A 72,089-nucleotide genomic window follows, 5' to 3' on the forward strand; every position below is an offset into this window, starting at 1 on the left:
TATATTAAGCCTGTGTAAACCATACATTTAGTGTTCCTATTTTCTACCAAAATAATATTCCATATTAAGATGATTTTAATAATCATCCTCTGAAAAATGCCCTGAAGCTCTTTACACAAATTATTATTAAAGTAGTTTATACTCTAAGATTTAAGGCTTTGTCATAAAGTTTTGAGCCTGTTTTGCTAGCAGAATTATATACAGGTGTTTAAAAAACAATGGAAAATATGTGAACTGTTGAGCAACTTCTTTGTATTGCCATGCATAACATACCTGCAGACTTCTGGAGGATTCTGGTGAAATCCATGGGCCAGGCTTTGATCTTGCAGAGGCCAAAATAGTCTGTTGTCTTTCACCAACAGGCTCTAGATAGATAAATACCTACCAAATGCTTCCACACATGGTCAGATTGAGAGAGTGAGAATTAGTGGTGCAAAACAATGCATCTCACAAATTATCAATGAATTATTATATAAGCACAGAATCCAATCATCTTCTGATGAAAGACAGTTTTGGGCATCTGAACCAGAGAGATAGCATTTGGAACAGATGGCTAGAGGCCCCAGTGGACCCCTATCCTCTATATTCTTTTTTTATTTGATCACATGTCACTCTAAATAAGCATCAATGAAGTACATAAGACATTGCACAGTTTTAACCTTGTTGAAAGTGCCTAGGACTTCTGGGCCACTGCCAAAAAAATAATGACAATAATAAAAGCAGTAATAACAACTAACATTTATTGAGGATCCACTCTATCTTGGGCACTGTTATAAAAAAGTGCTTAAAATGTATTATTGTCTCTTATAAAATTCCTCATACAGTTTGCTATCAGAATTAAGGGAATTAACTCAGGCAAAGTTCTTAGCACTGGGCCTTACCACTATATTGACATACCAGTAAAAATTTGTTGTTACTGTGTTTGGTAATAATGTTCACAACAGAAACAATTGCTTTCGGCACCAAATAAAACACAGATAAAATCCCAAGGCGTTGTAACATCTCCAAATCACCTACGTCTGATGGAGATGAGCATCTGATGGAGATTAAGAGATCAACAAATATTTATGAAAACAGGTGAGAGCCCAAATTATATAGATGTGTTTGTGAGTAGATTTCTCATGGAAGAGAGCATGTGGTTTTGTTCAGACTCTAGATGTTTCATGATCTGAGAAGTAAAAGACCACTGCTATAATGGAGAATGTGTCACTGTCTGAGTAAGGAAGACTAATGAGAATAATGAGGAAGTGGAGAGGAAAGATCTCAGCGGGCAGGCTCTCCACCATCAGAGGGTTAGAAAAGCCTTGTGCTGCCAGCCTCTGGGCTGGCTATTCAGGGCAGGCCCAGCTCCCTCCCAGCACCATGAAGCTCCCATTTACCCTCTGAACTATTTACATAAGACTATGAGGGATTAATGACAACATACACATCTAGCCTTGAATGGAGTAATTTAATGCTGGATAGTTTTGCTCTGGTTTTGTAGGAATCATAAAAGGCTAGCACTGGAAAGAACCTCATACATAATCTATTTCAGGGTTTTCAAATTTGTAGCAGATGTGTGGCCATTCCCCTTCCTGCACCCAGGGAAGATATCCCTAATTGGGGACAGCATTCTTTACTTCTGTGCCTTTTGAATTCTTCTTAATATAATATTCTATGCAACTGTTACTGATTGATTGAATTAGCATATTCAAAGAAACCAATTTTTCAGCCCTATCACATGCCCAAAATCTTCATATTATAGTTGGGAAAGAAAAAAGATGGCATTTGATTTGTCTGTGGATTACATATGAGCACCTTGAAGTGATATGACAATTTTGAGACAGGAAAGGATGCTGTCTTCAATCTATGAACTGTAACTACCAAATATCTTTGTTCTTGCTGTTTTTTTTTCTTGATTTTTTTCCTCACAGAATAAAAAAAGGAAGCCCTTCTAAGTGATGATCATTGAACTCCTTCCCCCACAAAAATCTGCAAGGCAGCTAAAAGCCCTGAATGATGAAACAAAATTATAAATAAAAAGGATTTTAAGTTCTGTTCTATAAGTTGTTCTATTGTATTTAATTAAATAGGTAAGCAAAGGGTTCAGCCTCTAGTCACTTTCTCTTCTCTTTTGGTATCTCTGAGGAAGAACAGTCTAAGAAAGTCCTATACTTAAATCTAGGAGTCCTAGGGCTCTTAGAGCTAACTGAGTGGGGATCACTCAATTACCCTTTTGAGGCCTCAGTTTCCCCTACTGTAGTAGGAAGATATCGGAACTTCATAGAAATAGTTCAAAACTGGTCATAGAAACTGGTTTCCTCACATGAGAGAAAAATAAATGACTTTCTACTCAACAGATGAACAGGAACATTTATTTGTTTTCATGTGATTGTACGGATGTGTGCGTGACAGGGAGGGTTGGGGAGAGAAGCATATTTATGGTGATAGTGAGGATTGGCCAGAGGAAGATATGAAATAAAGTAAATTTTCATCTTTTAAAGCTGTTGATTAAATAACATAGACTCAGCTTTTAAATAATTAAGAATCTACTATGCTTCTAGCAAATTAAAATAAATGCTCCCTCTGCACGATAAGGGTAAATAAAGTATGAGCTTCTTTATGCATTATTCCAATTGAGTCTATGGGAGAAGTTGGAGAAAATGAGTTTTTTTTTTTTTTTAGTGTCTCAAAATCAGTAAAACTTTATTCACTTCCATTCTTTCACCATTAACAGAAAACGGCAGAAAGCAAAATATTTTCTGTTTACAAAGATAAATGGCCTCTTTACCCAGAGATCAAAACCTCAAATGACAATGGGGAAGATAAAAGCGCCCTCCCCCATATCCTCTGAGCTGACCCTTGTCATCTTAGACAAAGCCTTCAGTCCACTGACCAGGGACCCTGAATATGGCCAATTTAAGATGAGGGCCAAGAAATCAGACCAATGCATTCCCGTGATATAAAGTTGAACAGAAGCTACACCAAGGGTCAAATGCCTGTATTCTACAGGACACAGGAACCAGGCGGCTACTTATTAAAAAAAAAAAAAAACAAGATTCATTTCAGGCACAACTTTTTTATTTATTAATTTTTTCTCATTTTGTTTTAAATCAGCAAAAGAAACTGGGTCCTAGAAGCTGCAGTGATCTAAGTAGCAGCAAGTTTGTGCATTCATCCTTTTTTGTTTGTTTAAATATGTTCAAATTACCACACTGCTGGCACACTTTAATTGTATGAAATTCTGCACCATATATACTAATTGTAGTAAAGTTATTTTCTCCCCATCTCAGGAAAAAAAAAATACTCTGGAAGACAATTTTCACTGAAATCTAACCAAACTTTGTTAAGTGGATTGTGACAAGATTATAAATGATATGAAAAATAACATTTTAACATTTGTCCATCAACTTAAGAAAATGGTTTGCCTATACAAATTTTTGTAGTTTTTAAAAGGTAATATATCCTACCCTCATATGGTCCTCAGAATTAAAGCATAATGAACAGGAAAGAAAAGGAAAAGATTGAAACTGAGTGCTAAGGCAGAACATCTTGCCAGAAGTAATGAAGGTAGAGTATATACTAAATATCAAGTGCAGAATTTCATAGGGCCAACAAGATAACAGTCTGTATTTTTCACTTACACAGGCGAAGTGGATTTTGCAATTACCAGTTGTGTAAAATGCACCAAATAAAGCTCCTATAATTGATACTATAAGGTGCCACCTTAAGTTTTCCAAGCTGCAACTGTGCATAGTTTTAAAATGGTTTCTTAAATTTATTTATTTTTTTAAACATAACACAAGGAAGGTGTTAAAACTGGTGTAATAGCTCAATAGAATAAGTATTCCAGATTTTGGGAGGGATGAAGAGGGAGATATTCAGAACCCTTCACCAGAATCCCCCCAACTTGATCATAGTGGGTTAATGATGTGCTTTATGGATGTGGTTAGTCAATGGCACCAGCTTGACAAATCTTTCTTTCTGCACCAAATCCCGTTGAGTTATCTGGTCCCCTTGGCTGAAGAAGAACCTTTAGGCGAGGAGTACTAGCATCATCCAGGGTGATGTTCTTCAAGAGACTGACCAACCGGTCAGGTCGAGGAGCTGCAACAGCCTTGGGGCCCTCACAGACTCCCCAAACATTACAGGCACTGCACTTGCCAGTACGCTGATTAAGAATCACTGAGAACTCCACTTCATCTCCTGCTTATAGCTCAATGCCATCTTGAACTTCTTTCACATGGAAAAAGAGCTTCTTGCTATCTCCTACTATGTAGTTAATGAAGCCAAACTGATCTTTCACACACTCTACTGTGGCCCTGCACAGGAGCGTGATGTTATAGGCCATAGTCTGTGCATTTTGGCCCAGGAACTTGACACTCTCCCCTTTCTGCAGGCAATCCCCTTTATTGGCCATTCCAACTATGCCAGATGGATACACCTCACCTTTCATATCCCCCTCATCCATGATCTCAATCATTCCTTGAGACTCAATCTGTGTTGGATCAACACTTCTGAGGGGGCGAATGACTTTACCAGAATAGATAGTGGGATCAGCTTCTTCAGAAATGCCATTCACTGAGTGAGTTTTGTTTACTTTTTCAGCACTGACTTTGTTGCCTTTGCCTTTTGACAAGCTGTATTCCACCATGTCCCCCAGCTCCAGGCTATCGACATCACCAGAGAACTCACTGTAATGGAAAAAGATTTCCTTATTATGATTGGCTGTTTCAATAAACCCAAAATTATCTTTCAGAGTTTCCACATAACCCAAAAGCCTTTTGTTGGAATTACGACCTAAAAGTCACACACAAGTTGCAATCTGATGTCCACTGAGAGCTTTCCAATGACATGAAAGTTTCCTGCATGTTATACAAGTCCTCTTAATTCTTTTCTATTTATGGAATCAGAATCCCAGATACCAATATCAGGCATTCCTGCTTAAAACTGAGAGACTCTGAGTAAACTACATTGATTTTTTTTTAATAATTGGTCCCTGTGTCTTCTCTTATTGTAAGATGAAAGATATTTATCTTACATGTCAGAAAGCTCAATACAAAAATATATTATTCTTACACAATTGGAGAAAAAATGCCAGTTAATCCACTGACAGGGGTTAACAAACAGAAATAACCAACTCAAAAAAAAAAACAACAACAACAACAACAACACCAAGCTGGGGTTGTAGCTCAACAGGAGAGCATTCACCTAGCACATGTGAGGCCCTAGGGTTGATCCATAGAACCACATAAAATAAATAAAATAAAGGTATTGTGTCCAGCTACAACAAAAATATAAATATTAAAAAACCCCACCAAACAAAGAAACAACAACAAAACGAAACAAACAAAAAACACCCATTCAATAACTGGGCAAAAGAACTAAACAGAAATTTCTTAAAAAAAACACAAATATCCAAAATATATATGAAAAACTCTTCTACATGTCTAGCAATTAGGTTAATGTGAATTAAAACTACACTAAAACTTTATCTTACTCCAGCCATAATGGTAATGATGAAGAACACAAACAGTGATACATACTGGTAAGAATGTATGGGAAAGGCACACTTGTACACTGCTGGTGGTACTACATACTAGTACAACAACTCTGGAAAACAGTTTGGAGATTTCCCAAAATCTAAGCAGGGAACCACAACAAGAACCAGCTATCTATGCATCAGTAAACAAGTACAATAAAATTCGCCTAGTATAGTAATTCAATCACATGAGTGTTTACAGTAGCACAATACACAATAGGTAAATTATGAAATCAACCCAGGTGCCTGTGATTAGATGAAAGGATTGAGAAATAGTGGTGCACATACATACAATAAAGTTTTACTCAGCCATAAAAATCAATTATGACATCATCTAAGTGAAATAAGTGAAACTAAGAAACTCAAAGGTCAAATGTTTCATATGTGGAAGCTAGAATTAAGTAAAGAAAAAGAAGGGAAGAACAGAATATCAAAAGATTTAGGGAATATCATTCAGTGTAGGAAAAGGAGATTGAGAGGCAGAGCGGGAATGGGAAAGGGAAAGGAATGAAGAAGGAATTCTTTAATATTAATGTTATATGCATATATAAATATACCACAGGGAATTGCAGCTTTATGTATAAGTAAAAAGAAACAATCAAATATAAATAAACAGACAAGTGAAAGGAAGTTCAGGAGAATAGGAGGAGGAGACTGGAGGAGGAGAAGTAGGACAGAATGGAAGAGAGGAAATCATAAATTCAACTGAAATTCCATGCATGTATGATTTTGTTGGGATGAACCCAACTACTATGTATAACTATAACCACTAATAAAAAATAATATTGAAAATGTATTCTCACTTGTAATGACAATCCTGTAACATAATGCTAATCTACTTTCCAAAATTCTTTTTACTTGCATTCCACGTTAATTGCTACTTAATGTTATTTATAATTTTAACCAAAATTCAGAAATTTTGTGATTCAACAAGATTCATGCTGATCTACACAGATTATTTTTAGCATCATGAAAGATACTAAATCATTTGCATTTTTAAGGAACAAAGCTGAATAGTAATACATAGTACAGCTCACAATATTCATGAGTTACTACTTCTAGCAATAATTTACTCAATTCTAGCAATGAGCGACCTAATCTGCCTTTCAAAAATTCCAATGAGAACATGATTTTTATAGGATATAGAAAGAAAATTACTTAAATATCAAATTCTCAATTCAAAAAATTAATCCCATTTGAAAGAGATTGATAATATATTATGTAGGCCATATTCTTGTATATCAGTAAAAATTACCATGAAAACTTTATCAAAATATATTATAAAATAGGAGCTATAACCTCATTTATACAGGAGAAGTAGGTGATCTGAGGGAATGCTGCAGTTGTCAATAGCAAACTAAAGAACATGTGTGCCCAGCATGTGGGAGGCAAACCCTGCACACCACACGACACGGTACTATGACTCAAGGAGGACCACATCAGGTTACTCACAGAAGCTTAAAATTCAGATTTCTACATGAGTCTCTTGAACTCTAGATGTGGACCCAATTCATGGAGGGATAACTCCTAAATATACACATGAGCTACAAAAGAAGGAGGAGGAATATGAGGAGACCTTCCAACATTTGTTACTATTCTAATCGAAAAATTACTGCTTATAATCAGTATTTGTTAACATAAATCACTGTTAATTTCAAAGAAACATTTCAAATATTTTGGAAATAATGATGATTGATGTTTATACCGTGTTTTGACTTCAATATCTGCGTTGATTGAAAGCAGTTTTGTTGTTACTGATGTGTTCCTATAAAAGATAGCATAGTGGAGAGGAGTTTCACACTTGTTGTGAACATTTGGATTGGCACCATGTTCTAGAAGAATAATTGCACATTCCTCTTCCTCATATTAAAAGGCCTGTTGGTTTTAACCAAAAAATAGATTATAAATTTGGAAAATCCAAGAAAAACATTTCACATGTTTTACTCATTAGTTATAACCAACTGGCATTAATCAATTTTTCTTCTAAGCATTGCATCAAATTAATTTTCTGCAAAACCATTGGCTACATCTGCCTTCATCAACGGTATGTTGTCATCACTGTCTCACAGGTCAACGTTGTATTTCATCTTCACTATAAAAGCCAGCACTGCTGGATTGCCACAGGCACAGGCATAATATAGAAGGGTTCTATGCAAGTAAGGAGGCTTTGTTAGGAATTCATAAGGCACCTTTTGAAATATCCAGCTATTAATGCAATTATAAACATTTAATAGTTCATAATTCCTCTATTTTCTTCTGAAGAAGGTACAATATTTACTAGCTGTCATTACTTAATAAACTAATGAATGATCGGCCTATGCCATTGACACTTTCTTTCATGTTTCTTGTTTCTGATATTGTTTGGGATTGTACCCTGGGGTACTCAACTACTGAGTCATATCCTAAGCACTTATTAATTTAGTTTTTAAAAAATTCTGATGCAGGGTTTCACTAAGTTGCCCACCCTGACCTTGTGCTTCCAATGCTCTAGCCTCAGCATCCTTACTCACTGGAATCATGGGTATGTTCCACTGTGCCTGGTTCCATTGATTTTACTTACTTTTGTCTCTTTATTTTCATAGTTCTGGGGATGGAACCCAGGACTGAAGCATTATGGGTAAAGAAGGGCTATACCATAGAACCACATCCCCAGAGCAGAGTGGCCCACTTGCCTAGAAAGAACATGGCCTTAAGATTTAGCTCATCTTCGGTTTGAGTTCTACTTTAGGCTCTGTGATGTACTAGTTATCCTACAGTCATACTCTCCCTCAGTTTCCTAAAAAACACAGGATTAAAATTAGTATCTCCCAGGGTCCTAATTTGATGCTTCATGGAGAATCTATTTAAAACATTTGAAGAGTTTCTAGAACAAGGAACAGCTCCATAATTGGTAGCTACTGGAATCAATACTATTGCTTTTATCAACTAAGAGTATTTCAATTATTAAATTAGTAGCATTATAGTGACTTTTGCAGATATCTTTTAAAAACTATGTATTTCAATGAGTCTTGGATGCTTTTTTCCCCTATCATTTTAATAACACTGACATTGGAATACCACTAAAAATTCAGGCTGCATTACAACTATAATTGGCAGCATTTAATTTTTTTCTTCTTACACAAAATAAAGAACCATCATAATCCATGGTGCCTTACCTTAACTGAAATGTAAGACAAACAATATATTTATGGCAGTTCTAATCACATGGATGACATTTAAATTAAATTCAGTTCTTAAAAGTACTATAGGTAAAGTAGGCTGAATAACAAGAGCAAAAGACCAAACTAAAAGTAAATACTTTCTTATTTTTCCCCAAGTAACTTAATCCCAAGGGAAAAAGAATCCAAATGAATTAGTATGGTTAAATTAATTCAGTGTTTACATACACAGGATATATGTGAATCAGGTGTTTTCAATGATTAGTATTTAATACTGTCTTAATTTTCCACAAGGGGAGTTGACAATTTCTTACCTCCATAAATGCTTGATGGAAAAGGAGGAAGAACTGTTTTACTTGAAACTGAGTCCTATCACTTCAGTTTTAATTAACTGGTCACATAAAGAAAGTTTTTGTGTAAGAGTTCTGTGAGATACTAGAGTATGTCAAATACAAAATAAGTAGCTGTGCAGTTTTTGAGCATAAAAAAAGTATTCAGTTTATGAGTACAAATGAATAGAATTAAAGAATAGATAAGTATAGTTGAGAACTTCAGTATTTTTAAGTGAAACTTTTATAAAGTAAAGCAATACTTTTGCAGTAGCAATAATATTTTATACTTGCTCTCTTCTATTTCCATCAGAATGCAACCAAAACAAAATTATTAACCTATAATTGCATATGTGAAATAAAATATGCATATATAAAAAGTGTATTGTAGTAATATCTACAATAGATGAAAGGCACTATAGGATGTTAATACAGAAATGTACTAGAAGAAAACAAATGCTTCTTCATGTTGGAAAAGGTGTTTAAGAAATAATAAATTGAAAAGAAGACTTCCTTTTTTTCTACCTCTCTTTTTAAAATCTATTATGTTGTTGATGATTACAATGTTGTTGTTGTTGCTGTTGTTGTGCTGAGGATTGAACCCTTACCCTTGATCTTGCTATGCAGGAGGTACTCTAACATTTGAGCTTCGTTTCCAACCCTGGAATTTAATTAAATCAAATAAAGTACTCTTTTACAGATGCTCAAGTTATGGTGATATATGAACATAGAAAATATATTTATTGTCCTTGGTAAGAGAAGAAATTTAAGTCTAACAAATGAGATAAATTTTTCAGCTACAATGATTTGAAGGTGAAGAGTAGTGCTATTGGGCTGTTGATTAAGGTTTGAGATGTTTAATACTCCTCGAATAGATGATTGGATGGTAACTTCTATGCAGCATTTAAAACTGTGCATGCCACTACCTAAAAATTCCATTTCACTCTTTGTACAGATATTTGAGTAATCTTTTTATCTTGTTCCAGTCACTTATCTTTTGGCAACTGGAAAACAAGTAATTTGTGAAAGTTAATAATGTATTTTGATACACAGAATGTCAAATTTTTGTTCATCGCAAACATTTTCTTAGTGTCATCATGACCCTAAAAGACTGCATGTAGAACTCAAAAATGTAATGATTTTTTTATTTGTTTCTTGTGAAATCAATAACCATAGGAAGAGCTCACATTTTGGGTCAGTGAATATTCCTATGCACAAACCACCAGCAGCACCTACCTTTGATACCATTAATCCCCTCAGAACAGGGTAGGGCAAGGTACTGTAGGACAGCTGCAGGTAGCTCTGTGCAGAATAGGCACCCTTGTGTGCTGCTCCCTTGGCACCAGTGACTGAGAGCCTACACTAACTGGATGCTCTCAACCAATGCCCTGCTATCCCTGCTTGAACAGATACAGAGTAATGCATAACTACAGGAAAGGGCAGTGGAATCAGCAATTATGGAATTTTGTGCAAAAAGCTTTTGGCAGATGCTTTTTTTAGTTTAGTCTGCCTAAAAATGGTGACAAAATTGAAAAAAAGCATGTTGTGTTTTGTGTTTTAGAAATTATGAGAGCTGCCTGTGAACTCTAGTGTCCTCTGTGGGGAGGTAACTAAAGTTAATAAAGCTATTTGCAGAAAATTCAGGGCTTGTCAACAACTGTTGTTATGAAGATGGTTGGATGATCAAGATGACAATGAGTTATCCTTAAGAATTTGATGAACTAGTGAGTAAAGCATGTGAGAAATAAGTAAAATCTTTATTTAGGGGTGGAAGACACATCCCTAAATATACCAGTGTGAAGCAGTTTTAAAAATTAAAAAAAAAATAAGAAAGAACATGGAGCCATCTTCCAACTTCAGAGTTCTTGTGAGGCCCTCAGGATACAACAGATAATAGATTGTATCTGAAAACTTTTCAATTCTTTTGAAAATGTGTACATTAAAAGATGCTGTGTGTATTAATTTATTTTTTAAAAATCAGTCACCCTATAAGGAAATTATAATTACTTGGGAAACCAGTTGAAGTTTTGGGTTTATTTAGCTGCCAATTAGAAGTCCTGGGTACTGAACTTCCAAGGTTTGCAGGTCCTGGATATTGAGCACTCCATAGGATATTAAAGTCAAACATCCTGGTGAAAGGAGAACTGGTCTCCCTTCTGCTCTGCCCCCACCGGCACAGCCTGGATGGTGCAGTCTTCCATTCCATCAGGACACTCTTCTAACCTACATAACTGACTCGCACTTTGGCCTCCAGGATTCATTCAAATTTGTGAAATGAGTAAATAGGTGCATGGAGACACTCAGGACCTCTCTGTTTCTCTAGGGCTTTCAGGTCAGGACCTCCACAAATGGCCCACACCAGCCAGTATTCCTGCTCAATCTCCCTTGATAAGCTTCTTCATTGGCAATAATAATTTTGGTAAGTCATTTTTTTAAAGAGATGAGCACTATACCCAGGTTCTCATACATGCTAAATACTCTATAACTAATCCATATACCCAACACCTCTGTCAATGCTTTTAAACAAAATAAGATTACTATAAAATGGTTTGGTGTTGGTGGGGGTTTGAGGAGGTGACAATTGGAGGAAGCCATAGATGGAAGACAGAGTTTGTGGTAGCAGGTGAAAGGCCTTGTGAGAACCACACTCCATGCTCTTCACACTGCTGAGGTTTTGGGAGACCTTTCTGTACCATGCCCATCAAAAAAGGAAACACTGCCAGCCTAGCCTCTTCAGAACTAAATACATAACATTAATCATATAGACTGCATAGACATATGTGGACTATTTAATCCATCAATAATGAATTCATTTGCTTCATCATGAAACAATGAACATTCGTTAAAATAGTTCATACTGCCAGGCATGGTGGAGCACTCCTGTAATCCCAGTGGTGCAGGAAGCTAAAAGAGAAGGATTGGGATGGGTATGTGGCTCAAGAGGTAGCGCGCTCGCCTGGCATGCGTGCGGCCCGGGTTCGATCCTCAGCACCACATACCAACAAAGATGTTGTGTCCGCCGAGAACTGGAAAATAAATATTAAAAATTCTCTCTCTCTCTCTCTCCTCTCTCACTCTCTGTTTAAAAAAAAAAAAAGAGAAGGATTGCAAGTTCAAAGCCAGCCTCAGCAATGGCAAGGTGCTAAGCAATTCAGTGAGAACCTGTATCTAAATAGGGCTGGGGATGTAGTTCAGTTGTCAAGTGCCACTGAGTTCAATCCCTGAAACCAAAAATCATATTTTTTGGTACAAGGTAAATACAAGAAATAGAGATAATTTTTTTGCACCCAATGAGATCCAAAAGAAAGAAATAGCAGGTTAATGATAAGATAAGATAAGAAACCATTTAATGCCTGGAGGCTAAAATATACAACTATGGATTAGGATTGAATTACATATAAAATCAGGGGAGAAAAAATTTCAGAAATAAATGAGAATAGAGATATAATACATCAAAATTGATTGTGTAATTAACAGCCATAAATAAATTACATACCTATATATCAATGGCAGGTGAACTGAAAGAGAAATTATGAAAACTATACCATTCACAATAGCCTAAGAAAACAATAAAATACTTGGGATTATATAGAACAAATGATTTGAAATATTTCTACAATTAAAACTACATAACACTGAAGAAAGAAATTACAGAAGACCATAAAAGATAGAAAATCTCCCATGTCCTTGAAAGGCAGAATTAATATTGTCAAATTAACCATGTGACCAAAAGTGCTATACGGATTCAATGCAATTCCTATAAAAATACCAATGACTTTTTGTAGAACTAGAAAAATCACCCATAAAATTCATTTGCAAATATTAGAGAACCAGAATAGCCAAAGCAGTCATTAGCAAGAAAAGTGATGCAGGAGGCATCACAATCCACAGGCCTTAAACTACACCACCAAGCCATGGTAACAAAAACAGCATGGTACTGGCACCAAAACAGACTCACAGAACAATAGTAAAGAATAGAATAAACAGTAAAAAACCCACATAAATACAGTTAACTAATACTAGAAGATGGGGCCAAAATATACACTGGAGAAAAGATACCATCTTCAATATATTGTGCTGGGAAAACTAGAAATACACATGTAGCAAAATAAAATTAAACCCCTACTTTTCATCCTACACAAAACTCAAAGTGGGTCAAGGACTTAGGCACTTGAACCCTAGAGACCCTGCAACTAACTGAAGAAAATGTAGGCCCAAATCTCCATCATGTCAGCTTAGGAACTTACTTTCTTAGCAAGACCCATAAACCACAAGATGTAAAATCAAGAATAAATAAATGGGATAGAATCAAAGAAGCAGATTTTAAACTTCTTCTCAGCATAAGAAACAATAATATGAAGAGAAAGCCTACTGAATGGGAGAAAATCTTTACCACATGCACCTCAGATACAACATTAATCTCCAGAATATATGAAGAACTAAAAAACCTTACAACAACAACAATAATAATAATAACAACAACAACAACAATGACCCAATCAATAAATGGACTAAGGATCTGAACAGAAACTGAGAAGAAGAAAAAATACAATCAACAAATATATGAAAAAATATTCATCTCTAGTAACTACAAAAATGCAAGTCAAATCTTCATTGAGATTTCATCTCACTCCAGTCAGAATGGCAATTATCAAGGATACAATCAACAATAAATGTTGGTGAGGATGTAGGGAAAAAGGTACAATCATACCTTGCTGGTGGGGAGGCAAATTTCCAAATTATCAGTATGGAAAACAGTATAAAGATTCCTCAGAAAACTTGAAATTTACCCAGTTATCCCTCTTTTCAGTTTATACCCAAAGGATTTAAAATCAGCATACTACAGTGGTGCAGCCACATCAATGTTATAGCCTAACAATGAAACTTAACTAAGTGCATTTCAACAGATGAATTAATAAAGAAAACGTGATATACTTACACAACCAGATATTACCCAGCCTTAAAGAAGAATTAAATTATGGCATTTGGAAGTAAATGAATGGAGCTGGAGAATACCATGCTAAACAAAATTAGCTAAGCCCAAAGAACCGAAGGCCAAATGTTTTCACTGATTTTTAGATGCTAATTGATAATAAGGCTTGGAGTGGGTAGGGAAGAACAGATATACTATCGACCAGGCAGAGGGGAGTGAAGGGAGGGGAAGAGGAATGGAGGTCGGAAGAATCGCAGGATGGATCTGATATAATCACCCTATGTGCATATATGACTACATGACCAGTGTGATTCTACATCATGTACAACCAGAAGAATGAGAAGTTATACACCATTTATGTATGATGTGTCAAAGTGCATTCCACTGCCATGTATAACTAAATAGAATGAATAAAAATGCTTTAGGTGCTCAGGAAAAAAAAGCACATATCAAATAACTGGAAAAGATTAAATGGTGTATCAAATATGAAAGCAGCATTAGAAATCACCTGATGAAATTCACCTATTTCATTGGAAACTTTTAAAAATTCTAACATATTCCCAACCAGAAGAAATAGAAAGTCAAATAATTTATCAAAATTATACTACATATAGAATTATATTAAAAATACTGTGATGCAGACATTTTTCAGGCTTAAAATTGGCACCCATGCTTCCCAAGGATAAAAGTGATGGGCATGGAGTCAAACTAAGGGAGTTCCCTCTATAGCCATCTGTTTACTTCTCTGGCTTAGTATCCTTAATCCTTAGAGCAAGTTATACTACTCCACCACAAAGATGAAAGATCAACCACAAGAATCACGGCAGGCACATGGAAGGAACACCAGAATTGGAGGTGAATGAGAAAGGAGGGCTGCTATTACTATTATCAATATGATGGATTAAAATTAGCTTCCCTGTGTGCCTAACGCTAGGAATCCAAAGAGAGATGAGATAATATGAAAGTTTATTAAATCATAAAAATGAAATTATGTCATTTGCAGAAAAATGGGTGGAGACCATAATATTAAACAAAATAAGTCAAACTCAGAAGGTCAAGGATCATATGCTTTCTCTCATATGTGCAAGCAAGAGAGGAAAAAGAAAAAGAATGGTGTGGGGGATGATCTCTGAAAAATCAAAGGGAGATAACTAGAGAAAAAGACCAAGGGGTGGGAGGTACGCAGGGAGGGCAGAAGTGCTGGGAAGCAATATTGGCCAAATTATATTGTTAAATTGTGTGCATGTATAAATATGTAACAAAAAATCTTGCTATGTACAATTATAATGCACAAATTAAAAAAACTGTAAAGAAAAATAAAAGCCACTGGCACTGATTATGTTTCAGCTAAAAAATGTATAATTATCTATAATCACTTTATGTCCCTCTGTCTCTTGGAAGCCATATTCCATACATATACATGTATCTATAAGTATTTCTGCATATATGTATATTACTAAATATATACATAGATAGATAGATAACAACACTCAAGACTCACAAAAGAACTTAACCTATTCATAAGCAGGATAAGCCTCTGGCCTTCTAAACATACATCCACTTAATTAAAGACAGTATGATTCATGCCCTTTATATAATGGCTTGTGGTTTTCTAACTTAAGTGCTTTTGAGTTGGGTCATTTATTTATTTTAACCCCATTTTGAAATCTCTACACATACATTCATATTTGAAAACAGAAAGGGATAGACATCCTTTCCAATCTTGAAAGTAAAAAATAAAATACCAAATAAAAATGCTATTATATATTTTCCAGCTTCCAAAATAGTTCTAAATGCAAAGTAGGTGCTAAAGAAGAATTTTCTGAATAACAAAGGAATAAGAATCAAAAATAGAAAACCAAAAAAGTAACCTTACCCTTATGTTTTATAAAGTCAAAATAAAACTACTTACTTACATATCATAATATAGAGTTATGGTAGCTTATAGTTATAGGTATCTAATTTTATGAACATTTACTCCCTGATGAAGAACATTTATGGTTTAAGGACAGATCATCCATTTCTACACCAATATCAATCATACTGCCAACCATAGGAAAGTTCATTACTGAATTCTCACTCTGTGCCATATGTTAATGGAGGACAAGGGAATTCCACTCCACTTTAATTCATATGCTCATATAATTTTAAGAGCTGTATTAAAATCATGTCACTCTACTACAATCATTTTTAAAATAATGGTTTATAAGTATGACGAAGGAGTGATTCAAAATCTTATTTTATTACATCTACCATAGAAATGTACCTTGATATTTGTGATTCAACTACATGATCAAATGTTTATATTGCCCATTAGGTAGAGTTATTCAGTTTTCCATACAAATCCATGCAACACTTACTTACTTCACCCTGTCAGGAAATAGATTTAGAGGTAAAAATATCTGTTTATTTAAAAACTGTGTAGTGACTACGACTCTCAAAATATCAGTGAAAAACATACTTATGATTTATCTTGAGAAAAATGTCACTTAATATTAAAATGATAATTGGAAGATAATAATTGGAACAGCTCAGTGAAATTTCCCACAAATGGTTAACAAGTCACAACATATAACCACCATTATAGCTGAGGAGGATATAAGTTGGTTCCAAAATGCATTTATAACTTGAAGCTTTTAATTTAAATTTTCCTTCTCTTCAAATCAAGTAGCCTGGCCTGAAGAACTCTCCAAATCATTTGAGATAAGCTTATGCATATTAAATAATAATATTTCCTGGAGGATCTAATGGATCAAATTTATAATCTCATTCAATTTTTAAAAATTTTACTTTGAAGAGAAACTCACATTGAAGCAAACTGGTATAAATGAAAATGTAAATCTTAATATATAAAATTGAGAAACATTAAGTTACACTTCAAAATAGACTTAAAGCCTAGAAAAGAATAAACTGAAAGAAAACAAAAGCTGAAAATTTAATTAAAAGTATCTCCTTCCCTGTTAATAATTATCTATTAATATGACTAATATATGAGAAAACAATTTTAAGAAGGAAAGTCTATTTTTGCTCACATTTTCAAAACTTTCAGTACATGTTTGGGAAAACCATTGTTTTGGGCTCAAGGTCAAGTAGAAAATCTTGGCAAAAGGTGAAGAAGAACATAGAAATTCAGACTAATGAAATTAAATTTTTTGATCAAATAGCACTAGAAAAAAATTAAACATTAAAAATAAGATAGACATTTACACACACGATCCATACAGAATCCCAAAGCAAAAAAAAAAAAAAAAAGATTAAGATAAAAAGCAGCTCTGCAAGACATTATAATCAAAGGACCCAGCAATGAAAATAGGGAAAAATAGTAAAAGATACACAAGAAAAACATTAGGTCACATTTGTATAAATTTATATTTGTTTGTATAAATTTAATTATACTTATGTTTATAAGCCTCAGTTCAAACTTCTCATCTCAGACTCTAAAATCAAGGGGGGGGGGGTTGGAATGAAATATTCCAAGCTTCGAAAGGAAACACTTTCCAACCAAGACTGCTATATCCAGAAAAGTTATGAATGGAATAAGAAATGACATGATCAATGAAATAATCCAGACACAGAATGCAAAGTGTTGAATGTTTTATCTCCTATGCAAAAGCTAGAGAGAAAAATGAAGAACAAATAGGGGATCACATGTAAATAGAAGATCACACAGTGATGAGCCACCTGACTGGTTACAAAGATGTAAGAGGGTAAAGCAGTAGCTACAAGATGAAATGTACTTTGGAATAAATAAAAATGCCCTGAAGCTTCCGAGAATTCTCTCTCAATGATGTCCAAAATTAAAAACAAAAGTCTATGTCCTAAAAAACATCAGATGATTTAAGTGCCAGAGGAAAGGTACATTGCATATGTATCAACCGAGGCTATGGAGAGAGTTCATTCATAAGTCCCCAGAAGCAGTACAGAGTGCAGTGAGTGAGTGGAGGGCTGCTGGCACACTTCAGAAGAATCCCATAACTCCTTACTTTCTTCATTTCAGTCATGGTTTTCCCATCTGTTGGTAGATTGTTGGGTTTTTACATTTCTATCCCAAGTACAATATCAATATCCATTTTGCTATCTTTGGTTTTGGTCTAATTCTGCAGTATGTCACAGCTTTTTTTTTTCCTCAAATAACCTCAAGTCCATGGTCAAAGGCTGGTTCTCCAATACAGATGCAGGGACACAATCAGCTCTGATCAGCTACTGATGCACCAGGACAAACAACATCATGTCTTGACCAGCAAGCAGTGCTGCAAGAACTTCCACATCTCCAAACAGAGCTACCAAAACAGGCACAAATTGATAATGGCTCATGAGCAGAAAGCCGATGTCACCATCAGCACAGTTGATGCCACGATATGCAATACTCACACACACAGTGATTACCTACCAGGTAATCATCATAAGACCTGTTTCTGGAAAATGGGGTGCATGGTGTTAGCCAAAGACCAATCAACAAACAATTCTACTTTTCCAAAAATACAAAGACCCCATCCATTCACAGCTTCTACTTCCTTGGTGAGAACAACTTCCTGTTCTCTCAAACCCAAACCTCAATATGTGAGTAAGTCAGACTAGCACTATGCATCCGTTTCTTAACAACACTTATCTTTGATACTGGTCTTTCCTTTTTCTCCTTCTCCTGTGACTATGAGAAGGTACACTTCACGGTGCTGATCAATGCATCCACAACCTCACTTGCTTCAGACATACAGCTGAGCTCTCAGAGAAGCAACCTGTGAAAATTTAGGGAGGTTTTTCCACTGATGCGGGGCCTACGCTGCACAGACTGTTAGAAGGTCCAGACACTATTCCCGCTCATGAAGTATCTCGCCTCTCAATTTCTGGGCCTCCCTGATCCAAGCTCAGAAGCCTGCGGCCAGCATTGATGGCTTCTTCTTCCCCTCAAGCAAAAACAGGAAAGAGGCTTTGCTCCTGGAGCTATAGGTCTCAACAAGATATAATCCTCCATTTTGGCATGCTGTGGATGTCCAGGGATTGGGGGTACAAAGTTCAACATGCTGGTATTTACACAGGACACCTGCATATTCAACTTTTCAGTGGCAAGGTAGTTCTTAAGATGGGTGAGCCTTAAAACAAATTGAATGGAACAGACAGCAAAGTTACTGAGTATTCAGCTTGCACAAATTGATGCCAAATGTCAGTGGAAAGACACTGTTTACTGGCAAAGGTAAAATAAACTTCAAAGTACCAGAAGAGATACAAAAAGTGCTTTGGGAAAGGTAAGCTTGTTTTGAATTATAGGACTCATTTGTATACAAAACAATGACACCCTACCAACCAGCAAGAATCCATTGGGGAAAAAGTTACAAGTTTGAAGGAGACTCCGCATTGAGAAAAAAAAAAAAAAGTGCCAAATGATTTTCAGAACCTGGATTTCATATTTGCTATTTTGATATGTTTGATAAGAAAAGAAGTTCCTCTCTAACCAATGCCCACAAGCAGTCACCATGAAACACCTCCCCCACCCTTCACTGACCCTACCTTACTCCCAGGTGCAGGGCCTACATCTTTAAGGACACACATCCCTACTGGGTATGTGTCCCCAAGCTTGGCATTCCCTAACCTCTGCAAAGATCACTCAGCCAATGCCCAGACTTAAACTGCTACTCCTCAGCCAGTAGCCCCTGTGCTGCCTCCCACTGCTTCCCCTCCCTGCACTCCCAACCCACACCAGCCTAACCCCAACATGAACCCTGTCCTGACAGGGCCCTGCATTCTACCTCTTCCACTTTCTGAAAGCTCCACTGCCTCCCACTCTCCTGTTGATCACTAATACATAGGCACACATCCCAGGGCTTCCAGGCAGCCAATACCCTGTATTGCATGTAGAAGGCAGGTGGTCCTCCCAGTAGCAATTTTCAGGAGCACACTTCTCCATCATGTAGGCCACAACTAACCCCCAGTTTTCATCATTCCCCTGGAGTCAAGCATGATCCATATCTGGGGTCTCTCTTCCATCCTCAAGCATTGGTGGTGGTGTCTGCCAAGTTTATGTTGAACCAGAGCCCACACTGCCTTGCTGCTCAAATGCAAACCAGTGCCTCCTAGCTTGCAGCAGGACCTCCAAGGGTCTCCCATCCACTGACTCATGGCCAGCCTCAGAATCTCTCTTGAGGACCTGCAAGATCACACTTGGTTTGAGTGTGAGACCTGATGTTTCTAGGGGTCATTCCCTTAGCATTGGAGCACCATTCTTCCCATTATACTTGGTGTCCCATCCCATCAACACAACCTGTCATACACAAAAATGGAAATTAGAGTGAAACATTATCAGGAAATACTCTTCACAAGAAAACAGCTTACTGACTTGAGGCTTGGAAACATTCTCCTACTCAGCAAGCAAGTCCTGAAAACTAACAGGCCAAGGATTGTAGACAATAATGCTGCTATGTCCATACACCTCTAATACCAACCACAATGTTTTACTAAGCATTCAGAAAACAGGAATAAATTTATTAAAACTGAGCATGAACAGAATGACCTAAAATAACCCATGTTAATATTTAACTATTAAAAACATGTACAACTATGGTACATCTAAGTTTCTACTGCTCAAAATATAAACATTGTTTACAACAGAATGTCAGAAAAAACAAGAACTTCACTCCATAAATGACTTTTTTAAAGTTTATATACAGAAGGAAACTGGAAGCAAGAAAGACAGATAAGGAAAGGCAAGACAATGTCCTCCATTATTACTGTAGTAACAGATCAAAGGTAAACTAAAACAATTCCAGATTCTTCCACATAGGAAAGATACACACAAATCTCAATATATAGCTAATTTTTTTTCTCAACATATAATGCTTTTCTGTTCAGAAATACCTTGAAGTATCATACTGAAGAATCCTTTTTTCTTCCTACTTGAGAATGTCATGGTCCCCCTGAGGCTCAAAATAATTTTGAATACTTAATTGCACACTTGTGAATTCTATTTGGACTCAAAGTCAACTCATCACACATTTCAAAAAGCATCTCCTGTGGTCTTTCTAGATGTCTGTATAGACACTGGGGACCATGTTGACTAATACCACTAGACAGAGCTTCTCTACTTATTGGGAAAGACCAAATAAAATAAACATCAAGGAAGAAGTACACAAAATGTTTCTGGCAACATTAAGTTGTGCATGGACATGGAAATCTTTAGCATAAAAAAGATTGGTTTGATACCATTCAGTTGAACTGGGATGAACGACCAGTGAATAAGAAAATAACCACTCCTGAGGAAAATCAGGTGAAATACAGACCTGCACTGAAAACCTACAAGTTCTTCTTCAGAGGAAACAGTACCACTGGCAACTCATGTTCTGAACCTTGACTTCAAATGACACTGCTTGCGGTCACTTATTAATGAAAGAAATCTCTCTTCCATTCCAGTCCAAGTATGCTTCCCACACCCTTAAAGCCCCAAAGATACCCACCCCTCCTGGTTCCTAAGCTTGGCATGCTATCACCTCTGCAAATCTGCTCCCACCAACAAACACCCAGACTCCACATCATCTGCTCTGCAAGGAACCCCTGAACAGGCTCCAATTCTCTCCCCTCCCTGGTTTTCTTCTTACCCCAACTTTCCTCAGAAACATTGTGCTGGTCCCCTGAAACTTCTTTTGACAGGGAATGAAATGCCTTCTCCTCCCCCTGGTCACCCTAGAGCCTTCCCTACCTGCTTCTGAGTTGGGATGGAATTGGCAGGTGATGTCTTCCAGGACAGTACAGAAGTCTCCAGGTACAACAATCTAGCCTCTTGGGAATGCAACCCTGCTCACATGAAGCATTAAGTTTTTAATTCTTACTGAATCTGCTAAATCCCCACTCAGAATCTGCTAAAAGATCACCTCATGTTTTTCCATGAGCTCTTTTTGTCATTAACATTGTTCCTCTTCTATCCATAATAGAGTACATATTTATAAAGATTCATTTTCATGTAATTTCAAAAACTTTGTGGATTTTTTTTAAAAAATTAAAAGTTCTTCTAATCTATATTGTACATTTCATCATATGCTGGCCTGCTCAAGAATTGCCCTTTCATATTCAGTACTTTAGAGGTAAGTTTTGAAACAGGGTGGGATGGTATTCCATGTACATATATTTTTGTCAGTGTTTGACTATTTTAATTAACAATACATTACAAATAAAATAAGGACTGCTTCTGTGTAACAGTGGCCACCCTTATCCAGGTGCTGTGGTGAACACTTTTCAACTCATCTACTCAGTAGGCTGAGACAGGATATCTATACTTTGAGGCCAGTTTCAACAACTTACTGAGAAGACTGGCACAAAAAAAATGTTTTTAAAATTAAAAATATGTAAGTACATTTGTATGGTAAAGTGCCTCTGGATTTATTAACAAAACAGTGAGGAGGACATCTCCATTGGGAGCTGTCCTGGGAAGTTACTTCAACTTTCCTCCCTGTGCACCCCCCCAGTCACACCCTCTCTTCCACTCAGGTTTCTCAATTCTGGATAAAAGCTGTGGCTAACTGATTAAGATGTGAACTGCTGTATAATGTTTCATTAGATTTACAAAACCCAGAACATCTGTTGGTCCTCAGATAAAATCAGAATGTGTCATGCCTCATCTTAATCTTTAGTTATATGTCAACACAAGGCAAGTAAATTTCTGTGACTTTTAACATACAGAAATAAATTTGTCTATTCAAAGAAAGTACAGGTAATAGACCCAGAAAGTCAATCTCCATTGTGATGGTCCATTTAGAAATGAAAAAAAGAAGACACACCCTGGATGACCAAAATCCTGCTAAGAGAAACATTCTCTCCCTCTGCCTCACAATCCCATCTTTCTCTCCCTATAAAAACCTTTTGTGTCCCTGCGATTCCCAAGAGGGAACTATGAGAATGATATCACCCACACCCACACTGTGCTGGAACTTCAGTAAACCTAATTTCTTTCCCACTCATTCTCATTTTCTGACTACTGGTTTTCCATTGATGAGGAGCCTGGACCTGGGTCTGGTAACACCTGGAGTCTGCCAGTCTTCTCTATCACTGATGATGACTCCAAATTCTTAAAAAACAAAACAAAAAAACTCCCTTTTACATCATGGCTACAGGCTCCTGTTTCAACAAATGATTCTCTTGTATTTTCAGAGTAACCCTTTTTATACAGATAGTGCTTTGTGATGAAACACTGATTGTGGAGTGATTACACCCTGTAGCAACTCTTCAGGGTGATAGTGGTCAAAAGGTACACTAAGGCATGTTATTTACTTACAAAATGCTCACACACTATTTACTGAGTGTAAAGAATCATGAGCCCACATAGTTCTTGATGCACCACCTCCAGGGTGTAGAAGCAGACCATCTTTATCTTCTCCCAGAAGCAATAGATCATGATACCAACTAATCTGGAACCTCACACTTCAAAATGAACTCCCAAAATTCTTTATACTTCTATGAGGGTGCTATTTGCCAGCTGTTGGACAAAGGTCAGGTGCCTCCAGGACACAAGCTTTGTTTTCACCACATGATCTGAATGAAGGATGTTGGACAATTCAGATAATGGTATTTTAACCATCTCCTAAGCTCTTATCTTTTTATCTAGAATGCATGACATGTGCCTAAAACTTTTATTGACCTACCCCCTGATTGAGCTCAATTAAATTTAGTGATCATTTGGAAAGTTAATCAGCAGAGAAATTCACAGAAGGGACCTGTCTAGTTATAAACTTGTTACTTTGAAGCACAATAAAATCATTTCTAGATATAAGGTACAGGAACAAAGATCCTTTTTACTTACCTTTTCATATGCTTGTGGTCTTAGAATTTTGCTTCTCTTATACTGTTCCTGTGTCTTTTTATCCATTTTCTTATTTAATTCTTTCTTCTGAAGTAAAAATGTAAATACAAGGAGGAATAAAGTAAGCACAACAAATAGTCATTTGTATTAATACATTTACATATATATAAATTGAAATGAGAATACAGGCTTATTTCTCACTGAGTTCTTTGAGCTTCTTTCACTGATTGTTCTAACACCCTTCAGCAACATCTGTCAACTTTTGAATGAACTAATTTGTTTTTTTTTATATGATCACAAGCAGAGCCTCTCCCTCTACCTCACCTACCACAAACATCTGCATTTAGAAAATCTGTGATGAATGCTAAACAATATTTTAAATTGTCAACATATAACACATGCTAAAAAATATTTTAAATTTTCAACATCTAACACTGGCAAAGAGGACATAATGTTAAATCATTATATTATCTGGGACAATGGGTTTTAATAAGAATGTCTTATATCTATTCAAACAAACTGAATTAATTAGATTGTTGGGCCTGTTACTGCAGCTTGGCTCAGGGAAAACACAGAAAACAGAGCAGAACTAGGTTTCTATCTATACTCTATGAATTACTGAAATGGGGATTTGGTTATAAAGCCTACATTTTGTGTACCTACATTTATGATTTTAAATAGGATTATCACTGCCTTTATGTCTTGAAAGTATTATGACTCTTTAAATGACCATGACACACATGTAAGTTTTATTTTGGTTTCCATGTATCATTTATCATTGAATTTCTTCAAGAGTTACATGAGTTGCCCATTTAGAAATATTTACAGCAAAGAAAACAATCAAGAGTGTGAAGAGAACCTACAATGGGAGAAAAATTGTTGCCACCTGCACATCAGGTTTAGCATTCATCTCCAGGATATATAAAGAAATAATAAAACTTAACACGGTAAAAACAAGTATTCCAATCACCAAATGGGCAAAGGAACTGAAGAGGAACATCAGAGAAGAAATGCAGATTACCAAAAATATATGAAATAATTGTTCAACATCACTACAAATTAGAGAATTGCAAATTAAAACTACACTGACATTCCGTTTCACTCCAGTTGAAATGGAAATTATCAAGAATACAAGTGATAATAAATGTTGGCAAAGATATGGGCAAAAGGTTCACTAATACATTGCTGGCGGGACTGCAAATTGGTGCAACCAATACTGGAAAGCATTATAAAGATTCCTCAGAAACCTTGTAATGGAACCACCATTTGACCAAGATATCCCACTTCTTAGTCTAAACCCAAAAGACATAAAATCAGCATAATAGACCCAATCTACCAAAGGCCAAATAATCTTTATGATATATGGGTACCTACAAATAATCAGGAGGGAGAGGGAAGAATACAAATTAATTGAATTAGACAAAGGGGAATAAAAGGAGGGTAGGGAAAATGGGTATATAAAAGACAGAATGTATCAAATATAACTTTCCTATGTTCATCTATAAATACACACACAGTGAAACCCCACATTATGTACAACCATAAGAATGGGATCCAAATTAGAAAAAGTTAAATGCTATACTCTATGTATATATAATATTTCCGAATTCACTCTGTCATTTATATAACTAAAAATAGTGAAGAAAAATAATTTAAAAATTCCATACTATAAACCTGCATAGGATGTTCAATGAAATTCTAGTACTATAAATTTAGAAGTGTAATATTATAACTTTGGGGATAATTGATGAGTAAATTTGAGCATTATTATTTTATGCATCTATTCCTGCTCTAAGATACTAAAAGAGGCAGCTACTAAAAGATATGAAGTCCTTTGTAGTACTCTGGGACCATTTCTGGGAAGCAGTCTCACGTCTACAGAGATGCAGGATGTACAGAACTATTCTTTCATGGGACAGGTGGACCCATACTACAGCTGCACTGTGACTACAACCTTGTGTGTTGCATGTACTTTTGGTGGGAGCACAACTTTACTGAGCTTCATATCCTAGTTTATTCAGTGTCAGTGATGCCTGTGTGTACCTTATAGTGCTGCCACAGGAAGTACAGGGAAGAGGGCATAGTAAGTGCTCAGTACATACTCTGAGTTGAATAGGAATGTCCTTCCCAGCACATCAACTTATTACCTCACCTGCAAATGAGGTTTTTGCATATGAAAATGTTATAAGAGGCTATAGTCAATAAGAGTAGGCTAAAATCTAATGACTCATGATCTTAGAAGAGTAAAATTTGGACAAGAATACCTGTACAGAGAGAACACCATGTAATAATGGTGATAGAAAAAGGACAGAAGAATCTACATGTCAAGGTATGCCAAGTATTTCCCACAACCACTGAAAGCTAGATGAGATAGGGAAAATTTCCCCACTAGACATTTCAGAGTAAGTACATTATTATATTCCAGTTTGGACTCCTAGACTTTGGTACAATAAATTTATTTTTAATATACCCAGCAAGTATTATTTTTCAGAATAGTCCTAGGAACCCAAATGGACACATATGTTTGGCTCCTCCTTGACACTAGAGGGGTTACTCCCAGACTGGTAGCTTCTTTTCGTCAAACGGGAAAAGAGGAATCCCAATGTGGTCAGCAACATCCTGTGTCCACAAAGTCCTGGATAAAATATCATGAAAACTCAGTTTGGAATTCTAAGAGCAAATCATAATCTGAAATTCACATGGAAATCAACAATCCAAAAGATGAGATTCTAAAAACTGATATGTAAACAGTGCTTGAAGTACAGATGTAGGGCTTGCAGTCTTCAGGTAAAAGATCTTCAAATGAGGAAGGCCCATGACACTGGAGGATCCTAAGTTCCCCATTTTAACATGGACATATGCAGGTGTAATCTAAGTAGGAGCTACAGATTTTTCTGTAGGGCAGGGAAAGAAGGTGAAGACTGGACCCAAGGAGGACCATATGTCACCTTCATTGCCCCTGAAATTTCTAGACGACTAGGAATATCAGTTGAAAGTTTTAGACCATGAACATTAGCAAACCCTGGAGGCTTGTAAGAAATACAGATGCTCAGGCCCACCCCTGGCACCTGAGTCAGACACTCTGAGTTGAGGACCAGAAGTCTGAGTTTGAGTGAGCTCTCCAAGTGACTTTGATGCACCCTATTTGGGATGGAACGTTCTAGTCTTGAACAAATGGCCTGGGGTACAAGTGTCAATTTTATTCTCCATAAGGATACATGAGAATTGCAGAACCATGCCCATAGCTTTTCTTTTCCAATCTTCTGACCCTTCAACCTAGTCTCTCTTAAAATCATATATCCAAAATAATATGTGATTATATATACAAAATGGAACATGACTCATCCTTAAAGAAAAATAAAATTAAGGCATTTGCCAGTAAATTGATGGAATTAGAGACTATCAAGCTAAGTGAAATAAGTCAGTCCCCAAAACCAAAGGCTAAATATTTTCTTTTATATGTGGATGCTAATACACAATAAGGAGTGGGGAGGGAATAACAGAAGTTCACTGTAGTAGACAAAGGAGAATAAAGGTAAGGGAGCAGCATGAGAATAGGAAAGACATGAGAATGAACTGGACATAAAGTTATGTTTATATATAAATACATGACCAGTGAAATTCCACCCCATGTACAACAACATGAATGGGATCCTAATTAGGATAAGATATATTCTATCCATGTATAATATCTCCAAATGTACTCTACTGTCACATATATCTAAAAAGAAGAAACAAATAAGGAGTAAAAGGACATGGGGAGGGAAGAAAAAAGGAAATGGAGACACTAGGGAATGATATTGCTTATTTTTATATTAGATTAATATGTCAATGTGTAACAATAAATCCCATCATTCTATAATGCATTAACAAAAATGTGGAAAAAATTGAAAAGTGCATAATGGCATATGAACCTAATTTTCAAACTATGCCTTGGTTCAATTCCCAATACCAAAACAATTTTTTTAATTACATATATATGTATGTATACATATGTACACACACACACACACACACACACACACAATTTACTATATAAACAAATTTAAGTACAAAAATTCCATGAGATAATCAATAGATTCAGAAAGGCCTGTTCACAACACTCAGCACCCATTAAGGTTTAAAATACCAGAGGGAGGAGTGATGGAAGTTGATTTCTTCAAAATTATAGAAGCTGTGTGTGATAAGCCAAATGCCAAAAACAAATGAAATTTTAAAAATGAAAGATTTTTTCTAAAAACAAAAAAACAAAACAAAAAAGTAAACGTTCACCACTCATTGAATCTCGATCCAGAGCAAACAGGCAAGAGAAGAAATCTAATGGCATACACATGAGAAAGAAAAAGTCATGTTGCCTCTGTTTACTTATGACATGAACATTTTACTTAGATGATTTAAAATGCTCCATCAGAAAATTTATAGTGCTGATAACAAATCTACTAAATGAGCTGATACAAGAACATAATACATAAATCAATTGCATTCCTATATTACAATAGCAAACCTGCTTCAAAACAATTGGGAAAAATGTCTTATTCAAAAAACCCTAAAAAATACTTGGAAAAATATCTAACCTAGGAGATGTAAAAACTCAACAATGAACATTATAAAATGGTGAAGAAAAACAAATTGAAGACAACCTTAAGAAGTGGAAATACTTCCAATGTTCTTGAATAAGAAAATCAGTATTATCAGAATAATCATACTACCTTAACCAGTGAACAGACTCAGTACAATCGGAATCAAAATATTAATGACATCCTTCACAACACAGACATTTTTTATGACACACAAAAATATATTTCTCAAATTCATTTTAACACAGAAGTGACATAGAAGAGCCAAATGTATCCTGAACCATAAGAGTGATGCTGCGAGTTTCACATTACCAGATATTCAATTATATCACACAGATTTAATTTAAAAAGCAACATTGTATTGGCACAAAAACAGACCTGAATATGAATGGAATAGAAAACACAGACAAATTCAGAAAGATACAGTGACCTGATATGCAACAAAATGCCAAAAATATACGTTGGATAAAAGAGAGACTTTAACAAGTGGTGCTATGAAAACTGAATATTCATATGTAGAAAAACATAAAACTTGATCCCTCTCACCCTGCACAAAAGCCAACTCCAAGTGGATCAAAGACCTAGGAATTAAACCAGAAACTCTACACTTGCTTAAAGAAAATGTGGCCCAAAACTCCAACATATTGACAAAATTATCAACTTAACAAGACTTCTAAAGCACAAGAAATAAAACTAAGCATCAATAAGTGGGATAAATTCAAATTTCAAAACTTCTGCATAACAAAGGAAACAAGAATGTGAACAGAGAGCCTACAAATGTGAGAAAATATTTTTCATCTGATGCTCAGGAAATTAATATTCAGAATAAAAAAAAGACTAAAAAATGAAACCCTCAATTACTAAATGTACACAAAATCTAAATAAGATGTTCAACGTCTCTAGGAATCAGGTAAATTCAAATAAAAACTACAAGGAAGAGAGAGTCTGTATTATTGTGCCCTTGCTCTTTCCCTATACTGCAATAAAACTATTAGATTAAAAAAGAAATACATAAAGATTTTATCTCACTCCACTCAAAATATCAATTATCAAGAATATTGTGGGGGGTGCTGGGGATGTGGCTCAAGTGGTAGCACGCTTGCCTGGCATGCGTGCGGCCCAGGTTCGATTCTCAGCACCACATACAAACAAAGATGTTGTGCCCGCCGATAACTAAAAAATAAATATTAAAAAATTCTCTCTCTCTCTCTCTCTCAAAAAAAAAAAGAATATTGTTTGTGGGGGGATCCACATATCAGAGAGAACATTTTTGGGGAAAGGAAGAATAAAGTTTATTGGATTAGACATAGGAGGATGAAGGGAAAGGAGGAAATGGGAATAGGAAAAACAGTAGAATAAAACAGTATAAGTTTTCTATGTTCTTATATGAATACACACCTGTGTAACTCCACAGTATATATAGCACAAGAATGGGAAGTTATTGTGCATGTATGTATAATATGTCAAAATAGACTTTATTGTACGTACACCTGAAAATAATTTTAAAAGAGAATATGTATTGGGAAATATACACTAATGCAGTGTTGGTAGGGCTGCAAATTAGTACAGCCATCCTGGAAAACTGTATGAATATCCCTTTCGAAACTTGGAATAGAACCACCATCTGACTCACTTGTCCCATTCCTTGGTATATATCCAGTATCTGGAATCAGCATACTATAGAAACACAGGGACATCAGTACTTATAGCAACACAACTCATAATAACCTATTTACAGAACCAGCCCACATGCCCATCTACAGACTAATAGATAAAGAATACATGGTATATATACACAATAAAAGTTTTACTTATTCATTAAGAAGAATTAAGTGATGGCACTAGGTGGAAAATTGATAAAATGAGAACACAATTCTTAGTGAAACAAGCCACACTCAGAAAGCAAAGGGTTGAATGTTTCCCCTCATATGTGAATACTTGACCATATATTGGAAAAAGGGAAATTAAAAAAAAATAGCAGCAATATCTGTGGAGTACAGGAAGGGGTTACAGGGAAGGCAGGAAGGATGAACAGGGGGATGAACAATAGAATGAAAAAAAACAAATTCTTTCTGTACAAATATGAATAAAGCATGGTGAATTTTAATGTTGTGTATGTCTATAATGCACTAATTTAAAAATCTATAAATAAATAGAAAATAAACAAACAGAAGCCAGACTCATTGTTCTCTCTTTCACTCTTCCTCTAATTTTTCCTTTACCTCTATTTATTCTCTTCCCTCCTCGTAAACAATGCACCCTACGTTGTCTATGGATCAGCCCTATTTGAAAATTGCAAATCCATGTCTGCCTGATCTTTTCTTCTTAATTAGTTCTATTTTTAACTTCTCTTACCACTGCTTAGTTTGTAAAATGTCAAACCCCACCACTAATGCTATAGAAGAAGTTAAAACACTGGAAGTCATAGGTAATATCAATTGAGTTTATGATGGACATAATTCATGATTAACTACTATCTTTACTGATAGAAATTGCTGACGCTACAATTTATGTTTATTTTGTCAATCAACATTGTAGATTTCATAATAGAAACTAAATACTTAATTTATTACTATATGTTATATGCATAGGTTTTTTTGCAGTTATTTGACTCCCCTTAATCTCTGAGGTACTGGAAACCTACAAGAAAACTAAAAGCTGGTAGAGTAGAAACCCCATGGATTCAGGTCCATTTTAATAGATGGGTAGACACTAAACAATATGAAAAAAAAAACACAAGAGAAGAAAACATCCCAAACAAAACAGAATGATTCAAAATAGACTCCACTGACACTGCAGTAAGGAAATGTCAAGGAATGAATTTAGAAAGTTTGTAGATAAGATAATCTAAGAGGTAAAAAATGTTGTAAGGATTGGAATAAGAGAGAAAATATAAGAAGTGAAAGGTCATGTCAAGAATGAGATACATATTTTGAAGAAGAATCAATTGGAAATTCTTGAAATTGAAAATGATAAACCAGATTATAAATTCAATGGAAAGCATTACCAACAGACTAGATCATCTGAAAAATAGATATTGAGGTAACAAAAACAATATACATAATCTTGGCAAAGAAATTTGATCATGGAGAAAAGATGTTAAGAGAATATGAACAGAATTTTCAAGAAATGTGGAGTTATATATATAAGGTCAAATCTAGGATTTATAGGGGCTCTGAGATATAAATTAAAGGAATGCAAAACATTTTCCGTGAAACAAGAAAAGTTCCCAAATCTAAAAAAATAAAACAGAAAATAAAATACAGGAGGCATACAGGACTCCAAATGTAAAAAAAAAAAAAAAAAATTACAACAAACCCATTCCAAGGCACATGATTATAAAAATTCCTAACCTTGGTGCTGGGGCTCTAACTCAGTGGTAGAGTGCCTGCCTCACACATTGGAGGACAAGGGTTCAATCTTCAGTACCACATAAAAATAAATAAATAAAGATACTATGTCTAGATAGATAGATAGATAGATAGATAGATAGATAGATAAATAGATAGATAGATATTAATGCCTAATCTGAAAAATGACAGAATTTTAAAAGAGCTAAAAAATGACTGGTTATATTTAGAAGTAAACAAAAATGATTTCAGTTGATTTTTCAAGCCAGACCCTTAAAAACTGGGAGGGCATGAAATAATATATACAAAACTCTGAAAGATAATAAATGCTATCAAAGTTTTTTAAATAACTAAGAATTTTTGTTTTAGAAATGTTGTCTCACTATTCAACTAAGTGAATAAATTTTCTCAAACAAATCTGTTACTTACTTTCTATTTGCTTCACAACTAAAGAAGTTTTAGGAATTCAATGTAAACCAAGACAATGTCCAAACTTTCAGGAATATGCAGATGTGGGGAGCAAGTACTTTTTTGCCAAATCTGTAAATAATGTGTGATTGAATGGTAAAATTTGTTTTAATCTGAATTTTCCAAGAGCTGCACAAGATCAGTTGCCAGTTGGGAACTGGTAATTGCTACGTATAGTTTCACATACTCAAAAGAAAGTACTTATCATTTACCCTGATCCTAACTTCTGTATTACCCTAATCCTGACACTGAATTCTACTCCAATTTTTTTTTTTTTTTTTTTTTTTTTGCTGAGCAATAACATGTCTCCTAGAGAAATTTTGTAGTAAGTTTGTGTAGAACATATTTTTAACATGTTAAGATATATGCATAAACAAATTTAAATTTATGAATATAGGCTTCTGAATTAATCAACTTTTATTTAGCTGCATGATTTTTTATACTTGCAAAAATAGTTAACACTAGCATCAGTATGTAAGAACATCCCTCAGCTAATTGTTGGTCATAGCTTCAATCATATAACAAAATCATATCTCTCCAGAATAAACTTCAGGGTGGGGCATGTGGGCTTAGGTGATAGAGCATTTACCAAACAAAAAGTCCATGTTCAATTCCCACCACCACATGTAGCAAACAAATAATAAAATTTAAAGCTAAATATTTTATATAGATATTGTAAATACTAGATAATTTTTAAAAAGACATAAAATATATATATATGATAGCAGGAATGCATCTATTAAACAAAATATGAAGTACACAAAACTCAAAGTAATATATGCAATTTAGGTATGTATTATATTGAAATAAAAATATATAATGTAAACATGCTTTTGAAATTTCTGATTGGAAAAATATTTATATTCCTAAATTTTGAAATATGTTTCTGATTTTAGTGTTTTTTTACACAACTATAAAGAGTTTGTTTTCCTATGTGGGAAATATGTATTTTTACACTTAAAATCACGTATCATCAAGAAATTTAAAAGAACACAATTTGCTTATCAACACACTCCTATACATTTTAATGAAAAAAGACATTATATTTCATATTATCAATATTTATTTTGCAATTTTACTCCCTGAATAATTTTGATTTTTTTAGGAATTAGAAAACCAACTACTAACTTCATGGGGTTTAATAAACAAAAATTACTTGTTTTAGTATGGAATTAATCTTCAAATAAAATTCTTGTTGACATTAAAAATGATTATACTACTCCCTGGTTAGAACTTTTTCTACAATATTAGAATTTTTCCTCTCTGTTTATTGTAAAATATTTTGGAACTTTCTTGGTCCACATTTTCAGCAATATTGTTTGTGTATCTTCAATCTTTGGATACTATTATTATATTCTTTATGCAAATTATTTTCTTTTTTCCATCTAAAACAATTAATGAAACATGAATAAAATTTAAAATTTCTTAACTAAGGAAAAAATGTCTTTTAAGATATTTTTTGAATTTTTCATTTTTTTGTTTTACTTTGTGCTTTCAATGTAAGATTGCTACATGAAGAAAATAAAGCTAACTCAAAACCCACTAAAAAAGGGATATCAGTATCATCATCATCATCATCATTATTCTTATCAGAGAGAAGAGATTGCTGGCCAAAAATGTTAATACTTCAGAAGATTCAGAGAATGAGTAGGGGTAAGAACATACATCTGCAAAATAATACTTCTAAAAATCCCAAATATTTGTGACATGAAACAACAGTACACAGTTATTTTTTCTCACAAAAATTCTCATTTTTTTAACCCATTCAGAGATACAAAACCACTTACCTCTTCCCAATAATTCTTTATTGCCAGATTTCTGAGTTTCTAAACATGTAGTCAAACCACTGGTCACACCTCACAAGTCAGAATGTAATCCTATGTCTGCCAAACTAGAAATTCATGCAGGATTTCTGTGTTACAGTACTGGGATAGAATTATTTTCCCAGGAAAACTTGTTATTATTGTTGAGGCTTTTAACTGATTTGATGAGACCCACACACATTAATACACTAATGTCCTTTATTAAAATAAACTGATTGTAGATATTAAGCATATCATAAAATCCCTTCACTTCAACATCTAAAACACTAAGTACCACACTTATGCAAGTTGACACACATAATTTAATTCTCACAATGTGTAGCATATTATCCATAGTTATCGCAATTCATGAGTAGAGAAAAAACATGGAGTAATCTTATAAAATCCTAGTTCAGTGGGCACCTGTCACTGGTTTGCAATCTTCTCAAGTTTCTCAACTCCCTCCCACTCCCACACCTGCCTGTTGATGTGAGAGAAGCTAGAATTCAACCATAAAATGTGTGTGTTATGTACATTGTACAATGAATGTGAAAACATTAAATGTAAAAGGAAGTGATTTATTTCATGAATTCACTAAAAGACCACTTCATAATATGTCAGTATGCTAGAAAAATAAAGATCAATATCTAAATTATATGACAGTTTTAGCTATGAAGAAGAAAAAAATAAGTGAGGAACTATAAATAATGGAGTTTCTATTAAATGGAAAGAATAGGTATAAAATGGCAAAGCTGGTAAGGGGAAAAATAAAAGGAACAAAATGTCAACAAAAGCATCAACAAAAACTTCACCTTTGATCTGATGTTTTGGGAATGTACTGTTATAGTTAAAGCTTCGTCCCAGGGTTTCATAAACTGACTTCCAGACCACTCACATATAATCGAATCAAGCCTTTACTGAAGCACACCAGTGGCGGCTGACCAGAACATAAAGCTGTTCCTGATCAGCCCCAAACAATTGCAAGGGCACTCCTTATAAGCCTGAAAACCCAAAAAGGGATGTTCAGGGGGTCTAGCCAATGCAAGCAAGCCAGGTTACAGAAGCGGGACAGTGCAGTCAAGCAGAGGGAAGCCTAACCAATCACAGTTAGCCCAGTCACCCCAGTTACAGAAAGAGAGCCCCATTACCCTAGTTACAGAAACAATGCCCCAATAGGTAGTTCCGTGTTCTTAAAGGTTTCTATAACAAAAGAAAAAGAACATCTTGCTCCAGTCATGACTCTTCTACTTGGCATGGTTGTTATACAGGATGAAGTCATAAAACAAAATGGAGTCACATTTGCTCCTACTATCACAGTACCAGAAAGCTCTTCTTGTCCTGCCAAGATTCTCAACCTTTATCTTTCCCAAATTTTCATAATTCTATTGATTTCAGATTTGGTTTAGAATTTAACTCCTTAGAATATAAAAACCTTAAATGTACTCATCAGATTCCCTTATTTCAGGGCTCAGAAAAAAATGCTATTTAACTAAACTTTTTTGAGAAAATTGGATTATAAATTTGGAGATTGCATATGACTTTAATTGGATATAATCAGCTATCCATCATTGAAAAATAATTTAAATGTTACATATTTTACAAGAATATTTCAACTTGAAAAACCCAACAGGTTTAGGATACTTAAACAATACCACAAATATCATGATGTTATTATTTATTGTAACTCAATGGGTTACAAGATAAAAGTGGCTGAATGTATTTAAACTTTCCCATAAAATGAATTTTATGCTACAATGTAGCTCACATTTAAGAAATTATACTTAAATTACAGTTACATTATAATATGAGTAACCTAATACTGACTTTTTATTAAAATAAAATGTTTTCATGAGTGGTGTCTGGAATTTTGCAGAGTAGAAAGCCCCAGACCTCACTTCCTCACAAACATTGACATAGCAAGATTATGGTCCATTGATACTGTAAGAACATTTCAGAGCCAGTTATGAAACTGAGGTATTCCACAGAATACACAGTTTCATTTAAAGATGGGGGAAAAGCCACTTCCTTTCACCTGTTTTCAACTCCATGCCCAACCCAGCAGGACAAACATAATTCATGACTACTTTCTTAGGAGGAAGGGTGGATATGCTTCCAATATTCTGGGTGTTGTTTAGGGAGAGACAGGTGTCTGAGGAAATGATTTGTCTCACTTGTCTCAAAGCTCATATGAGAAAATCTCTTACTTTCAATACCTGAGTTGGGCTGAGAACCAGAGAGCGCTCAAAAGGATTGTCTAAGCATCAGACTCTACAGTACTACAGTGATACACCAAGGGGAGGAAGAGTGTACAAGACCTTCCTAAAGAAACCAGCAAACCTGTCTAATTCAGAAATCATATTTCAAGTCCAGAAAAGACACACTCCAATAAAATATTCAAGGGGCTTCCAAAATTTCTGATTAATTTATGAAACGTGTTCCCCAAATAAAACTGATTCACAAGGGCTGGAAGAGATAGCTGTCTTTTCAAATGCAAAAACAACAAAAAATTTATAACAGAAATAACAAGACACATGAAAAAACTCAAATAAATAAAATAAACAAAACAACTCTCCAAAGACCAATCCTAAGACATTGAAGGTCTATGGATAATTTCATGAAATGAAAAATAGTCCTCTTAAAAGTACCTACATGTGTTATGAGAGAATACACACATAAAACTACACAAAGGGGCTGGGATTCTGGCTCAGTGGTAGAGCACTCGCCTAGCACACACGAAGCCCTGGGTGCAATCCTCAGCACTACATAAAAATACATAAATAAAATAAAGATACTGTGTCCAACTACAAGTAAAAAATAAATATTAAAAAGAAAACTACATAAAATCAGGAAAATACATGGAAGATGTAAAAATGCCAACATGACAGTATAAAAAGCTAAATAAAACAATAAATGAAATAAAAAATTCACTAGAAGTGTTCAGTAACAGACTTAATCCAGCACAAGAGTGAGTCATTGAACTCAAATAAAGGCTTTTTGAAATTATTGATAGAAACAAAGAAAAGCAAAAAAAAATTAAATGTGAAGAAACTCTAAGGGACTTATGAGACAACATCACAAAGACCAATATGTGTTTTGCATGTATCTCTAAAGAAGAGAAAGAGAAGGGGAAGCAGAACTCATTTGAAAAAAATAATAGACTTTTTTTCAATTCTGAGAAAGAAAATGGATACCCAAATTCAAGAAGCTCAAAGAACAATAATTAAGATGAATCCACAAAGGACCCACAGTAAGGCAAATTGTAAGTATCAAAATTTAAAAATCAAGATTGTTGATGGGCTGGGGCTGGGGCTGGGGCTCCGCAGTAGCACACTTGCCTGGTATGTATGAGGCAGTGGGTTTGATTCTCAGCACTTCATATAAATAAATAAATAAAGGCTGTTCGATTTATAGTACTGAATATAAATAAACAAATAAATACATAAATAAATAAATAAATAAATAAATAAATAAGTTCCTATCAGTGACTAAAATAAATTAAAATAAAAATACAAAATTCTGAACACAAGAACTGAACAGTGATTTATCTCCTATGATGTAGCTTCCAGAAAATCATCAGTGGATATTATGGAAAAAATTTAGGTCATATATGATATTTAATTTTTCAAAGAAAAACAATGCACACACACAAATTAAAAACAATTTAACAATCAAGAAGAGAGCACTAGCAATACTTTCCTTTAAAAATTAAGAAAAATTAACAACTTTCTAGGAAAAAAAATTGAGTGAGTTAATTATCACTAGACCTAATTTATGGGAATTGCTATAGGGAGTCTTTCAAATGGAAACAAAAAGAATGCTAGGCAATAACAACAAAGCAAATGACCATATAAACATTCTGGGAAAGGAAACTATGCAAATACAGATTATTTTTATTTAACAGAAAACATTACTTTATTTCTCATCACTGACAGCATGGAATGGCATTTTGAATACAAAACCTATATAAAAGTATTTTTTTTCCTATTTTAAATTTGTTTTTCACATACACATGACCTTAGGGTGTATTTTAACATATTATGCATACATGGTGTGCAAGCCATTCCAATTTTTATTCCATTCTTGTGTGGGTACACTGGTCATGTGTTCATATGAACATAGAAAAAAATATGTGCAATTCATTCTACTGTTTTTCCTATTCCCATCCCCCATCCCCTTTTGTCCCTTTTGTCCAATTCAGTGAACTCCTATACTTCCCATACCCTTGTTATGGGTTAGCATCCACATCTCCGAGAGAACATTTGGCCTTTGGTTTTTTTGAGACTTGTTTATATCACTTAGCATGGTAACTTCAGTCCCATCAATAAACAAGCAAATGTCATATGTTCATTCTTCTTAAGGCTGAGTAATATTCCATTGTGTATATATACACCATAATTTCTTCATCGATTCATCTGTTAAAGGGTACCTTGGTTGTCCAAACAATGTGGATTGTTAATATTATTCTATTACACACTTAAAATGTCTGAGATATTATTTTAAAGGAATTATTATTTGATTTTTCTTAAATGTCATTTAAATTAATTCAATCTTACATGAAAATTATAGATTTAAAATGCCAGCATATTTTATACAAAATAACTGTGTATATATCTAACTTAAGAATGTTCAAATGGCATTACAAAATGGGGTACTTAATAGTGCTTGGGCTTGTGAAATAAAACATACAATAAACCTGTCATTCTTGTAAGTTGTTTATTTTAAATTATAATTTGAACAAAATTAATCTGTGAGTTTTAAAAAAAAATGGCCAAGATGGTAAAATCCAATAGGTTTATATCACACAGTAAAAATGAGGGAATTAATGTTGCCCCTTAACTAATATGCTTGAAGGACTATATATAATAAGATAATGGGAAGGGAGGGACCTGTGAGAACAGAAGCAGATTGGAATGATGCAGCTGCAAGCTGACAAAAATAAGGAGGATTAAGGGTTATCACCAAAGCTAGGAAGAGGAAAGGATGGAATTTATCCAGAGTCTCAGAAGGAGCACAGCCTTGCTTACACCTTGATTTCACATTCTGACTGCTAGAATTTTGAGAAATAAATTTCTGTTGTTAGCTACACAGTTTGTGGTATTTTGTTATGTAACTCCCAGGAAATTTACATAGTCCCATTCAGGGCTTCCCTCCCACATATCTCTTAACCTCATGTGGGCAGAAATAATAAATAAACCATAAGAGATTACAAATTGAAAACCTAATTTGGGTAATTAAAAACATTAACATTTACCTACTATTACTATTACTATTACTATTACTACTAGAAAAACTTCTAGTCATTTCCAGGAGTTACCATGGAATAGGGATAGAATAGTTATGTAATTAGTTATTGTGGAAATTTGGTCTCTTAGGTTGTGGATTTAGGTATTTTCATTGTTATTTTGGACTCATGTACAAAAATTAATAGAGCTAAAATATTTAAAAATATATACAGATTTTAATTTGTATTCTAATTTCAGGACCTCACTATCTTTTAACACAATAGGTAGTTGTTAAATTAATTTAAAAATCTTAATTTTCTTTATTTCTATTAGTTTATGTTGTATTGAGAGAAATATATCCATTCCAGCTTGCCAGTTTAGAATTTAGTGTAATGGAATCTGAAAGAATAATAAAAATATTCCAATTTTTATTATTCCAATACTTCTGTGCTAGAACATCAAAACACTGCATTATGTTGCATACATGTGCATATGTATATACTAAAATATTTACATATATGCTTAATTTTTTTTAATGTGTACATACTTCACAGTGTTCTTAGAAAATTGCATAATATACATTGTAGCTAATCAAAAAGTAATTTTAAATACTTTTCACAAAAATCTGCTTTTCTTATAGATGCACATCTGAAAATAAAATGGAAGTATCTATAAATATGCAATTTTTGTTTAAAATGCCATTTTTAGTAAAGAGTATAAACTAGACTGATCTCTATAATGAATTAACATAATATTTATAATAAATATTTTAAGGACTATACTAAATTTATTAAAGTTTTCACTGTGATGAGACAGGAATCATATTTCTGCAAAATAGTTGAAATACTAATATTATGTTTATTATAGGCAAATTATATATTAATTACATTTCTAAAGATGGTAGATGAAAAATTACATAAAAATTACTGGCAGCCTTCATTAATTGTGCATTGATTCTAAACTTTATTGAGATGCTTATGCAGTTCTACTAAAGATACAGGTGATAATGTCACTGAGAAGAATTTACCTACAACTTGTTCTTCTGCTTTAAATTGCTTAATGTCATGCCTGTAGGAACTTGAACACACAATATGTTCTACTGCTTAAATTATAATATATGTGCTCATTATAAAATATCACACTTTTTTAATGTAACTTCAGGCAAGATTTCTAGAAATGAACTTAATACTAAAAAATTTCAAGTTCTACAATTAATTTATCAAATTCATTTTCAAAAGAATTAGAAATTTTCTAGTTATCCAGTGTTATTCTCATATAATAGATCTGCTAGCTTGTGTCCACACTATAATTTTTTTTATACTATCATGATACAGTTTTACTATCATGATACAGTTAAATATTCGGTAGAACTACTCTTATTTTACAGGTATCTCTATTATGATTAGTTATGCTTGATCATACTTATGCATCCTATGCAAATTTTTTCATTAAATTTAATCTATTTAAGTATTATCCATTATAGCTTAACCATAAAAATTATTTTTAATTCACCATATCCTGATATTATGATTTCCTCAAAAACAATAACAGTGCTATTTATTTCAGTGAAGTGTTATAGCTTTTTTTCAAATACCTTAGATCATTTTTTCAAATTATTTCCAGAAATATTGATGCAAATATTAAAAAGATTTTTTTCTTATATCAGACTGCTGATACATAGGGTTTTTAATTATACTATTACCTTAATAAAGATGTAAAACATGACATTTTGATTGTTTTTAGTATTTGTTTTCAGTGCATAAAAGCATGTTAAGTTCTAAGTTTCAAGGAGCAGAAAATCACTGATAGATTCTTCATTAAGTCTCAATAAGAAAGAGAAGATCATGCTGTTAGAACATGATTCATTTTACTTCTAACAGTCTCCTCAGCACTTAAAATTGAGAAAACAATCACTTCTATTGCAGAATCACTGGAAGAACTAAATTAGGAAACTTCTATAGTATGTTTAGCTATTGACTAACAAAAGAAATTCATTATGTTTATGTTAGTTTCTTATTTGTTTTTATTTTTATCTTAAAGGTACATCTGAAGTAATGTGACAAGAGTAAATTTATTTTTAGAAGGAAATTTCTGATGTAACTGAAAATAATAGTAAAAGCTTCACAAGATAGGTGTCATGGAGACAATTCGGGAGGCTGTTAGTAATAACATTTAAAATAACTGCAGCTGAATGCATTCTAAGAATGTCACCCAACAGTGTACGAACAATGAAAAAAATTTGTCAAACATCTGTGCAGGAAATGAACCATTCATCACCAACTGATTTATGACAAACCAGACTCAGAAAGATTATCTGTCACAATTTAGATCACAGAGAATCAATGATACTGTCAGGGATTAAATCTCTATGATCCTCCAGCACTGTTGTAATATGACAACAAAGGACCATGAGATGAATGACAGTGGCAAGAGTCACTGTTATTTTTCTGGGGCACTGTCTGCATATGTCTACAGCTGTCTCCACATCATTTATTTAAAACTATTGGAAAATATCATAAACAAGCTGCTATATTTATTGCTACCTTTGAGATAGAGAAACAGGAACAGAAAGAAAATAAGTAAATTTCCTCAGCTCCAAAATAGCAAATGGTTCAGATCTTGATGACATGACATGAAAGAAAACACATCACATCGGTAACACATCCATTATTTTACATACTGCCATACTAGTGTCTGTTGTATTCTGCTGCCTTTCCTATCCTCTACTATCCCCCCTCCTCTTCCCTCCCCTCCCATCTTCTCTCTATACCCCATCTACTGTAATTCATTTCTCTCTCTTGTTTTTTTCCCCTTACCCCACACTTCCTCTTATATGTAATTTTGTATAACACTGAGTGTCTCCTTCCTTTACCATGCAATCTCCCTTCTCTCTCTTTCCCTCCCCCTTCTCATCCCTGTTTAATGGTGATCTTCTTCTCATGCTCTTCCCCCCTATTCTGTTCTTAGTTGCTCTCCTTATATCAAAGATGCCATGAGCTTTGTAATGTTTTGAACAACTAATAATAAAAAAATGAGAAAATAAATAAATAAATAAATAAAACTTAAAAATATAGATTTTTTTTTAAAAAAAGAAAGAAAACACATCTTCTGGTGCTTCATAGAGGACAAGGGGACTGTTTCCTCTCTTGTCATATAAAAACCAATAATATCAAGTTGCCTTTTCAATAGCCAATCAAATCTGTTTCTAAATAAATGAATAGACATATAGATAGATTCCCACATTAATCAGAGAAAGAGAGAGAAAAAATAAACATTTTCCAAAGTCCTTGTTATTATTTTCATATTCAATATTTTCCACTCACACTCAAGCCTCAGTAAGCCTCCTAAGATTAGGATTCTTAAGCCATATTTATGATTAAATAATTGATATTATCAAAGAATGGTGCAGAACCAAGCCCACTATACACTAGATATAATTAGCTGGAAACTAGTTGTTATTATGATTAAATAATTGATATTGTCAAAGAATGGTGGCAGAACCATGCCCACTATACACTAGATATAACTAGCTGGCAACTAGTTATTAACACAGAGAAATATAAATAATTAAAGTAATATTCCAATTTTTCAATAATATAAAATTATCAAAATAAGTTTTATGAGTTTTATAATATTATCATTAGGACAAAATAACCTCATTCTTTTATTTGTTCCACCTAAATTAAAAAAAAAAAAAAAAACCTTTAATAGGTTACCTCAGAGAATACATGTTTATTTCATGAAACTGTTATCAACTCATTCGTTCTTTTTTCATTTATTTTTATTCATTTCTTCTCTAACACTGGACACTGAACCCAGGGTAGCTATACCACTGGTTAGATCCACAACATTTTATTTCAGTGATACAGATGGAACAATTTTTGATAAAGGGTCTCACAGAGTTGCTGATGCTGCTCTTGAACTTGCAATCCTCCTGTTTAATTGTCATTATGTTCTATCTTTTCAAATTACTATTATTATTTGGTATGTATATAGCTCTGTATTACAACAAGTACTATGATTAAGACCTTTAAATTTTTCAACATTGAAATATAGAGATATTACCTCCCATTACATGTGTTCTAATTAAAAATGAAAAAATCACAGATATGTAAATAACATAAAAACAGTTGAAAACATTTTTCTCAAACGTTTAAGATCATGTAACCTATTGAAGAATATGAATTGTCTAAACAAATTATTTTGGCAGCTATACTAGATGAGAAAAGGAGGTTGTGATAGTTTTTACTTTGCAAAGAGTGAAAAAAACTAAGATTAAAAGAATAAAAGGAAAACACAGCTGATAATCTGAATTTCTTAAATACATTTCATAGTGATGGTCTTGCCACATCATCAGTCTCACTGTGTTACTGATATTATCTGATAAATATCTGATATTCAAAGTTCAGTTACAGAATAATTAGTGTAGCAGAAGACCATACATTCCCAACTTTCATTTTTTGGTTTATTTCATTTTTCTGTTTATTAACTATTTAATATCAGATACTTCATTTTTAAGTTCAAATTTTATAGCAAAAACACACCAGAGTACCCATACAAATACAAATTAATTTACCTAAGATAAAAATAGTCTTTCTGTACTTCTCTCTCTCTCTCTCTCTCTCTCTCTCTCTCTATATATATATATATATATATATATATATATATATATATATATATATATTATACATAATATATACATATATATGCACACACATAGTCATGCATGTATATGTATACAAACAGACACATAGAGAAATATTCAGAAAATTCCACTTTAGCTGGAAAACATTACAAATGATGAAGTGAAAAAAAAACATTTTTTCTGACTATAACTGGTTGTATGAACAAAAATTGACATGAAATATGTTATTACAAAGACATATTATTATAAATGCATGTCTCAACAGAGCAAAATGTCATCAGAAGACATCAGAAAAATGCCTTAAAAAACTGACTATTTCAGGTACAGTTTATTTTCCATTTTAAGACAAAACCAACTGATAATCAAGTTTCCATGAGGCATGAGTAAGACACACTGGACAACATACACCTCAAAGCATTTCACCAAGCTCCTATCTGACTTAGCTCTGGTCCCCCAATGCCTCTCCAGCCAGGGCTTCACCCCTAGAGGCCTAAGCACAAGCATACACTCTAGGCATTACCTCACAGGGAAAGGCACAGTGTGCGCCTTCCTCATAAAGTACCCCCTCCAGCACCTGGTGCCCTGACACCTCTCCAGTGAGGGCTTTGCACCCCCAGGCCTCAGCAAGAGCATTCTCTCCAAGCATAGCCTCAGAGGTACAAGCACAGTGCGGCCCCTCCCCACAAACTACCCTACCCAGCTCCTACCCCACCTTGAATCTCCAGTCCCCTGAAGCCTATTCAGCCAGGTCAGTGCCCCCACAGCCTCAGCATGAGCACCCTCTCCAGGCACCACCTCACAGCAACTGCAAATTGTGCCCCCTCCTCACACACTCCCTCACCTAGCACCTACCCCATCAATTTCGGTTCCCCAACACATCTCCAACCAGGGTCATACATCACATACCACTGAGGATACTGAAGCCCTCCCTACCTGAGGCTCTCCTCCAGGGTCCAGCAGGAAGGATCTCCAGGACTTGAAGGAACATGCTTCTTCATGGTCTGCTGGCGACTTCTGCATACCTGGAAACACACACATGGCACAGAAGCAGTTTGTGATATGCCCACCCAGGCTTGTGTGAGTCATGCATGCACCTGTGCATGAGGGCAGGGCTTTGCGCAGAGACATTAGGAGGCAATGCTTAGCAGCAACAGGCACAGTGCACCTCCTCCCAAGGCACTACCCCACCCAGCTCAGGTCCCCTAAAATCTCCAGCAAGGGCCCTTGCCCCACAAGCCTCAGCATGGTCACCCCTTCAGTCACTGCCTCCCAGGACAGGCACAGTATGTCCCCTCCCCTGCTCTACCCTACCAAGCTCCTACCCCATGGGGTTCCTACTTCAACCACTTCCTTCCCCACTGAGTCCCTACCCAACTCTACTCCTGGTTCCCTAAGAACTCTTCAGCCAGGGTCCCATCCCCCACAGGCCTAAGCAGGTCACCCCTCCATGAACGACCTTGCAGGGAGAGACACAGTTCGCCTCCTCCCCATGTACTACCCCAGCCAGCTCTGGTCCCAGGATGCCACTGCAGCAGGGGTTGCACCCCACAAGCTGCTGAACACACTGGCACTCTCCCTACTTGAGGCTCTCCTCCCAGATCCACAATGGCCAACAGGAGTGCAGTGGTGAGCACCAGGCTGCCCTTATGGGAGGCCCCACATCCTCACTAGGAACTGGGATGTGGAAAGGATGGCAGGGACATTTTCTCAGATGGCGACAAAGTTGCATGGCCAGGAGCAGAGAAGCCCAAGCATCCTATAGCAGGAAGGACCTCAACAAATTGAAGACATGTGCTTCTCCACCATCTGCCAGACACTTCTAGGCTGCGGAAAACCCACTCTGCAGAAGCAGTTTGCGGTGCATCTCTGCATGCGTGCATCTGTGCTTGTGTCTGTGCGTGTGTGCTGCGTGCAACTGTGACTCGAGGGTGGGGCTGTGCTCAGCGATATTGGGGCTGGGCCACGTGGTGGGTAGTGGGGCAGAACAGAAAAGAGAGCACCCTGGAGATAGAAGGATGGCTCGTGTTGCAGGAGCTGCTTTCACTGCAGGGAGGTGCAGCAGAACTTGCCCAGGTGGCGGTCCTGTTGGAAGCATTCCCTGTCTAGGCCAGAGCACAGGAGGCAGCCCTGCAGTCCCCTGGAGGAAGCGGTTGGGGTTGATGCACACCTTTGTTTGGAGCCTAGAGAGTGCTCACAGTCCTCCTGGCTTCAACTCGTGGGAGGACTGCAGTTCTGGCCAATGCATTGCTGGGTACTAAATAACTCATGCCAAAAATGGCAGGGGCAAAGCTGCAGGCTTTGTCTTTTTAACTGGTTGTCATTTCTTATTTAGTTCCCTTACCTATTACTGGCATATTATATTTCTTCATACTTCAATATTGGTAAGTTGCATGTTTTTAAAAAATTGACATTTTCTTCTAGGTCATCTGTTTTATTGCATAATTTTCCATAATCTGGTAGTGGCAATGTGATCATTTGCCTCCATGACTGATGAGGTCCCCTGCCATTTACAATTATAGGAATGAACTCCGAAGATATTGTGCTAAATAAAAGAAGCCATGTCACCACTTAGCAATTAAGTCCTTTTTTTATAATATTCTTTCAACAAACTTTGAGTACGGTCATATTTTTGACTGTCAAATAATGTTTCTTGTGGTGAAAATAATCATTCTATTTGCTCTTGTGATGAGGTTTAAAACACAAAATTCAAGAAACTTAATGTGGTATTAGTTTCAAGTTCGTTTCAATTCTTCCCATGCTTTAATTCTCACCCTGACCCTTAGAATATTGCAACCCTGGACAAGGTAGCCTATGGAAGGATGAGAACATGTGAAGCTCAAGCAGTCTAAATTGAAGTTATCCTCAAGAATAGTCTAAAAGTCTTAAGCAAAAAAAATATGCTGGAGGAATTCAAATATTCATTTCAAATTACACTGAAGAGACATAAAACAACAACAATAAGAAGCATGGTAATTGCTAAAGTGTACACAGAAATCAATGGACTAGAATTCAAGACACAGAGAAAAACCAACATGTATATATTCATTTGATTCTTGACAAAGGGGCCAAAAGCATAGGTTGGAAAATAAAAGAGCTTGGCACATGTTTTAATTGAGTGGTTGTTATTCTTACTGTAGAATTTTTAAAATATATTTTAGATATTAATCCTTTATTGGGTATGTGTTTTGAAGTTATTTTCTTTAATTCTGTAATTTCATTTTCATTGTTTTGATTGTTTCCTCTGCTGTGTAGAAGCTTTTTAGTTCCACGTCTCCATTTTAGTTTTTGTTGTCTGTGGTTTGGTTTTATAACCAAGAAATCATATCCAAGAAAAGTTACTGATAAAAAGCTCCTAATTTCTACAGTGGATCTGGGTGCTTGTCTCAAAAATTTTGAAGAAAAAAAATCTATTTAAGAAGAAATAGAATGACCACCATGTGGTATGAGGAATAATACCAGAAAACAAACAAACAAACTCATTTTTGTGTACCATCTTAGAAGTTTACAGATGGTTTTGGGCAGAACATGGAACATAATGCATTTAGAACAGGCTTTGGAAAAGGCATCCTGACTACCATATGGATTCACTTTCATTCTTTCTGTGACCCATCCTTTTTTCTTCAAATCCAATCAGGAATAACCCCTGGGACAAAGGACGTTGTTGAATGTGTTCCCACAAGTCAGCTTCAAGGCCTTTTACATTTAAAATAGGCCTTAATGGTGCTCATTAACATCTTTCAGTTAGCCACCAGGTGTGTTTGAGTGAGGCCCATTATTCACATTACATGGTCATTATACTACCTATTCTATCTTCTACTTATTCTCTGTGTACAGAGAACCCTAGATTTGTGTCAGGGGCTAAAAGGAAATTCTCCTTCAAAGAATAGCCTGACATTTACAAGAAACAGCCCCCTGGGAGACATCCTGCATGGGAGACATCCCACAGCTACCTATCTTCCTGAAACATCCATCAGGATCATCAGAAATCCTGCAGCTGGCAGTTTTACCAACTGAGAAATTTTGGTTCATCTCAAAACTCCACTTTCAGCATTATTGATCATTATTTTCCCATGTTTTATTTCAAATGTATGCATCATTTATAATGTTTTTCTTCAAGAACTGGAGGGAATTTTTAAAAGATTTTAATTTATCATTCTGAAATTTTCACATGAGAAGAAAGCAGAATAAAATTAGGTGACATGAAAAAGAATAAATCTCTCCTAAATGAAGTTTATGTGTCTCAATTAAGGATTTTTTAAAAGTGTAATGGGTCATCAATTGAGGGTTTATTTATTTATTAATTTGTTTGTTTGTTTATTTATTTATGGTCAGACAATCTGGGGTTGTGGCTCAGTGATAGAGCACTCACCTAGCAGATGCAAGGTCCTACATCTACATCACAAAGTTGCTTAGCCTATGTTGATGTTGAAATTATTTTACCTTTTCTTTTTAAGTATATGGTCTTTTAGCATCATATACTACTAAATACAGTGTTTAAATACCTTATTAAAAACACTTTGGCATATCTTCTGTTTTTCATTCATATTAACATATTTGTTTACAGTGAATGGTTTATACATCATATCAGTAAAGGATACAATGACATTTTTTATTAGGCAGATACCCCACTGTTTCAGCAGTTTTTTAAAGCACTCTTTTATTCATTTTTAATACAGTGCAGTTTTCTTTCCTTTTTTTTTCTTTTTTCATTGCCTAAATGACCAGATTCTTTTAGATCATTTTGTCTTTAGTTCCACAGTGCTAATTATTCATCACATTATGAGGTCTATATTCATTGCTATAATGTTGAATCCTATAGTCATATATGCAACAATGTTTTTTATTAATAATGGACTTTATGTACACTAATGTCTAAATTATAACCTAGGTATGACACCTAAGAATGTATCAGCATGCTGTATCACTTTTAAAATAACAGAATCACCTTATGATGCATTTTCCAGAATGTATCTGCATCATTAACTGAGGCATCATTATATATATACCTTACAAGTTACAATTATGTAATGCCTAAAATAATTTAAAATTTTTACTTTTGAATTTTATCAGAGCTCTTTTAATTTAATTTCTGTTCTAAATCCTACATCTGGTATTACTGATAATTTCTATGCTCTGTTTACTGTAAATGTTTTCAATTTTGCTCCTTTGGTTAGTATTTATTCTCTATTTATAAAAATTGCCTTTCCCAAAATATTGAGATTGATATTTAGCTAGCGAATCCTTACTTTTATTTATCATTTAATAGTGTATTTTATTTTTAATCTCAATTTAGACACAGTTTTTTTCAGGTTTATTGATATAATTATATACATTTTTGTCTCTGGTCCTGGGGATTGAACCCAAGGCCTTGTGTTATGTGAGTCAAGCACTTGACTGAGTAAGCTATATCCCAAGCTCTATTTAAGGTGTATATTTTTATTTTTCAACATATGAACACATCCAAATAACCAGATCAATAATCAGTTAATTTGGGCATTACACCCAAAGTATTATCTAGTACCATTTTTTTTAGTTGTAGATAAAACACAGTATCTTTATTTATTTTTATGTGGTGCTGAGGTTCAAACCCAGTGCCTCACATTTGCAAGGCAAGTGCTTTACCACTGAGGTACAGACCCAGTTTACTGAGCTACAGCCTCAGCCCTCTAGTACCCTTTTATAATCTCTGAGTTATGCTCTTCCCCATCACATTTCATGAAATAAATTTAATATTATTTAACAAGGCTAACACTAAATCAGAATTGAAATTATACAGATCAATGAAGTATTACAATGGGAACATAACACATAACTACTATTTCTATCAAGAAATAGAACATTAATGATGTTACAAAAAACCCATCAAGTCATCTTGATTTCTCCCTAGTGGAAACTTCAACTATTTTTTTCAACTTGCTTTTTAAAAGTATTATTAAAAAAATAAAATAATAAAAAAAAACAGAACAGAGATCACTTATTTATTTAATTATATTTAAAATGGTAGCATTAGGTAGCCCACTGTGTAGGAAACCAGACCTAAAAACAATCATGCTTCATGCACTTTTGGTGGAGCAAATCTGAGGGTGATCCAGAAATCAGAAGACAGAGGTGCATCTCAAAATGCCAGGGATGGGGCATTAAAGTTTAGTTATGAGAAAATATCTAAGGATATAAATTGGTTGGATAGTTTGAAGAAAAAAAATGTGGTTACAAGTTACTGGAGAAAATCTGAGGGAGCTCAGATAGACCAGGTCAGGAAGTAGAGCAACAGCACATTTAAGCTGTATAAACTGTGTCTGGAGAGGAAGAATTTAGAAGTTTTGAGGGGAGAAAAGTGTGGCATCTCTGCTAGAGCTTGAGGAGCAGAGAGTCTTGTGTGTGGCATACTTGTTTGATTATATCATGAATTCCTTGTTTTTAGGAATTATCAAAAATGAGGCCCCTTGCATAAGTATGATGCTGTCGTAATATTTCTTTTTTTCTCCCACATAGGATCCAACTTTTTCCCATCTCTGCATCTTATATATTCTCAACAGTTTCTTCTTACTTCTGAGATCTATTTTCCTACCCCCTCACTAATTTTTTCTGCTCTTTTTACTTTTTCTTTCCTTACCCTGTTTACTAATTAAGATCTTGAATCTCAACTATGTCACTTTATCTATGCTTTTCTCTAAAATTATTGTGGGACTGGGAATAGGCTCATTGGAATATGCAAGGGGAGACACCATGGAGAGCCGTGTGGAGGTTCCTTGTGAAAGGGTAAAGTTTCTAAGCTGGAAAGCTTGAATGTAAAAGATTAGGTATTATTAAGTTCCTCTGTTACACCCAGATTCCTGAGATAGTTAAAACAATGCCCTACTGGCCGTTTAGCCTAGGGCAGTTCCTCACAGGGCCCGAACCAATCAGTTTGAAAGTGTAACCCGCTTACGAATGACCAATCACCGCCGCCCAGCCGGTTCCCGCCAATGAATGTGCCAATCATATCTCAGAGTTGTTGTTCAATTTCCCCGCGCCTCATGATGATTTGTTCTGATGTATGCAAAGCCTCCCGCCCTCCCCAAAAAGTGTACTTAAGCTCTGTTTGAACCTCTGCTCAGGGCTCTGAGCTGCGCTCCCTTCTTGAGTTGGCACAGAGTCCCAGCGCGCTGGAATGGATCCCCAATAAATCCCCTTTTGCCAATTGCATGGAGTAAGTCTCTTGTGTGTGGTCTCTTCCTCCGACGTTCCGCCGGACCCCCCCTTACATTTGGTGCGTTGGCCGGGAACAGCGCATCGCCGGACAGGGAGACCCTAACAACGGACTACTTCGGGGGGTAAGTAAGGCGCCTTATCTTCTTCTTCTCCTCCTCCTTCTTCTCCTTCTTGTTTTTCCTTTGCGATCGCTCAGAGTCTGGTCTGGTTTTGGGCTGGAGAGCATGAGCTCTCAGAGCCTTCTGGTTTTGGGCTGGAGAACGTAAGCTCTCAGAGCCTTCTGGTGCTCAATGGCGGGTGTGAACCCCCAGAGGGCGTGAGCCCTCAGAGCCTTTCTGGTTTTGGGTTGGTAGCGTATGGTTCCCAGTGGAAAACGTGAGTTTTCCCTGGCTGTGGCTGGCTGTGGCGGACAGACGTGTCTTTAGCCAGCCACGTTCCCCAGAGGGACGCCTTGGGGAACTCGGGGGAGGGGCGAAGGTCCCTCATCAGGGGGGGGCGAAAACGCCCCCATCGGTGCTGCCAACCCGTCTGGTTTTGCCGGCAATTCTGTTTACTGTCTGGGTTGAGTTTATTGTCTGTCTTTAATCTTTGCCTCTGAACTCATGTTAAACGTTTATTGTGTGTGTGTCAGTTGTCTCCTCTCTCTGCTCGGTCCAGGCCGCGGGCTCCGCGGGCTCCGCGGGTGGCGGTCTGAGCGGTTCCTTCGGTGGCAAGGGCTTCGCTTTGCCCGGTCTGGGTCAGCTGCCGGTACTTCTGTCTTTTTCTCCGCTTCATTCCGTGTTTGTGTCACGTTTGTATTGTCTCTCTGCGCTTCAGAGCAGAGTGGCCCACCCTTGGAGTTGAATGGCCCCCAGGAGAGTCCCTCCATCTCTCTCTCTAATCTGCAAAGTCAGAGATATTGTCTTTCAGCTGGGGCCGCATGGCCATCCAGATCATGGCTTCTAACCTTTCAGGACCTCTGCGAATCTCTTCCTGCATGGGTGGGGTCCGCGCAGTTTGCTGGGAGGATTCCACCCGATGGTAGGGCGGATCTGTCCTGTCCTTGTTCCTCCTGGCCCCTCCACCCACCTGTCCTTTCCGCCCCTTCGCTGTTTCCCCTCCCCCTCCCCGGAAGTGGGGGGGTGCTCCAGTGGGCGGGGTCGAAGGTAAGGTCAGCTGGGGGACCGCCCCGCCCCCTCCTCTGCCTGCGACCGGTTGCCATCAGACGCATTTCCACCACAGTGGGGCGGGCAGGTCAGAGATGGGAGTCGGCGAGGGACTGCCCCCTCCCTCCGACCACCTGGCGAACGGAGGAAGGTGGCTAGGGGCACCCGGCCCTTTCCCTCCCTGGTGGAGGCAGAAGGGACCAGGTCCCCAGAGTCTGAGTTGTTGCTTAGGAATGCAGCCCCAAAGCGGGTGGTAAACTTTGCTCCCCTTTGTTAAGCAAAAATTAGGAAAACAATGTTTTCTTTCCCTCCCTTAGTCGGCTTGAGTGCAAATAGAGATGCCTGCCGATTAAATTGGTGTTAATTGGCTTTGGGGGATGGGAACCAAATTTTCAGTCACAAATTTTGACACTCCCAAGGGGGCTTTTAAGAAATCCCCACTTTGCTTTCTTGGGGAAGCCTAGCACTCAAAATAACTGCAAGCAGAGGATGAGCATTTTGGGAGCTGGCTACTAAAAAGTTAGGAAAAAAAAATGCCTAGTGTCAAACCAAACTGGAGGAGCTGATCCTGCGGGTGAGAGATAAGATTAAGGGACTCCCAGCAGCTGCCAGAGCCATTTAGCTCTGGGGAGTGTCCTCAGTCCTTATCTACATCTTAAGGATTAAGCCACCTCTGTTTACTTAAAAAGAAGGGACACTGAATGCAGTAAGTCAGTCACACTGAGAATTTGCTGTGACCTTGCATGTGTGTTTGAGAAAGGTGACCCTGCTCAATGACCAGGGTGGATCCAGGATTAGGGTGTATCCTGCAGGTTTTAGGAAGTATTCGGGTTTAAGATAATTTGAGTTTAGGGCGTTCCTGGTTTACAATAGGGGTTTTAGGAAAGTTGGAAGTTGAAGATTATTGCTGCGGGATTAGAGTGCTCCTGCCTGCTTGTTCCCGTTGAGTTCTCGTGAGATTAAAATGGGATCGGGGGAAAAAGCCTCATGGAGTAGGTGTGTGGTGGCTCGTGATTCTGTGCAAAGCCGAGACATTGGCAGCCCCTAAGTGAGGACATCTTGTCCACTCATGGGAAATCTAAGGTGCCACTGATAAGAGTCATAATTAAATGGAAGTTCAAAACCTGGAGAGATTTTTTTTTTTCTTATCTGGCCTGTTTTAAAGGTTTTTATAGATTGTTTCTTAACATCTGGTATCTAGATGAGTTTGAAGCATTGTATAATCTTGCAGTTAATAGTTAGGGTTAGGTAATTGTTTAGTTTGTGGTTTCAGACAATTCATGCCAGAGAACTTATAGATACTTAGGATAGAAAATTAAAAGAACTCTACTTCCAAGTTGGCAAGTAACTCCCAATCATTCAGTTTTATTTTCTCATCAATTTTTGAACTGGGAAGCCTAAGGAGATTTCACTAGGTATACAGTGCATTGATTTGGGCAAGGATAGTAAATTACGATTTGGTATCTGTTTCTCTCAGTGTGTAAGATTTAACAAAAAGTGTTAAATTAAAACGTTGGTCTGGCTTATTGAAATGACATTAATTAGCAACAGTCTTGGGAATTTTCAAAGCTTAATTTTGGATATACATGGTAGTGTGTGGTTCTCTTTTAAAATTTTTCAGGCAATTTAGTACTACTTTAGGAACTTCAGAACAAAGAAAGTGGCTTAATGACCTTGAAGGAACTTCTTCTGATGATGGCTTTGTATTATCTAGAAAGATCCTATTTTCAGTTTTGTGTGAGCAAGTTTTTCTAGCATAGGAAGATAAAAATGTGACTTATGGTTAAAATGCCTTAGGCATAAAGTTTCTGTTCAGAATTCTGGTCTTCCCAGGTCCTTCCAGAATTCAGCCAGGACTTGAGTTGATATGAAAATAGAAGAAGCCTGAGGCTCAATAGGAGACAGATCTGAGGCCCAAGGGAAAAAAAAAAAAAGGAGTAAAGATGTCTTACCTGAACTCAAACTAGATTAAACCAAAAAGTAAATTGAATGGCATTTACTAATTACTGGCCGGTTAATTTTTTAGGACTTTTGCTTTTTTTCTTAGATTCTGTATCTTTATTTTTGAGCTCATGATTTTGTTCCTACAGACAAGTTAATGTTTTTCTGATAAGTTCTATTTTTGATCAACTGGAGTTTTTTGAAACATTGCAATGGAGATTTCATCTGCGAAAAGCTACAAGGCCTTCACTATTATGTGTGCACACTCTTCTTATGTGTTGTATGTCGGTATGTCTGTATGTGTGTATGTCCATATATCCTGCAGTGATATGACAAATGACAGATGAGGAGCGCTCATGAAAAATTAAAAATGGATCCAAATATCTTTAATTCACGTGATTCAAATGGTTCAATTTAAATTGGGTAAACAGATAAAAATAAAGATGTCTTTAAAATTAAGCTTATAAGTTTTTCTAGGTGTTCAAAAAGGCCCTAATAAAATGTTGATGTCTATGAAATAATCTGCTTAGATTCAAAAGTTTACAAGTATTGTTTCAAAATGTGAACAGAAGGAGGTTAACAGATAAAAAAGAGAAACTAGAAGGTTCTAGGTATGGATTTAATAGAGGGAAAATGTGTTTCTGGATAAGAGAGTCTATGTGATTAAGTAATTAAGAGGGTTTAAGTAAGTGATAAAAAAGGTCTGTGCAAGTTGGTTATAAGTAAGTTTTTGAGCAAGTAATCTTAGGAATTAAACAGCTGGTTAAACGAGTGCTGTTGTTTTAGAGAATTGTGCTATGTTATTTCTTTAAAAACCCAAACTCGGTTAGCATAAAATCATCAATGCAATTCTGATGTTACTAATGTGTTCATATCCTCCAGGTATACAAGTCTGTAAGGTAGAAGCTTTACAAGCTGGTGTTCTAAAGTTGTATGGTAATTTTAGGTTCAAAGAGAAAAACATGCTGGAAATTTATTTATCATGTGTGTTCTGTAACTGGACTTGTTATCAGTGAGATATGTAAAGTTCTATGTTGCTTTCTACACTGAGACACAATTTAAATGTATTGTTAATGAGAGCCTAATCTGGGTAAAGGTTTTATTGTAAAACACAAAAGTACTTTGCTACTTTCCTACAAGAGGTTAAAAGTTTTCAGCCTTTCTTTAATTCATGTTTTAGATGTGATATTATATTGTGTTAGCTAATATTCATGTAAGATTGAGCAACAATTTATGTAGACTTTGTAAAATGATGTCTAAAAAGCAAAGATCAGCTTCAGAACTATAGTATTTAAGACTTATGATGAGCCCCGCCTTACTTGAGATAAGGCTCTATGTTCCATCTCATGTGAAAGTGACTATGAAAGAAGTAGGCCAGATTTCAGTGCATTTAAGGTTGTGTCCAAAAGTTGGTTTTGACACGATTGCCAGGACCTCAAACAGGGGATTATAATGTATAACTCAGCCAGAATTCAAGGTAGCTATTACATAAACTAAATATGTTTTTATCCTAGTTAGTTTTGTTTTGTAGTTTGCTTTTAGATGGTCTAAAGATTGCCTGTTAATGTTTTAAAGAAGTACTGCTTTAAGAACTCACAAGCTGGGTTAACTTAAGATAAGGAGTTATCACCTACAGGATAGAGAGATAGGTACTAAAGCCCAGTACTTAATATAAGGCTGTTGAAGTTTATTTGCTAGGTGTTTAAGATTAAGTTTTAAAAATTAAAGTTAAATTAAAGGGCCAAGAAAACCAATATTTGGCTCTTGCCCTCTGAGTCAGTCTGAATCAGGGATAGGGGACTTCTCCAAAGGGCTTTGCAACTCTAGGCCACATAACCTCCTGATCAGGGAGATTAATGAGACCAGTGGAGGACAGAAAGCCAATCAGTGCATTTGCTGTGAAGAGGAGGGTCATCAGAAAAGGGAGACATCCCTGATGCTTCTGAGGGAAGCCGTATAGTCAAGCAAGGCCTGGACCCATCCCAGCGCAAATGGCACTAGCAGAACTGAGAAGCTGCTGTGAAGTTCCCGAGGACTCCCAGGATAATTCAGCTGTTACCAATAGATGGAAACAAAGTCAGTTTGACTTGCTTCATCTTAAACACTTAGCAAAGACAGTCAAAGCCAAAGCACAGCTGTTCCTGGACATCTTAAATGATAATAATAGTTAAATGTAACCTCCAACAATAAGTAAACTGGAGGCTGCAAAAGAGATTTTTAGACAGAAATGCCTGATAACTGTCAAAGGGACTATTAGAGTAGTTTTAGTCTAAGGCCTTTATTTCTAACCAACGCAGGTAGGCTTGATGTTTGCCAGTATGGTTATCCAGCCCAGAGTAGCAGAATTAAAGATTTCTCTATTAGACACAGAGGTCAGTAAAAGGATTTTGCAGGATCAGATGGCATTAAATTATTAGACTATATCTTAAGGGAAAAGACATCTGTAACCCTAAATGTTAGTTGTTGTGTTGACATCCCTGACATTTCTGACAATGTGACAAACATCCTTAAAGAATTACATGCTCAGAAGCCATGTCCTCAGCAACACTGTCGTGGAAACAGTATCTTAACTCCTAGTTCCTGGTATTGCCTGATAGGAAACATTGTTGATCTTTGTCTTGGCCATTATACTCATTGGCATATTTCTGTGCTGTGGCATTTCTTGCTGCATCAATCTGGTTCCAGTACTAATGAATTCTTGTTTCTCTTATAGACCACCTATCACTCGAATGGCCCTCCAGCCTATTACTTCTCAATTGGACTTTTAGCATGGACCACTCAATAGACCCGATATTTTTAAGGGGGACTCCAAACTGCTTGCCCCACACCGTCCCTTTTCAGCCTGAAGAAGCCAGAAAGATCATCTTCGTCCCCCTTCCTCACAGCAGTAAGGAGTTCCCAAATTAGAGGGGGGAATGAAGCCAGATTTAAAGTTAGGTAGTCAGTGTAGTTAGATAAATCGGGGTCTAATACCGAGTGAAATCTAAAATGGAGGCCATGCTAAAAATTATTCCAGGAAACACAGGACAACTCGTGGTAATCGGAAGGCAGTATGCTCCACTGACAGAGATGAAAAATGAGACTCCCCAATAATTATGATTCATTACTTTTAAGATTAAAAGTAGTCAGAAAAAGGAGTGGGGAATGAAAGGGTAAAGTTTCTAAGCTGGAAAGCTTGAATGTAAAAGATTAGGTATTATTAAGTTCCTCTGTTACACCCAGATTCCTGAGATAGTTAAAACAATGCCCTACTGGCCGTTTAGCCTAGGGCAGTTCCTCACAGGGCCCGAACCAATCAGTTTGAAAGTGTAACCCGCTTACGAATGACCAATCACCACCGCCCAGCCGGTTCCCGCCAATGAATGTGCCAATCATATCTCAGAGTTGTTGTTCAATTTCCCCGCGCCTCATGATGATTTGTTCTGATGTATGCAAAGCCTCCCGCCCTCCCCAAAAAGTGTACTTAAGCTCTGTTTGAACCTCTGCTCAGGGCTCTGAGCTGCGCTCCCTTCTTGAGTGGGCACAGAGTCCCAGCGCGCTGGAATGGATCCCCAATAAATCCCCTTTTGCCAATTGCATGGAGTAAGTCTCTTGTGTGGTCTCTTCCTCCGACGTTCCGCCGGACCCCCCCTTACACTTGGAAGAATAAAAATAGAATGACCATATGGCCCAGCAAGCCCTCTTCTGCATATATTCAAAAGAAATAAAATCAGCATGTGGATGAGATGTGTGTACTTATGGGTTTGCTGAATACCCTTCAAAATAGCTAGGGACAGAATCCATTTTAATGTCCTCTGGATGGATGGATAAGTAAATTGGTGGTTTTATAGTGAAATATTATTCAACCTGAAAAGAAAGGCGATGCTGACACTTGCAAAAACTTGGATGGACCTAGAGGATGTTGTGCTGAATTCCATAAGCCTGACACAGAGAAATCTGGCATGACCTCACTTACATAGGAAACCTAAAAATGTGAACTTACAGAGGTTGAGAAATGATGGTCACCAGGGGGAGAGTGGTGAGGAATAGGTGTTGGTCAAAGCTCCATGCTCACATGTGTGCCATGTGAGTGAGACCTAGAGATCTCCTGCATCTGAACTGCCCATAGTTCAGAATGTGGTAAATTTGGCATCTTGCCCTTTAGCTCTCAGGTTAAGTATTCTTGCAAAACAAAGCAAAGCACACAGGGGAGTAAGAGAAAGGCAGGAGACCTGTGCCTCACTAGGATATTCCAGGAGTATGCATGTGTCCAGCCCACAGAGCTGTGCCATCAGATATGAGCAATTGTTTCTGTTTCATCTGTGCCTCTGATCTAGGAGAAAAGGCTCTGTGTTCAAGAGTCTCTACTGCACATTGGATGGAGTTGGAGCCACAGGGCAGGGGTCATGATGTGTCAGTGCAGGTGGCTTCTCCCTGGGCCAGGAGGAATCAATTTGGCCTGAGTTCTGAAGTGGATGCAGCTGCTCAAGCTGGAGCCTTTTCACTTGGCCACCCCTTACACACACTGACTGTAGCTGTGGGAGATGTGAAGCGCAGGTGCATATGGGCAAGGGCTGGGAATTCAGCGCTGCCCTGCTCCCCAGGCCCCTCTATAAGATGCAAGAAGGGTCCAGAGGCTGGCTGCCTCTCTTCCTGTTCACCTCTGCTTCCTGTTTTCAACTTCTTTTCATGGTAAGTAGATTAGTTACAAATCCCTCTGATTTTTTTCTTTTTTTTTGGGGGGGGGGGGTTGCTACTGAGGATTGAAGCCAGAGGTTCCTAAACCCTTAGACACATACCAGCCTTTTTATTTATTTATTTATTTATTTATTTATTTATTTATTTATTAAATTTTGAGACAGGGTCTCACTAAGTTGCTCAAGCCCTTGCCAAGTTGCTAAGGCTGGCTTTATAATTGTGATCCTTCAACCTCAGCCTCATGAGTCTCTGGCCTTACTCTTTTTCATAAAGAGGGGTAAGAAAATAATTTGTGGCTTTCCTTTTTATTTGTATCTTCACTATCAAGGTTTCTCTCTCTTTATACCAGAAGCTATTTTTTCCAAGACACCCGCACTGGGGATATTCATGAATCAGACACTTGGGTACTTTGGGGATGGCAAGGAAAGCCCAAGGGTGTTTCTTCAGAGCTGTGAGTTCCACACCCTTCCACACAAGAAGCAAAACTAGATAGGGGGATGTGACAACCAGGGCAACCGCACAGAGTTCCAGGTGTATCTGCCTATTAGGAGGGCATGGCCACAGGTGCTTGGCCTGGATTTACCCTGCAGATAGCTAGGCCTTGGTCACTGTGCAGTGGGTGGCTGCACTGGAGGGGCAGTGGAACAAGGCATCTGCTGGTCCTGACAGAATTGTGACTCCTACTGCAGCACACACAGATGACATGTTGGCTGGATGGGGCAGCTGGCCAGGGCAAGAAGAAGTGAGTAGTATGAGGTTCTGCTCTTCTGCCAGGAACAGATTCCAAGAAAATAGGAGCAGAAAGGAGGAGCGATGGCCTTCTCTGAACAAGGCTGTGCTGTTTGGACCAAATGCTCACTAGAGAGTCAGCTTTGCACACCTGTCAGGACCTCTGAGAGTGAACTATGAACCATGGAACATTGGTGCTGATCAGGTGAGACCCACTGCTTCCCTGACCACCCTGGGGTCAGTCAGTTTGGTTAGGACCCTAGAGGCAGGAGAAAAACTGCTTAAGGTGGGAGACAGAAAATTTGGAATCTGACCCCTTCCATTGTTGAGCTCGTGAAGACAGCCAGCCCCAACAAGTCCTCATGCTGTATAAGAAGGGACTGTGTGTCAAATCAATGTGAATTTTTAGGATAGAGGCTATTGTATTTAAGAAATAGAACTTCCACCATGTGGTATGAGGAATGATACCAGAAAAAAAAAAAAAAAAACTAATTTTGTGTGTCATCTTGGAAGTCATAATGCATTTAGAATAGGCTTTGGAAAAGGCATCGTGACTACCATATGGGTTAACTTTTATTCCTTTGGTGACCAATCCTTTTTTCTTCCAATTCAATCAGGAATAACCCCTGGACAAAAGACTTTGTTAAAGTCTTTTAAATGGGCTACAAGGTCTTTTACATTTGAAATAGGCTTTAATGGTGCTCATTAACATATCTTTCAGTTAGCTGTGTGGTTGAGTGAGGCCCATTATCCTGATTACATGGTCATTATACTATCTATTCTATTTTATACTAAGTCACTGTGAACAGAAAACAATAGTTTTGGATATGTGAACAGAGAGCTAGAAAACTAGGGGTTTATTCTGAGACCTATGGAGAGCTACACTGAAGTTCTGGATTTCAGATTTTTGTTCTGGATTTGAGATACTGCTTCCTCTACATTCAAAAATCTCAGGACTCATGAAGAGAATGAGTTAAAAGCCAGCATCATCAAATTTGTTAGGCCCAAAGAAATTCAAAGGGACCCTGTATCTAAATACAAATATTTAAAAAAGGGGGTGGGAATGTGAATCAGTGGATGAATGCCTCTGGGTTGAATTTCTGGCACCAAAAAAGAAAACAACACACACCCACCCACCCCACACACACACAAAATAAAACAAACAAACCAACCCTCAAGAGTAACAAGCCCTAAAATCAACAGCCTCTCTCATGCATGAATACAATAAATGGATTTGTAGTTCTCTCCTGGTAATTATCTCAGTCTTCACCATGCAATCTGGAGACATGCTGGACTCATGGCATATGGAAGCCCATAAAGGGCTTTAGAAAGAAGCTGAAAACACCATACAATTATGGAAAAAAAATGCCCAGGTTTTCAACTGCCAATCTAAGCCTCACTAGACTAGTCAGAGGCAAGTGAAGGCTAAGCTGCCCAACAGAGACCTTCTGGCCACAAGATTCTGGAGAGGACCATGAGGAGTCTGTAGACACGATTGCCAGTTTCCACCATTGCCACTCCTGTCAGCTTTAAGCCACCTTCCTACCCAGTCTCAAGATAGCAAGGCACACTTACCATTTTCTGGTTTTCAGGGTTCTCAGCATTCTCCCTGTGATTTGTTTTCAGATTTTGCATAGCACAGATACCTGGGCTCTGGATCCAGGACAGAAAGCCTACAAAAGATTGAAAAAATGGCGGGCTCCAGACAGGAAGGGAACTGAAGATTATGGAAACCCGCTCCCTCATCACCAGCTGCGTGAGGATTGGAGAGTTATCACCTAAGAGACTGATTAGTCAAGGATTCAGGTCATGCCTCCAACCTGAGTCAAGTGGGTGCAGAATCAAAGTCTGAATTATAGGCTTCTCCATTGTCATTGTTAAAAGACTAGAGATCAGGCTTGAGAATATAGCTTAGTCAGTAGAGTGCTTGTTTTGCTTATATAAGGCCATGGATTCAATTCCCTGCACTAAACACACACACTCCTGCCAAAAAAAAATTAAGTAAAGGACTTTGGGGACTAGGGTTATGGATCAGTGGTAGAGTGCTTCCCAAGCATGCGTGAGACACTGGGTTGAACACCCAGCACCACATTAAAAAGCCAACCAACAAACAAACTACTAATGGTATTGTGTCCATCTACAACAAAAAATATTCAAGAAAAAATAAAGACTGTGTATTGGACTTGTGCACCCTCACTACAGAACTCATAAACACTTTTTATATATAATTTATACATATATGTCTTCAGATAGTGTATAAAATTTTTTAAAAGTGTAATGGGTCATCAATTGAGGGTTTATTTATTTATTAATTTGTTTGTTTGTTTATTTATTTATGGTCAGACAAGTAACTTATATTACAGGTATGCTTCACAATTCTTAAATCATCCTCACCTCTCTTCTTCTTCTTCTTCTTCTTCTTCTTCTTCTTCTTCTTCTTATTATTATTATTATTATTATTAGAGGGTCTGTGAATGCAGTTATTTTAAGGCAAAGTTTTCTTCCAATACTAGGACCTATCCCAGAAGAAAGTGCATAGACATTCATAACTGCTTATAAGGTTAAAGCAATTTGTGAATAAATATGTCTATATTTATGAAAATGATATCACAATTTATTTAATTTTTTTCAACTTCTCTGTTCTTTGTCTCATAAAAAACAGTTTGAGCTTTAAATTCATTAGCAATGTCCCCATATCCCTTCCCCCAAAAAAAGTGACTCACAGTTATAATTCAAATTATTGACACTCATAAATTTTGGATCCTTTATTTTAACTAGTGAAGTCTATAGATTTTCTTTTTATTTTCACCCTTAAATGAAGCCCAATTTTTATAGCTTTCTTGTTGTGTAACTGATCCCTAATATTCTGCATATTTTCCCCTGAAATCTGATCACTTTGGACTATTGATGTTTTGATGGAGGGGATCTCAATGTGGTCATGCACAAGGCAGAAAATGGATATAGTAAGATGTAAGACTGGAGATTGCTGAGTATGTAGAATTTGCATTACAAATAAGTATCGGTGGACTATATGAAAGTAGGGAGAAAAAGAGCAATGAAAAAAAATAGAAAAACTTGAGCAGTAGACAGGTTCATATGCTACAAGTCTACAATGGTGGGATGAATGTAGAGGAGTAGTGTTCTTGGAAGCAGCAATAAAATTTGGAGGGAAAGAAAAGGTAATTTTTTGCACAGTTCCCAATTGAGAGAGCCAGGTGAATGGGTTCTGTGTTCAACTCTTCCCACCTAGGAGTGGAATTTATAGTTCATAGAGTGTATCTCAGTAAGCAGGAAAACACCATTTCCATGTACCTTTACATTTTTCATTTTCCATTATTTATTTGTTCCTTTATTAATTCACTTTTTCTTTAGTAGTAATTGTTTTTACATTACTGGTGATTATATAATTGCATAAATATTCTGAATGTTAACTTTTTCTTAAATATTGTTTTATGTGTTTATTCATATACTGACTTTTCATTTAAATGTTTTTTTTTTCTTTGCCAAGCCTGATTTATATTAGACTTTAATCTTTGTTTTTGAAGACTAGATAAAATCACATCATTCCAAATGACTCAAGGATCTATCATCTTGGCAGAACCCTAATAACCCACTAAAGTTGACCCAGTCTGGATCAGCTAAAAGCTGTGTTAAAACTCCTTTTTTACTTATATAAACTTTAATAAAGAATTCATCTCTCACTTTTATATGATGGAGAGCAGACTAACTTTCCAAAGCAGCAGTTAATAACCTAGATGTGTTTTCCAACTAGCTCATTATTATTTTTAAATTGTTTACATCCTTGACACTAAGAGTGTCACTGATTACTTTTTTAAATTTTGCAAGATATCTCTCTTTCTTTCTCTCTCTCTCTCATATTACAAATTGAAATCAGATATGCTTTTTTTGCTAGGAAACACTCTCAGCCTTTAATAAAATTTTCTATAAAGAAAAATGATTTGCTGATTTTCTTACAACCTCACTAAGATGCTGCAGCTGGCTGACATAAATGTTTTAGGAAATAATGTTATAGATGTTAGCATTATATATATATACCATTGTGTGTGTTTGTGTGTGTGTGTGTGTGTGTGTGTGTGTATCATTGAATACTCAGCAGTTGTATATACACAATAACAGTAAAGCAAAAGTGAATGAAAAAATGTAATGAATGAATGAATAAATAAATAAATAAATAAATAAAACAGATAAAAAGTACAAAGATTTTATGTGACTGGAATTGTCAAATGTTGATTGTGGCCACAGAAATTTGTAAAGCTACTTGGAAATGGTTTTATACTACCTATTTAAATATACTCTGTGAATTATCAATTCCACTCCAAAGTGGGAAGAAATAAACACATAATCCATTCATCTGACTCTTTCTTTTGAGTACTGTGACAGAGTTACCTTCTTCTTTTGCTTCAACCTTATTTCTGCCTCCAAAGAAACTACTCCATACCCTCATGCTACTATTGATCCACCACTAGACTTTTTAAATCTGAACCCTTGAGCTTGTCATTCTTCCCCTCTTTCCTTCACAGCACTTTTTTTCTCTACCCTTATCTACTCCACCAATACTTTTTCATGAATACTCACTATTACATACTCAGCATCCACCAATCTCACATCCTGACCCATTCCAATCCTGCCTTTTCCATGGATCACTTGAGATCCCCTCCACTCAGATATCAATAGTCCAGAGTAATGTCAGATTAGGGTGTTATATCTACAGGTTCTTGGAAGTCATTTACATAACAATAAGCCTATAAAAAGTGGGATGTATTTTAGCTGAGGTTAAAAAGAAAATCTACAGACTGCACTGTTAAACTGAAGGGTCTGAAATTCACTAATCTCAATAATTTGGAAAAAGAAATTCTATAAAAAGGAGAGTAAAGAAAAGAACATAATACATAAAGTGACAAATTTGAAGACACAACAAGTATATATATCCAAAGAGTGTCATATATTGGTGCTTTCAAAAGACAAATTAATCTGAAATAAATGTGGTTAATGTGAGATGTAGTAATCATTTATTAATTATATATAATGGTACTATATATGTGTGTATATATATATATATATATATATATATATATATATATATATATATAAATGCATGTCATATAATCATGAGTATATGTTGCAAGAAAAGAACTCTACAGATTTTTTTTTTAATTTTGCTAAAACACTAGAAATACCTAAATCTGGGTTTATGTATTACCAATTATTCAGGATACTTTTTATACTTTATAAAGTTTATCACCAACCAACAGACTTTTTTTTACGTTTTAAAAGGAATAGTATTTATTTCCAATTAGAACATAATGCCATCATTTATTTTTCATTTTAATTACTTTTTAATTTTATATGACAGCAGAATTCATTGCAATTCTAATTAAACATAGAGAACACAATTTTTCATTACTCTGGTCTTATACAAAGAATATTTACATGAATACACTTCTTTATACATGTACTTTATATAATAATATACATCATATTCCACCATCATTTTTAATAGAGTTTTTTTTTTAGAGAGGGAGAGAGAGAGAGAATCTTTTTTTTTTGTAGACGCACACAACACAATGCCTTTTTTAAAATGTGGTACTGAGAATTGAACTCAAGTTTCACCCATGATAAGTGAGCATTCTACCAGTAAACCACAATCCCAGCCCTCCACCATCATTTCTAACCCCAATAACCCTCCCCTCCCAACCCCCAACAGTCATTTTGATATACACTGAAGTATGCTATGAAGTTATAGAAAAGAGTATATACCTTATAATAATATGAACAGATAAACTTTTGTAACTAATACATAGCTTAATAATAATAATAATAAACAACTTTCCATTTAGAAAGCAATAACATTTAGAAAACATTTAGAAAACAATACATCTGGTAATACTGATATCTTTTTAAAAAAATGACATCTTTTCCAGAAGAAAAAAGAGGTCTATTTGTGGGGAAAAAATGATATTCTATGCTTTCTTAGTATCAAGAATAAATGATTTTCAGAAGTAATATATATTTCAATATAAGAATAAAATAGAGCAAGGTTCCATGGCACACACCTCTAATCCCATTGGATTGGGAGGCTAAGGCAAGATAATCCTGAGTTCAAAACCAGCCTCAGAAACTTAGCAAAGCCCTAAGCAACTATGTATGACACAGTCTATGTGTGCCCCTGATTTAAATTTCCAGTAAGAAACAACAGCAACCAAAAGAATACAGAGTATTGATGAGGACACAAAACAAATTCTCATGAAGTAAAGATGGAGTAGAAATTGCTGTTGTTTCTTCATGAAAACTGTTTATGTATATATGAAGTATACTCCTCACCAAGCAGCATAGACCTGTAGAAGTTATAGTGAAGCCAGATTTAAAGTTAGGTAGTCAGTGTAGTTAGCTAAATCGGGTCTAATACCGAGTGAAATCTAAAATGGAGGCCATGCTGGGAATGACTCAGGGAAAACAGGACAACTCATGGAATGTTAATGAAGTCCTGAAGAGGCCCTAGGCCAAAGTCCACCTGGAAGAAGTATTAATGATTAGCCCCCAGCAGATTTGGAGATAGCCCATCACCAAGAAGTGATAATGAAGTCCTTCCTGCTCAGACTACTTCTTTGGCCCACCTGTGTCCACCCCTCAGGCCTTCCAACCTACATTCCATCACTGAAAGAACTATAAAAAGGGGAGACAACTGCACTTCCACGGATTCCACCTTTTGGGTCCCCTTCTTCCTCCGGGAGAAGTCTTTTCTTCTGTCCTTTAATAAATTTCTAATTTCTACTCTGACCTTGCCTCGGCGTGCTTCTTTGGTGTTATTCTTCAACATCGGGGAGCAAGAACTCGTCACCGGTCAACAGCGGTAACATATATTGGAGGTCCCACCGAGATTCTACACCGAGGTAAGCGCCTCTCTATGCACCCCATGTCTGTTTGAGGTGCATCTTTCTCTCTTTCTTTCTGGAGGGTAAGGTGGGCACCCGTCGGCTACTTAAATGCAACTAGTGCAGCCGCCACTCTACAAGACTCGGGTGAGAGGTTTCTCGGTCTAGGCAGCTCTCAATCACCTGTTTGGTACAGAGCAGGCATGTTGGGTTCTGCCAAAGCCGTTTCAAACTTTTCTGTCTGGGCCTGGAGAGCAATTGGCGTGAGTACACAGTGTCCGGAATCCTGATCTGCCTCGGATGCGTGGAGGTGGAGGAAGGAGTTTGGAACAACTGCGGAATCCCGGTCTGGGCTACTCTCAGACGTTTCCAAAGGTTCCTCTCTCTTGAGCCCCCTTCCGACAGCCCCCAGGGGTATCTAGGGTGATCGGTAGATGAACGGCATTGAGGGAAAGCCCCAATCACATTTGCCTCCGTATGGGCCATGCAACACTCCCAACCCCGCATCCAATCCCTCCTGGATGCTTCCCTTCCTTCATGGGTCAGAAATGTTAGCAATTCAGGTTGTAAGGCTGAGAAAAAGGCATGGGATAATTAGTAAGATCTGCCCAGGTTCCCTAAGGTGCATAGGTAACTTTCAATAGTCTGTTTTACCACCCAATGTTTAAAATGTGCTGTGGTCCTTAAGCTGCTAAGAGAAGCATTTTTTAGAATCAACTCCTCCGGTAATCTGCTAGTCTACAGAGCACAGGCAACAAAGAGCACATGATTCAAAGGGATTTTAGTGGTTGGGAGGAAAGCAGTAAGGCCCTTAAGTCTGAATCCTCCCAGGGTCTCTGGCACAGGGCAAACTGAGACCCTAGCACTTTGCTAAAGGGGACCAGAAACCCCTTGGCAAAGCCAGGTGAGAGATGGGTTTTCTGGACCGTTTAGGAAGCTCAAGGTTAGGGAGACGTCCCTAAGGAGAACAGTTTTCTCCGGCGCAGCGTGGGCGCCTGAATCCTGTTTTCTTCTCACTCAGACAGGAGCTTCTCTCTCTAATACGCCAGGTGCACCACTAGCCTGCGTATTGAAAAATTGGGATAAATTTGAACCTCAGGCGCTCAAGAACAAGCGCCTCATTTTCTTGGCCTGGCCTCAATACAAACTCTCTGATGGAGAAACCTGGCCACCAGAGGAAGATATCTTTTTACAGTTTGATAAAATTTTACAAAAAGGAAATGGTGTGAGGTGCTGTATGTTCAGATTTTTTTGCTCTAAGGGAAAACCCTAAATTTTGCCAACAATGTAAAGTAGACTTAGCTATGATATCTGCCATGAAGAAAAGAAATCTTGGACTCACTGAGGAAAAGAATCAAGAGAAAAATTGGGGCCGATCAAAGTACATACACCCTTCCCCCTTCAAGACCTAAGGCAGATAAAAACTGACTCTACTCGAGTGTTAGGAGATATGCAGATTGCCTAGGATTGGATTTATCCAAAGGAGCTAATCTTGCAAGTGAAAGGGAAACTGAGGAATTCCCAGCAGCTGCCAAAGCCTTTTTCGCTTTGGGGAAATTTCCTCATTTCCCTGCACTGTAAGGATTACTCCACCCAAATGCAGTAAAGTCAGTCACACTGAGACCTTTGATTTTATACTTATAGTTGCCCCTATGTGAGAACATCTGGTCCACTCATGGGAAATCTAAGGTGCCACTGATAAGAGTCATAATTAAATAGAAGTTCAAAACCTGGAGAGATTTTTTCTTATCTGGTCTGTTTTAAAGGTTATTATAGATTGTTTCTTGGGGATAATCTAGGCTAAATGTGTGTCTAAAAGATATTTCATCTGGTATCTAAATGAGTTTAAAGCATTGCATAATCTTGCAGCTAAAAGTTAGGGTTAGGTAACTGTTTAGTTTGTGACGTCAGATAATTCATGCCAGAGAACTTAAATACTTAGAATAGAAAATTAAAAGAACTCTACTTCCAAGTCGGCAAGTAACTCCCAGTCATTCAGTTTTATTTTTTTCATCAATTTTTGAACTGGGTAGTCTAAGGAGATTTCACTAGGTATACAGTGCATTGATTTGGACAAGGATAGTAAATTATGATTTGGTATCTATTTCTCTCAGTGTGTAAGATTTAGAAAAAAAAAGTGTTGAATCAAAACGTTGGTCTGGCTTATTGAAATGACATTAACTAGCAACAGTCTTGGGAATTTTCAAAGCTTAATTTTGGATATACATGGTAGTGTGTGGTTCTCATTTTTCAGGTGATTTAATGTAACTTAATACTACTTTAGGAACTTCAGAACAAAGAAAGTAGCTTAATGATCCTGAAGGAACTTCTAATGATGGTGGCTTTTATATTATCAAGAAGGATCCTATTTTCAGTTTTGTGTGAGCAAGTTTTTCTAGCATAGGAAGATAAATTGTGACTTATGGTTAAAGTGCCTCAGGCATGTGGTTTCTGGTCAGAATTCCGGTTTCTCCAGGTCCTTCCAGACCTCAGCCAGGACTTAAGTTTGTATGCAAACAGAAGCAGCTTGGAGCTCAGGCCCAAGGAAAAAAGTGTAAATGTTAATGAAGTCCTGAAGAGGCCCTAGGCCAAAGTCCACCTGGAAGAAGTATTAATGAATAGCCCCCAGCAGATTTGGAGATAGCCCATCACCAAGAAGTGATAATGAAGTCCTTCCTGCTCAGACTACTTCTTTGGCCCACCTGTGTCCTACCCCTCGGGCCTTCCAACCTACATTCCATCACTGAAAGAACTATAAAAAGGGGAGACAACTGCACTTCCACGGATTCCACCTTTTGGGTCCCCTTCTTCCTCCGGGAGAAGTCTTTTCTTCTGTCCTTTAATAAATTTCTAATTTCTACTCTGACCTTGCCTCGGCGTGCTTCTTTGGTGTTATTCTTCAACATCGGGGAGCAAGAACTCGTCACCGGTCAACAGCGGTAACAATAGTATGTGTTTACCATGACAGTGTACAGTTACATAATAGCATAAGGCTAGAGCTGTACTTGTCATAACAGTGGAAATCTGGGGCCTTGGAGGAAAGAGGAGGTATATTCAAAAACATAAAAATAATAAAGCTTGAGAAAAGTTGGTAAATAGAGCCCAGAAATATTTTTGATTTAATTAGAGTACAAAATACCACATAAATGTATTATACTGAAGTTACATCTGTTCAATACATTACATGTATAATGGCTTTCAAGGAAAATATATAGAACTTATCACAAACTAAATAAAAATTACAAAACACATAAAATACCATGTGTAAATAAAACTAATCATTACAAAGACAATTATTTTAATTCAATTTAATATATAAAATTTTCCCATAAAAATTTTAGCATGTATTTTTTAAGAAAATAAGAGAGCTGGATGTGCACAATTGTAATCCCAAAACCTTGGGAGACTGAGACAGGTGTATTGTGAACTCAAAGCCAGCATCAGCAAAAGTGAGGCCTTAAGCAACTCAGTGAGACACCATCTCTAAATGTCTTACAAAATAGGTCTTGGAATGTGGCTCAATGGCTAAGTTCCCCTGAGCTGAATTGCCAGTACCAAATAAAAGAAAAGAAAGGATCAAAAAAATTCAACTTGGAAATAAAATATGTAAAATACTTCAAAACCTTTAATAAAAAAACAAATAAAATAGTTATTTTTATGTGATACATTTAATTATATTGCAATAATACAGAAGAATAAATCATAACATGAATCAAATCTGAAACCATATGTATATCAATAGTACTGTTAGGACAAATAGAAAGGCATATGGAAAACCAGCCATATGAAAAATAACATTAGATTTAATGAATGAGTCAATCCAACCTAAAGTTAGAATTGGGACCTAGTGGCAAAATTCATTGAAAGAGTGTGTGTGTGTGCACAATGTGCAAGGTAGTCAGTTCCAACCTTTGCAACACTATAAATGGCAAATGTTAAGAAGGAATGATGTTGAAAATAAAGCAGAATATTAAAATGAGACACTCTCTCTCCATCTATAGATATATTTTAGAAAAAACTGCTATGAGTGTCTCTTTGGCAAAATTATAATGAATAGGGAGATTTATATATACTGGATATTAGTCATGTCTTGAGCAATGTATCACATTTAAGACATAATTTCCAATTACCATCATCACTTATAGTAAACACAAATGTGAGAGACGGGCTGAGGATGTAGCTCAGTTTTTAGAGTGCTTGCCTTTTATACACAAGGCCCTGGATTCTATCTCTAGCATCACAAAAAAGAAAGAAAGAAAGAAAGAAAGAAAGAAAGAAAGAAAGAAAGAAAGAAAGAAGAAAATATGGGAGAAGTGATACAAAAAAAATGTGGTGATAGCTAGGAGCCATAAAAGTTTTTTTATGTGTTTCATCAGCTGTGATCAAGACACAGAAATACCCAAATATCAAAGCTGTCAATTTATCTCAAAAAAACATCTGCAAGCATATTTTCCCAATTGCTGTTGCTGACAGATGAAGTTCACTCGAGCTTGAATTTTAGGGGAAATAGGGAGGAATCCAGTAATCTACTCTTAGCTTGAGTGACATTTTAGCACTTCCTGAATCTTGCCCCAACCCTGACACACTAGCAATAATGCCAGAACTACCAATTGCTCCTAGAAAAAGTTGTGTGTGTGTGTGTGTGTGTGTATATGTGTACTGAATGTCTCAACTTTAACATACTGTTTACATTACTATGTCTCTGATACACTAGTAATAATTCCAGAATTACCAATTGCTTCTAGAAAAAGATTGTGTGTGTTTGTGTGTGTGTGTGTGTGTGTGTGTGTGTGTATGTGTGTACTGAATGTTTCAACTTTCACATATTTTATGTTACTATGTCCTGAAGTTCCAAGCTCTGGAACAAAAGGTGACTGAGCTTGTGTAAATCTCTGTAGATTTCAAACAAATGAATTTACATCCTTTCCCAGCACTTTTATGAACTATGATACCAAAGATTAATTCAGAAAGGTTAAAAACCAATGATCCCTGTTTATTCCAACAAATCTTTACTGAATAGTCCTACATTGGCTACTTCATATAAACTTTCCTCAGAGATAAATTGCATCAGTCAAAGAGATTTTTTGTAGCCTGATCAGTGTTGTTGAATAGGTTATTATAATAATCTCAAAGAGCTAGGTGTGGTGGAAAATATACTAGTGGCTGGAGAGGCTGAGTCAGGAGAATTGTAATTTTAAAGACAGCCTTAACAGCATAGCAAGGCTATAAGCAACTTAGTGAGATATTAGTGATATATCACCTGTCTCAAAAAAAAAAAAAAAAAGGACTGGGGACATAAGTCAGTGGTTAGCACCCCCGGAGTTTAATTCCTAGCACCAAACCACACCAAACCAAACAAATATCTGAAAGATAATAGGGACTCCAGAGTATATGTTTATATGTATAGATAAAAAGTTTGGTTAAAATATAAAATGAATACAGATACTTGTGAAAAAACTATCATGGTTCTTAAAAGCTCAAAATACAAATTTCATATAAACCACTAATAGTAATATTTTGAAGAAGAGTATTATTGTGAATGTCTGTACTCCCAGTGGCTTTGGAGGATGAAATAGGAGGAACTTAAGTACAAGACCAGCCTCAGAAACTTGGCAATGGCTTAAGTGACTCAATGATACACTGTCTCATTAAAAAATGAATGTAACACAGTGGTAAAGTGCATAAATAAATAAAAATAAACAACAATTCTTGGGTAAAAAATGCCCT

At 36.3% G+C, this 72,089-nt stretch overlaps 1 pseudogene; it reads right to left on the reverse strand.

Moving 5' to 3' along the window:
• Positions 1-3,790: 3,790 nt before the first annotated feature.
• LOC144251966 (cold shock domain-containing protein E1 pseudogene) lies at positions 3,791-45,881 on the reverse strand (annotated as a pseudogene).
• Between the last annotated feature and the right edge of the window lie 26,208 nt (positions 45,882-72,089).

This window comes from Urocitellus parryii, unplaced genomic scaffold (assembly GCF_045843805.1).
Source record: "Urocitellus parryii isolate mUroPar1 unplaced genomic scaffold, mUroPar1.hap1 Scaffold_336, whole genome shotgun sequence".
Classification (NCBI taxonomy): Eukaryota; Metazoa; Chordata; class Mammalia; order Rodentia; family Sciuridae; genus Urocitellus; species Urocitellus parryii.